At 37.2% G+C, this 72089-nt stretch overlaps 2 protein-coding genes across 2 annotated transcripts; one reads left to right on the top strand and one right to left on the bottom strand.

Moving 5' to 3' along the window:
* Window positions 1-28518: 28518 nt before the first annotated feature.
* On the top strand, window positions 28519-32669 carry LOC104092692 (uncharacterized). The gene is made up of 6 exons (XM_009598349.4): window positions 28519-28698; window positions 28818-28868; window positions 29732-29783; window positions 29948-30006; window positions 30192-30237; window positions 32253-32669. Exons 1-6 carry the CDS (start codon window positions 28573-28575, stop codon window positions 32393-32395), a joined length of 477 nt encoding a protein of 158 aa, XP_009596644.1. The 5' UTR covers window positions 28519-28572; the 3' UTR covers window positions 32396-32669.
* Window positions 32670-66204: 33535 nt separating this feature from the next.
* On the bottom strand, window positions 66205-66720 carry LOC138902948 (serine/threonine-protein phosphatase 7 long form homolog). Its single transcript, XM_070190851.1, has one exon. The coding sequence runs from the start codon at window positions 66718-66720 to the stop codon at window positions 66205-66207; it is 516 nt and encodes a 171-aa protein (XP_070046952.1).
* Window positions 66721-72089: the final 5369 nt, after the last annotated feature.

The raw sequence follows: 72089 nt of genomic DNA, 5'->3' as shown, positions 1-72089 counted from the left end.
TGGATTTGAACAAAGTGGGTGACTCTCGAGAAAGTTCCAATAAGAAGAATATAGTTGCTTATGGGTCGTATGGCATTAGGTTTGTGGGGTGAGTTGTAGTTAAATATCGTGGTATTTTAGCAAGGAGAAGTATCAATCTGAAGACAAATTTAGAAGGGACTCGGAGAAATAGGACAACTGGATAGTAGGCTGGACCAGTATGGTAATGGTAGGATTGGCCCTTTAGGTAATTACGATGTGGTAAGACTTTACAGATGTCTTGGTGGCAATATTCTTGGGTTTGGTGACCTGCGTGGCCATGTCGAGTTAGAGGAATTCAGTTCTAATAGCTTGGTTATGTACAAATGGATTTCAAAATGTTCTTGATGGTTTCTATCATGGTTTGAACTGGATATTTTCTACCGGTGTGGGGAACGTGTTGTGCATTGTGATTTCCTCTTAGAAAGAAGCAAGAAAAAGGTTTCTAACTAATAGGGTATGTAAATTGTTGGTGACTCAAAGTTGATAATGAGATTCTTGTGCTTGTCACATGATGGCATGATAGATACAGTGTGTTGTGCGGTATTAAAATCTACATATACGAGGTGGCAGTTCAGTCTTGAAGGGAAGGTCCCGAATTTTGGAAAACATGGTCAACTTCAGATATTTAGACATATGTTATAACTGCTCGGTAATCCCTGAGAAGGGTGCGAATTTCAAAAAGCGCATTGTGTTTTGATGTCATTAATATTACGGTACTCACCTGGTTGATAGACTGCTGATATTCAAATTATTGATATGTGGCATGAAAGAATTATGGAAATATTCTGAGTGGGATGATCGTGCATTAAGGATGTGATAGACGTTCGGACGGTAGAGATGGAATCATAAATAGTGATTCGTGTGTTCTATGGATTTCGAGACTGGGAGTTTACAGGAGCAATTGTTTCATGGTTGCGGACTGTGAAGTCGTGGACGAGGCTAGCTAGATGATAGTATGTATTATAACTCAGTCATTGTGGATTTTCGGAGGGTTATTTATCTATCTGTGGGTAACCGGAGTTGATTTGGGGGTCCATTGGTAGACCCAATTAGGATGCGTATTCTACACTGAGTCAGATTGGTTGGCTCTATACTGCTATTGTTGAGGGATGAGCCATTCGGTTGGTGTTGGAATTATTCGTGTTCTGAAGTGATCTCTGCGTTACTCTTCTATGCTACGAGGAGTTGTAATTCGTTGGCTATAAGCACGCCTGGTGCGGTTCTATTTGGGCTTTATAGCAAAATTTGAGCGAGATGAGTAATTGGGTATTACATGGTTGATAGCGTATAGGTTATGTTCTTTCGGGTTTTGTGTGGCATTTTGTCATCTGCTTCTCCATGGTTATGGTAATGCATTTTGAGTACTTGATGTCGGATTGCGCGTGGTTATTGATTTTGAGCATGGTGGCTGAGGTATTTCATATGGATCAGTGTTTGGATGGGGTCACACATTGCAGCGGAGTTATGTTGAGATATGATCCCTTGTGTTAGATTCATGTGTGTTGGTTCTACGGTGTGTGATAGGTTCTTAGCATTGCGTTGTGGTGGTACTTGAGGAGCTTACAGGACAATTCTCTCGTCTGAGTCATTTTCCATGGTTGAGTACATTTGAATTATTGCATATTGGTGCACGGATGGCACGGTTTGTGGCTCTGAGTTATATTGGTGTAGCATGTCTATGGGATAGTTGTGTTTAATAATATAAGGTCATTGAACCTAAAATGGGTACTATCAGGTTTGAAACAGTATATGTGGGAGGACGGCATTGAAAGTCGGCTTAGAAAGTGATTATGGTCATGTTTGGGGCGAGAGAGCTCCATAACTTGTTGATCTGATAAGGGGTTACAAGATTCTGCGTGTTTCTTTTATTATCAATAGTGTACGAAGGTTTTGGGACGAGGTTTTGTTCGATATGGGGTTTAATACTAGTACTTGGTTGGTTTGGAGTAGTTACTGTGATCAGGAATGGTGCTACGAGCATGTGAGTATGTAATACGTTAGGTGATTATATCTATGGTTATGGTTATGGCTCGATGCAACTTGTTCAGAGTCATACAGTTTGTAAATGTAAGATTCGTGCCTTGAAAAGAAATTCTAAGGGTTGGGAATTGAACCCCCAAGGTTTATGGGCTAAGGTTAAATTAATGATTTTCAGTTGTATTGTGTTGTTAGGCCTATATGGAATAGGGCGACGCGGGATCACCCCCGGGTATGTGCGTGGTAATATGGAATAGTGATTTGATGGCTTGGAAACAACTCTTGGCACGATCGAGGACGAACTTATGTCTAAGTGGGGGAGAATGTAACGACCCGGCTGGTCGTTTTGAATATTACAATGTCATTTCCACATTTACTGCTCTATTTATGCTTTATAGTTGTATTATGACCTATCAGATTAGTTACTTCAGGTCCGGAGAGATTTCGGAATGAATTAAGACACCTAGTCTCGTAATGGAAAGCTTAAGTTGGAAAAGTCGACCGGATGTCGACTTATGTGTAAACAACCTTGGATTTAAATTCTGATGATTCCAATAGCTCCGTGTGGTGATTTTAGACTTAGAAGCATGTCCGAAAAATTATTTGGAGGTCCGTATTGGAATTAGGCTTGAAATGGCGAAAGTCGAATTTTTGGGAAGTTTGACCGGGGGTTGACTTTATGATATCGGTGTTGGAATCTGATTCTGAAAATTGGAATACCTCTATTATGTCATTTATGACTTGTGTGCAAAGTTTGAGGTCAATCGGACTTGATTTGATAGGTTCTAGTGTTGTTTGTAGAAATTGGAAATTCCAAAGTTCATTAGGCTTGAATCTATGTGTGATTCGTGTTTTTAGTGTTGTTTGATGTGATTGGAAGGCTCGACTAAGTTTGTACGATGTTTTAGGACTTATTGGTATATTTGGTTGAGGTCTCGGAGGCCTCGGGTGAGTTTCGGGTGGTTAACGGACTAAATTTGGACTTAGAAGAAAAAGCTGAAGTTTCTGTCATCTGATGCAATCGTACCTGCGAAAATCATCCGGCAGAAGCGAGCTTGACAAGCACAGAAGCGGCAAGGGGCTGGCGAGACAGAGTGCACAGGTGCGAGCATTTTACCGCACCTGCAAGGATGCAAGTGCGAAAGGAAACGCGCATAAGCGGAGGGAGCATTATGGGCGATCGTAAAAGCGGGCATTTTGTCGCACCTGCGAGACCGCAGATGCGGCTAATCTGGTCGCAGGTGCGATAGGCCTGGACAAAATAAAATTGGAGGAGTTCCGAGTTTTGCATTTTTGGACCTTTAAGCACGAGTTTTGGGGCAATTTTCAGAGAGAATGCAAGGGAAACTTGAGGTAAGTGATTTGTGATCATTTTTACTTCATAATATTGAATTATCATCGAATAATCCGACTAGATTACGTGTTTTTAAGGTGTAAATCGGGAATTTGAACCTTGGGATTTGAAAATAATATTTGAGGGTTTGGAGGTCGAGTTGAGGTCGGATTTTGGTAAAATTAGTACGGTTAGACTCGTGGTTGAATGGGCTTTCGGATTTTGTAACTTTTGTCAGATTCTGAGATGTGGGCCCCACAGGCAATTTTTGGAGTGTAATTTCGGATTTTATGGGAACATATTAATAATTCCTATTATTGTGTGGACTTAATCAAATTTATTGTGGCTAGAGTCGAGCCATTCAGAAGTTGATACACGCAGAATGGGATTTCTGGAGCATTTTAATCTTGCTTGGAATTGGATTCGTCTTTTTTGAGGTAAGTAACTCTTCTAATCTTAGAGCTGAGAGTATGAACCCTGAATATATGTATTATGTGAATTGTTGGGAGGTGACGCACATGCTAGGTGACGGGCGTGTGGGCGTGCACCATAGAAATTGTGACGTAATTGGTTCCGTGGAATTTTGTAGTCATAATCTTGGCATTTTCTATGTAGTTTTATGTTGTAAAGAAATTGAGCTGAAAATCATATTTAAAATCATGTTGAGACTATGTGCCAGTATTATTGAGACCCACAGAGGTCATATTGCTGTGAATTATTTTTTTAAATTGAAATTTTATACTCAGTCATATTTATTTCATTGCATATCATATCTCAGTCTCTGTTGTTATTTATTGATACATCATATCATCATTTTCGGGCTATTTTCATGACATTGTGAGCCCATGAGAGAGAGACTGGAGAGATTGATGACTGAGGGAGGCCGAGGGCCTGACTGTGAGGATATGTTTGGGACCGAGCTGCACGTCGCAGCAGGCTATGTTGGCTTTATATATATTATTATTATTATTATTATTATTATATGGATCGGGGATGCCCGCCTGCAGCAGGCTTTATAGGCTTTATATAGCTCTTGGGCTGAAGGAGCCCCTCCGGAGTCTGCACATACACCCCCAGTGAGTGCGGTTGATATTATTTAGGGATGGATCTTCCCAGGACATGGATCTTGTCCGAAGTATTATATACCTGGAGATGGATCTTCTCCACGGGCTAATTTGGCCCTACTCGGTACTGAGTGACTGATGATCAGTTGATGTGTATATTCCGGGATGGATCTTCCTTAGGCTGGATTAGCCATATACAGTACCGAGTGATTGAGCATGATGAGTGGAATGTGTGAGAAAGTGAGATTGAGTACTCTGAGATACATTGCATTGACATGCACACATGACATACATGCATAGAGATGTATTTTTCTCATGTTGTACGGTATCACATAATTCATGATTTCTCACACATGTTTACAGATGGGCATAGTGATGCATTTGTTTTACACGGGTTATCTGGAAAAAAAAATAAAACATCTTATTTATTATTGAAAGTATTTTGGGAAAATTATTGTTTTCAAACTTATTCATATTTTTTGCAACCCCGGTAAACGATTTAGATTTTCATTGATGTACCTGAAAGGCAGAACTATTTTTAGAAATCTTATTTTTGTTGAGCATTTGATTATTGAGTTATTTATGGTATTACTTGCTTTACGTTGTTATGGACTGTTGTGGACTATTGATTTTGGACCCGACCTTGGTACAAGCTCGTCACTACTTTCAACCTAAGGTTAGGTTTATTACTTATTGAGTACATGGGGTCAGTTGTACTCATACTATACTTCTGCACCTTGCGTGCAGATGTTGGCTGCTGATGTTGCTGTGTTCGTTGGGAGCTGGATTTGAAGATGTACCTGTGTTCCGGTTATAGCTGCCTATTGTTCATGGTAGCCTTAAATTCATAAAACTCTATTTATATAATTTTCAAACAGATAATGTATTACTTCATACCAGCTTTGTATACTTTATTCTTATAAGCTCATGATTTGTACTACCAGTTCTTGGGGAAATGTATTAGTTTTATCTATTTTCTTTTAATTAATTGCCTTATTAATTTCCTTAGAATTGGATAGTTGGTAATTGGCTTACCTAGCAGGTTGGGTTAGGTGCCATCACGACCAGATGGATTTTGGGTCGTGACATTTTGTCCTGCAGTATATATTTTGCTAATGAGTTTTTGTGAAACTTAAGACTTATACTTTTAGGCTTGAAATATTACTTTATATATATGAATACTTCATGCAGAAAGGTGTTGTTTTTTATTATATATATGTGTGTTCTTTTGTGTGTGTGTGTGTGTGTGTTAAAGATATATATTTCACTTACAGTTTTTTCTCGTTGAAGTGATTACATACTTTTTTAGAATGCAACCAAACATGTAAGCCGCCAACAAAAATGAGTGGTTTGTAATTCAAGCAATATATAAACGAGTATTTTTCAATCCAAGATCCTTTTTTATTTCTATGAAAACAATCACATTTCACCTATATTAATCAATAATGAAAGTCTAAATTCAGAATATCTATCTTCCTTTAGAATTAATTATTTTCCAAGGATTATTGAACATTGGAGTATTTTTCAGTGTGTTTCTTGCAGTATGGATTAGGTGCTGAAGAAGACAAGCAAGTTGTTCTGTTATGCCCAATTTATTTACAACGACTGCATTTGGTATACTTCAATCGTACTGATTCAGTCGCAGGGATATACCTCTTTTTTTGTCTTCTTCCTTGTAGAATCTCTACATCGAGAGGTTTTGTGATATGAGATTCTACATTTTATGGTATATCCCATGAAATTTGATCTCCCACAGTATTGGCATGCCCTTCATAAATTATGCACCATGTTTCCCTTGAATACCATTTTGAGTAGTAATAAGATTTCTGCAAATATCTCTTATTGATAGCAGCAATTGCGTGTGGACAGGGCAATTCATCAAGTTAGAATTTCAAGAAGTCACAAGTTCTCTTCTTTAAGTCTACAATGAATTCCATTCCTTCATTATTTATTCTAAACAACATTGAATCAAGGTTGAAAACCTAAGAAAAAATAAAAAATTAAAAACACTATATTAGAGTATTATTGCTTCAAAAGGACAAAGTATGAAGTTTTTTATCTGTAAGCACTAAATCACTGCAGACATAAAAAGCCGAAGTGAGTATGCATTAGTTAATTACTTCAGACAAAATATGCTGAAGTAAATTCTGAAGTTAATAAATATACTTACAAACATTTTGCAAGCCAAGTCTATAACGACCCGACCGGTCGTTTTGAGCTCTAGCACATCGTTCGGAGGTTTGAGGCATTGAGTAGCTTTACTCCATGTTTTATGACTTGTACGTGTGGTTGGAATCGAATTTCGGGAAGTTCAGAGTTGATTCGGATGGAAAATTCTAATTTTGGAAGCTTTAAGTTGGAAGAATTGACTAAGGTCTGACTTTTGAGTAACCAACCTCGTAATCGGGATTTGAAGGTTCCAATAGGTTCGTGTGATGATTTCAGACTTGAGCATATGTTCGGGTTGAGTATCAGGTGGCCCGGGAGCATTACGGCACTTATTGTGAAAAGTTGGCATTTTGAAGGTTTCATAATTTCCTAAGTTTGGCTTGAAGTGAATTTTTATGTTATCGATGTCCGCTTAGGGTTCCGATCCATGGAGTAGTTTCGTAGCATGATTTGTGACTTGTGCATAAAGTTTGGCATCATTCCGGAATGTTTTAATATGATTCAGACATGTTCGTCGAAGTTTGAAAGTTTGAAAACTTTAAAGAAGGATTTTGATCGTCGATTCGTAGTTTTGATGTTGTTTGTTGTGATTTGAGGCCTCGAGTAGGTCTGTTTGATGTATTGGGACTTGTTGGTAAGTTCGGACGGGGTCCCAGGGGCCTCGGGTGTGTATCGGACGAATCGCGGATCATTTTGGTGCTTGGTTGCATTTCTTAAGGGCCTGGGTACTAATGCAATCGCACCTGCAGAATAAAAGCCACAGATACGACTCCACAGAAGCGTCCAGGCTAGCACAGAAGCGGATTTACCGAGGAAGGCTGGGACCGCAGATGCGGTCGAGTTTCCGCAGAAGTGGAACTGCACCTGCGGATGAGGCATCACAGAAGCGTGGGCGCAGAAGCACTGGGGGGCGCAGGTGCGGTTGGCGATCTTGGCTGGATTCACGTAGGTGCAAGCTTGATGCCGTAGAAGCGACCATGGGATAGCAGATGTGAGGCATCGCTAGGCAGACTTGATATTTTACGGGATTTGGCCCATTTTCTTACATTCTCTCTTGGCTTGGGCGATTATTGGAGAGCTTCAAGGGGAGATTTTTTATCAACCATTGCAAGGTAAGTAATTCCCACACAATTTTAGTGAAATACATGGATTATATGTGGATTTAAACATGGAAATTAGTAGAAATTGTGAGATTTTGAAAAAACCCTAGAAATTGGTATTTTTGGAATTTGACCACGAAATTGGACATGGAACTTGGAATAAATTATATATTTGAGTTCGTGGTATTATGGGTATTGTTTATCTTCGACACTTTTCGAAACCCGGGCACGTGGGAGAGAGTTGATTTTATTAACTTTTCGAGCGGAGTTAGGAATATTTATGAATTGATTTAGTATGAGTATTAAAGTATATTTTTATTGGTTTGCACATTGTTAGACCAGTTTTGGAGCGGCTGGCATCGGTTTGAGGTGTTAGAGTGGTGTTGGAGCTGGTTATGGAGCTTCGGAGCGAGGTAAGTCTCATGTCTAACACTGTGAGGGGGAAGCTACCCCTAGGTGTTGTATTTGTTATGTTCTACTTGTTATGGGGGCTACGTACGCACGAGGTAATGAGAGTCTGTACGTAGCTAGATTCATGTTATGTTCGGGTAGACTTAGGTTCATGTCATGCTATAATTTTACTATTGGAGTTATCTTTGCTTGTTTAATTCCTTTATTTTACGTTATGACTTGAGACTAGACTTGCGTAAAGTGTTAGACTTTCTATTGTGAGGTCCATTTTCTTTTTATACATACACTCCGGTTGAGGAGGAAACTGCTAACTGATAGCTTGAGTTTATTGTTGAGAGGAGGTTGTACCACGTATTTATACTTATTTATTTCGTTTATTCACTCTGCCTCATGTCTGTTTACTTCCTATTGTATTTAATTTATTGGACCACTAGTAAGTTTCGATGTCGACCCCTTGTCACTACTTCTCTAGGGTTAGACTAGATACTTACTGGGTACGCGTTGATTTATGTACTCATGTTGCACTTATTGTGCAGGTCAATATATGTTTCCGGTGGTCCTCTAGGTGCAGAGGCACAGCTATTGCGGGGACTTTAAGGTGAGCTACATTCCATGTTACGATCTGCATCATACAGAGTCTCCATCAGAGTTATTTATATTCTCCTGTCTAACTTGTATCCCAGACGGATGTTGTATTTTTATTGTACTCCTTAGTAGATTCTCATGCACTTGTGATACCGGGTTTTGGGGGTTCCTACTAGTTATTCATTATTGTTGTTCACGTAAATATTATCTTTTTACCCTGTAAATTCTATTTTATACTATTTAATTAATGGAAATTATGGTTTCAAAAATAATAAAAATGAGTAATTAAATTGATAAATCACTGTTGGCTTGCCTAATGGCGGCGTTAGGCGCCATCATGACCTATAGTGGATTTTGGATCGTGACAGCTTGGTATCAGAGCTCTAGGTTCACTTAGGTCTCATGAGTCATGAGCAAGTCTAGTAGAGTCTTGCGGATCCGTAGGGAGATGTGTGTACTTATCTTCGAGAGTATACAGGGCTGTAGGAGTACCTCCCTTCTTGATTCCTCATCGGGCGGCTTGATTCCTTTGAGGCTTATGCCTTTATTTCCTTCCTACTCAATCTTATGCGATGTGGAGCGGGTGTTATCAATTGGGCATTGAGGAGTTGTAGTGGTACTGTAGATGTGGTGCATGATGTTTTTCCCTGCGGAAGGGGGTTCTATCGTTTCATGCATTGTATCAGTATTGCCTATAGTTTTGAGGCTACGCACATATTGCTATAATGTTCAAGCATTTTTATCGTGCAGTGTTGGCGTAATGGTAGGGTGTTTGTCTATGTATCGAGGCAGTGAATGACTCGAAAAGAGGATTTCTCAATGCATGGTTTAGGGGCCCAACATTTAATTCCAGCGAGGGAAAGACAATCGGTCTATGGATGTTCAGGCTTTGGTTGATGGAGTAGCGAGACTTGATATTTTTTAGCGTGGTGGAATTCTCATTTGTGATGTGGTGTCGTCATCCGTGTTTGAACGTATTAAGGTTCTCCTATGCTATGGTCTTCTTCGATTTGCTTTCCAGGCAGGGTGTTGTGAAGTGGTGCCTAAGAAGCGGCTATCAGAGATGGCAGTGTGTAGCGGTTTCGGAAATCGAATTGGTGTTACTAATGTTGGTGGCTCGGGAAAGATAATCTTCTAGGAGGTTTAGAGCTGGTAGCAATTTATTAGTTCAAGTTCTACAGGTATGGAATTTGATTTAAGGCAGCATTTGGGCAGTGATGAATGAGGAACAATGTGTGGGAGGTGTCTTGCACTAGTTGAATTACTAGCAGGTTAAAGTATGAAGAGCAGAGGTCGAGGAGTTGCTTAAAGGAGGTGGTTTAACCTAAGTGGGAGTGGAAGAGTAGCGTATGTATTTTATGGCAGGAAAGCCACCTGCCTTGAGAAAGTTTAGGGCAATTTGGGATTCGTGACGGAAGGTGATTTGGTCTATGGATGTTATTTGGAATGGTGCCTACTGTGCTGAGGAAGGTTGAATATGATGGAAAGAAGTTTGATTAGAGTGTTTAGGGGTGTAAGAGCTTGATTATCGTTATGAGATACGACATGACTTCGATTTTGGAATGTGTTGTTGGACTTTCAGTTGATGTCAACGGGGAATGGACGGACTTGTACAGCCGGTGGACGAGCATGGACTCAGGAGGATTTACTGATTTCGTAGTAATTGTACCCAGTGTAGTGCCGTTGGAAGATGTCGGTATGGAATTCCACATATGGGTTATCTCCTATGAGCAGGTTAGTGGTTGCGTGATTTCGATGAAGTTTCTACGAAGATATCTACTTGCTACCCAACAGAAGGTCGAATATGCGATTGTGACTGCTAATTCGGAATGTTCATGAAGAGTTTAACATGGGACTACGAGAAGTTTGGAAAGTCGATGGTGCGAGATCATGGTAATAGAGAAGGAGGAATCTTTGTAGGTTCTACATTATGTGATGGTATCTTAAAGCTAAGTGGGGGAGCCCACCGTCTACGATTGGATCGCGTGGTTATCTGCTTGTGCGGTTTCTGGTTATCGGTGCATTGGTAGATAATTTATGACTAAGAAAAGAAAACATCAGGGGTAACTCGAGCAAAGAACTTGATGAATGTGTGCTATATTTGGCCTTATTGATTCATGTGCAGGTTTTGGGAAGACTCGGAGTTTATGCTTCATATGGATGTGATGTATAAGGAAAAGAATTCATCTGGTTGCTTCTTTGGGAGTGTCCATGTGCTAACAGAGCGTTGGAATTTGATTATATTTGGGACCAGGTCAAAGTGGATGACTCTCAACAACGGTTCTAGTGGGTTCAAGAATTTAAGTGTAGTGCCTAAGAATTTTGGATCTGTTGTGTGGTAAAGGATCGAGTTTTGCAATGGATTATGAAAGGGGCTTGGGGTGTTCTATGTTATCATCGGGTCTGCAGTACAGTATTAGAGGAAAGGGAGAAATAGCTTTGGATTTGCGAACGGTCTTGCAGAATGGATGTGCCAGTGGAGATGTTATTGTGCGCTTGAGGAGGGTATGAGATGGTTCATGAGTATTGAGACGATGTGGTCTCGTGATTCGGGTCACTCAGGATGAGTGCGGATTGAGTTTGTTATATTTTGAATGGAGCTATTATTATTTCTAAGGTAAGTCAAGAGTAAATTAGGAGAAGTTAGTTCGGTTAGTGATGGTTTGAATTGACATGATTGTGGCAATGATCAGTTCCTTCGGCGTGTTAAGTTATACAGGTGGTTTGTGGTTGTATGTGCGGGCTTCACAGCCGCCAAAATTTGATTGATTTGGGAGGTATTTGATTGAAATGGCCTTGTTATGCGTAAATGGATCCCGGAAGAGTTATGGCGATTTAGATCACAACTTAAAGTTTGTATTTTCTGCAATTATGGAAATTTAGTTACGTGATGCAATGATTCTTCTAAAATGAGTTAAGTGAAGGGTTTCTAGCCAATGAAGTATTTATTCTACTAGTAGTTCAGGGGTATGATGAATTCTTGTACTCTCACGTAGCGGCGGGATAGGGACAGTAAGCGGAATGGGAATTGGAAGTTGAGGATCAAGGTTGCGGTTCGGTGTTGACAAGAGTGTCGTGAGCTTGGATGAGCAGGGAAGAATTCAGATGTTCAGAGTAAGCTGGCATTTTCTTTAGTGACACCTGAGAACGGTGTCATGTGTAAGAGGCTTTGTGTACTGAATGTGGATTCTTGATTTGCTTTACAACATTAGTACTGTAGGTGGTATGGAGGTGCAGACCTTGCTACCTGGTGCGGAAGGTTGTGGGAGCATATCCCATGGGGAAATCTGTATAAGTGTGACATGTTAGTCACTTGACTGTTAAAGATTGAAACCAAGTATGGAAATTTATGGTACTATCGTTAATGTGAGAGTTTATGCCTGGAAGGCGCTCTATTCCTTTGGTTGTGAATGGTGGGCATTTGTTCTAGATTGGGACGGCTGCTCGTGTGTGTTTTGAATTAGTCCATTGCAAATCCTTAAAAGGTTGTTGGCCCAGTATGGTATGATCAGAATCGACTTTAGGTCCGTCGATGGGTCTAATGTGAATGTGTGCTCTACATCAGCTCGGACGTTTTCGTTCAGCATAGCATTGTTTGCGGAGGGGTCTTCGGGCGTTGGATATTATTTTCGTCGTCAGCTATTCCATGTAATACTCTATTGTGCCATGTGGGTTATGAGACGACTTGATTATTCACACATGTGTTGTGATCCTGTGTAGCTTATGGTGTTATATGAGCAGGATGACTCTCGAGATGTAGGTCATTTATGACACCTTAGTTGTGCTTGGGTTTTGTATCATATGGCGCTATCCGTCTCCCCAGGGTTGTATTTTTGCACTTGGCGTGCTGGTGGTCAAAATTTGGTATTTCGTAGGTATAAGCATTTTGGCTTGATGGGTATTTTCGTATTTATTGTTATGTGTGGATCGGGTGGAATTCCACCACGGGTATGTTGTTTGGATCGGGTTGCACGCCGCAATGGTATCATGTTTGGATCGGGTTGCACGCTGCAACAGTGAGATGTTGAATACGATTCCCTATATCTATTTTGTGTATTGTGTTTCTCATTTTCCGAGAAGGGTTCACAGCATTTGTTCGACCGTTTTATTTGTTATACGGGCTGGGTAGTTCTTTTCCAGAGTTTGTTTTTCCTTATATATCATATTCGAGTTGTAGATTATTGGCGCATTGATGGTTTCATATGAAATCTTGGGCAGTGTTTGAGGTGGCTTATTGCTTGGGCAGCTTATACTAGGTGAGACGAGGTTATTGGGCCTGAAATCGGTGCGATCGGATTTGTGTAAAGTATATTAAAGAGCAAATATCATTATTCATTTCAAAATGAGGTAATAATTCTTGTCAGGAGGAGAGACTCCTTGATTTGTTGGTTCGGCAGGTGTTTATGAGTTTCTACACATCTCTTCCGTTGTGGCAGTATTGTGAGGATTGAAACCAGGCTTATACGAGCGTCGGGTAAGTGAATTTGCAGTTGTTGTTCTTGGGAGAGGTTGCCTTGGGCAAATGAGTGATGCGGTGTGTTGTGTGATGTCAGCATGGGTGCATGATCATGTGTGGGTTCAGCGTGTGGAGATTGAAACAGTGTTCGTATATTAGAATCAGGTCTGGTAGAGGAATTTGGAGGTTGGAATTTGGTTATAAGGCTTATTGACTAAAAAAAAGGGAGAATCTTCAATCTGGCTCAAGCTAATATGCTCAACTGGGTTGTGGTGGCACGGGTAGGTGTACAAGGTGTTGAACAGTGATTTCGAGGCAACTCCGGAGCAGTTCTTAGCACGTTCGAGGAAGAACGTATGCTTAAGTGGGAGAGAATGTAACGACTCGACCTGTCATTTTGAGCTCTAGCACGTCGTTCGGCAGTTTGAGACCTTGAGTAGATTCAATTCATGTTTTATGACTTGTACATCTGGTTGGAATCGAATTTTGGGAAGTTCAGAGTTGATTCGGATGGAAAATTCTAATTTCGGAAGTTTTAAGTCGGAAGAATTGACTAAGGTCTGACTTTAGAGTAAACGACCTTAGAATCAGGATTTGAAGGTTCCAATAGGTCCGTATGATGATTTCGGACTTGGGCGTATGTTCAGGTTGAGAATCGGGTGGCCCGGGAGCATTTTGGCGCTTATTGTGGAAAGTTGGCATTTTGATGGTTTTAGAATTTCCTAAGTTTGGCTTGAAGTGAATTTTTATGTTATCGATGTCCGTTTGGGGTTCCGAGCCTTGGAGTAGGTTCGTATCACGATTTGTGACTTGTGCATAAAGTTTGGCATCATTCTGGAATGTTTTAATATGATTCGGACGCGTTCGTCGAAGTTTGGAAGTTTGAAAATTTTAAAGAAGGATTTTGATCATTGATTCGTAGTTTTGATGTTATTTGGTGTGATTTGAGGCCTCGAGTAGGTTCGTTTCATGTTTTGGGACTTGTTGGTAAGTTTGGACAGGGTCCCAGGGGCCTCGGGTGTGTATCGGACGAGTCGCGGATCACTTTGGAGCTTGATTGCATTGTTGAAGGGCCTGGGTACTAATGCAATCGCACTTATAGAATAAGGGCCACAGATGCGACTCTGCAAAAGCGGCCAGGCTAGCGCAGAAGCGGATTTGCCGGGGGAAGGCTGGGACTGCAGATGCGGTCGAGTTTCCGCAGAAGCGGAACCGCACCTGCGGATGAGGCATCGTAGAAGTGTGAGCGCAGAAGCGCTGGAGGGCCGCATATGCGGTTGGAGACCTTGGCTGGATTCTCGCAGGTTCGAGCTTGATGCCGCATAAGCGACCATGGGACCACAAATGCGAGGCAACGATGGGTAGATTTGATTTTATACGGGATTTTGCCCATTTTATTTCATTCTCTCTTGGCTTGGGCGATTTTTGGAAAGTTTCAAGGGGAGATTTTCATCAACCATTGCAAGGTAAGTAATTCCCAAACAATTTTAGTGAAATACATGGATTACATGTGGATTTAAACATGGAAATTAGTAGAAATTGTGAGATTTTGAAAGAAATCTAGAAATTGGTATTTTTGGATTTTGACCACGAAATTGGACATGGAACTTGGAATAAATTATATATTTGAGTTCATGCTGTTATGGGTAAAGTTTATCTTTAAAACTATTCGGAACCCGGGCACGTGGGCCAGAGGGTTGATTTTATTAACTTTTCGAGTGGAGTTGGGAATTGTTATTAATTGATTTAGTATGAGTATTAGAGTATATTTTTATTGGTTTGTACATTGTTTGACTAGTTTTGGAGAGACGGACATCGGTTTAAAGTGTTAAAGTGGCGTTGGAGCCGGTTATGGAGCTTTAGAGCGAGGTAAGTCTCCTGTCTAACCATGTGACGGGGAAGCTACCCTAGGTGATATATTTGTTATGTGCTACTTGTTGCGGGGCCTACATACGCACGAGATGGCAAGAGTCCGTACATAGCTAGATTCATGTTATGTTCGGGTAGACTTAGGTTCACGACATGCTATAATTGCACTATTGGAGTTATCTTTACTTGTTTAATTCCTTTATTTTGCGTTACGACTTGATACTAGACTTGTGTAGAGTGTTAGACTTGCTATTGTAGAGATTTGATGCGCTACTTGATTTAGCTGCGGAATAATTGTGCTTCCCTTACGAATTTCTCTTGTGTTGTGCATTTTCATCGAAAAGCTTCCTTAAAGTTCATAACTCATACATTTATTCGTGAATGGGATCAAGGACCCTTTAAAGCTTCTTATTCTATTGGGATCGGGTTATTCGCCTCGGCAGTATAATATATACATCTATGGTTCGTGTCATTCGACCCTCGGCAGTGCACACATTATGATGGGATCGGGTCGTTCGCCTCAGCATGATTATGTATCACACTCTTATGGGAGCAGCCCGTTCGCCTCGACAATATAATAGATGTATCTATGGTTCGTGTCGTTCGACCCTTGGCAGTGCACACAGTATGATGGGATCGGGCTGTAAGCCTCGGCATTTCTATAAAATACTCTTATGGAATCGTGCGTAATATTTGACAAGAAGCCAGTGTATCTGTGAGTTTCCTGATTTGAATTGTGAGGTCCAATTTTTTTATATGCATACACTCCGATTGAGGAGGCAACTGCTAACTGAGAGCTCGAGTTTATTGTTGAGAGGAGGGTTGTGCCACGTATTTATACTTATTTATTTCGTTTATTCACTCTGTCTCATGTCGGTTTACTTCCTACTGTATTTGATTTATTGGATGACTAGTAAGTGTCGATGTCAACCCCTCATCACTACTTTTCTAGGGTTAGGCTAGATACTTATTGGGTACGCGTTAATTTATGTACTCATGCTGCACTTATTGTGTAGGTCTATATATGTTTCTGGTGGTCCTATGGGTGCAGAGACGCATCTATTGCGGGGACTTTACGGTGAGCTGCATTCCATCTTACAATCCGCAGCATACAGAGTCTCCATCACAGTTATTTATATTTTCATGTCTAACTTGTATCCCAGACGGATGTTGTATTTTTATTGTACTCCTTAGTAGATGCTCACACACTTGTGACACCGGGTTTTAGGGGTTCCTACTGGTTGTTCGTTATTGTAGTTCACGTAAATATTATCATTTTACCGTGTAAATTTTATTTTATACTATTTAATTAATGGAAATTATGGTTTCAACAGTAATAAAAATGAGTAATTAAATTGATCAATCACCGTTGGCTTGCCTGACGGCAGCGTTAGGTGCCATCACGATCTATAGTGTATTTTGGGTCGTGACAAAGTCTATCTTCTTATTCATCTCTTCTTCTGCCCATATTGATACTTTGTGAAAACTTTCATGTGTTGTTTTTCTCCATTCGTAAAACCATTGTCCCAACTTTTCTTGGATGAAATCTAACATTCTTAAAGCATGCATCTCTCTCGCTTTTAGTAAAACAAAATTCATTGATTCTACCATGTTTGTTGTCAGCATATCATAACGTCGCTGTGGGAACCACGATCGAGCCCATCTCTCTGGTGGCTCTTTCATTATGTAATTGTATGTTTTCTTGTCAACACTTTTGATCTGGGACATTAACTGATTAAAATCTTCACGTTTGTATGACCTTGCAGCGCTTTGAAAAAGATTTATTACCGTGCTTTTTGCATGTCTTTGCTTTAAATTCTTCTCAAAGTGATAGAGGCATATATCATAGTGAGCTTCAGGATAAATTTGTCTAATCCCATTTGCGATCGATTGGTTTCTATCTGATAAGAAAACCAGTTCACGGCGGACTTCAATTGCTTTTCTCATTTCCCCCAAGAACCAAATGTATGCCTCATTGTTTTTTGAATCTGCTACACCAAAAGATAGAGAAAAGATTTGATTGTTTCCATCCTTTGATACAGCAACAAATAGAACACCACGATATTTTGACTTTAAAAACGTTGCATCAACTATAATCACGGGTCTACAGTAACGCCAACCAGCTATTGATGTCGCAGAAGAAAAGAACATGTAAGAAAACCTGTACAGGTGAAATACAAAAAAAATAAATTATAAGGTGTGAGGTTTTCAAATGGGAACATTTGAAACTTCAGACTGATGGTTAGTATGTTTTTTCTTACCGATTCTGCTCATCTTTTTTTATGCTAGTGTACTTTCCTGGGTTTCTATGCACCATCATGTGTAGGTATGAAGGAAGAATATGGTAGTTCTCTTCCGGTGTTTCTTTTATACAAGCAATAGCTTTTTGAATAGCGCGCCATGCCTTGTGATATCCAATTTCAATTCTAAATTTTATTCATTTCACTTTCAACAAAGGTTGGTGTAACCTCAATCTTTTTATCCCTAACATGTTCTAAAATTTTCTCACTTATAAAATTTGATATAGCATGCTTCTGATCTGATTTTCTTGCATCAACCGAGCATTCATGGTTGTTATGAAATTTTATCACCCTTAAAAGTGTGGAATTTTTTATTCTGGTAGCACGTACATTCTAACCACATTTCTCCACGATGTATTTTAGCTCGTATCTCTTTGAACATGATCTAACCAGTGAATTCAACCTTTTGGTTTATCTCCAAGCTGCAGAAAAATTTAGTCATGCTCTTCTTGTTCTCAAAAATTGATCGTACTTTTATTTCCTCAGGCAATGCATCGTGCCTAAGTATTTTACAAGGTGGAGATTCTTTCAGCTTTCTCCTGACTCTTTTTCTTGATTTCTTAGAAGAAATAGAAGTTTTAGCAATTTCTTCAATTGTATCTAATGTTATCGGTATAATTTCTGTATTTTCTTCATCTTGGTTGTTGCTTATCATTGCAGGAGATAACAAAAAACATTGTTGGATTGTGTGTTGGTTGTCTTTTGCATTATTTGATGTCCTTTTTCTTGTTGGGCCTCACCAAACTGGTATGAATTTATTGTAGCGACAGGTAATTCTTGCAGTGTTCCATATTCTGAATCAGCTGTAATATTAGAAGGTTGTCGCTCGTTGTCTACTTCCATTATTGGATGTTTTACATCATGTTGATAATCAACAAGTTGTTTTGAATATATTGTATGTGCAAGAGATGGTTTGAATGTTGCAAATTCTAAAGTAGTTATATTGTCAAAAAGTAGTTGTATTTTTTCGACGATAAAATGACAATTCTTGAAGGCTGAATCAGTTGTTAGTAAATGTATACAGGTTCTGAGTTCTTCATCTGAAGTTACAAATATCCCTTTGCTTGTATTTAGTTTGATATTAAACCATATTTTTAGTGAATATTTGGTTGAATCAAAATCTGTGACTTCACTAATTTTCTTAAGGAAAGTATTGAATGATACTTGTTTATTAACCAGAACAAGTTTTGTATCATGATCTAAGTAGTTGTAATCAAAAGTCCACCTCCCATTGAAAGTAATAACAAGGCAAATCGAGCTCATCCTGCAGAATGAAAACTTCAGCATGTTTAGTGTGAAGTGTTAGGAAAATGACCAAAAATATTTAGTGTAATAATTACATTTCTCTAACATTCATGCACCCTTTACACTGGACATTCAAAATTCCTTTATGCCTTTTCATATACAATGCAAAAAACAATTTCGCCTATATAAATACGCTATGCCTTGTGAGTTTATTCACTCAAACACATATATTTTCAGTAGATAAAAAACAAAAGAGAGAAAAATAGATGTTGTCATTAGGCAAATCATTGACGAAATAAACAAGATATCATAGAGGCATTCGAGTTGAAACTCGATGAGTTCATAGACAAGTACGAAAGGGATTTGGAAATAATCAACACCAAGCTCGATAGGCTGGAGATGCTGGCCAGAGATGGCTCCTATGATAGTCTTGGAGCCGCTCGTGGGTCTGACGATGATGACGACGATGGAATGGATGTTTATTTATTTATTTATTTTTGTAAAATCCTTTTATTTAAACGGTTATTATCTTATTTTTAGTTTATTATGTAATTTTAATTTCTATTAATTTAGTTTAGTGAAATATTATATGTTTTTGTTTTAATCTTTTTGTGCGTTATTTTTTTATATTAATTCTCTTCAAACTAAAAAAATAACAGAAGGAAAAACATAATTTTTCATTCAGCATAATACTACAAAACTTCAGCATGTTTTGGTATGAAATTTTAGGAAATGAACTAAATAACTTCAGCATACATTAGCAAAGAATTATTAGAAAATTATATATTGCATGACAAAAACGTAAGCATTTTTAGTCTGAAGTTTTAGAAAATGAACTAAAAAACTTTAGCTTGTTTAGACTGAAGTTTTTGAAACATAATCTCCAAATATCATCAAGAGCAAACCCCAATCATCAATTTGTTAAAACAACAATAAATCTAATGAACCCATTTTACAATTAAAAAATGCCCTAAACAATAGTAAAAAATAAAGTGTCACAATAGCTCACCACCGTAAAACATCATAAACTACCTTAAAATTATATACTGCAGGACAAAAACTTAAGCATGTTTAGTATGAAGTTTTAGTAAATAAACTAAAAAATTTTAGCATATTATAGACTGCTTGACAAAACTTCAGCAAGTATTGGTATAAAATTTTATCAAATATACTAAATAACTGCAGCATCCATTAGCATAAGGTTTAGTTTCAAAGTGAAACAACTTCATGCTACATTAGCATGAAGTTTAACCTTTAACGTGTAGCATGAAGTTTTAGCTTTAATGTAGTTTTAGCTAAATTTTAATTTCTGTTAATGTAGTTTAATGAAATATTATATGTTTTGTTTTAATCTTTTTGTGCGTTATTTTTTTATATTAATTATCTTTAAACTTAGAAAATAACAGAAAGAAAAACATAATTTTTCCTTCAACATAATACCACAAAACTCCAGCATGTTTTGATATGAATTTATAGCAAATTGTAACGACTCAGCCGGTCGTTTTGAGAATTTAAGTCTCGTCCGGCAGCATAAGGCCCTGAGCAGCTTCGTATTATATGCCTTGACTTACGTGCGTGGTTGAATTCAATTATCGGGTGATTCAAAGTAATTTGGGACACTTATTCCCTAAATGAGAGCTTAAGTCTTAGAATTTGGACCGTAGTCGGAACTGTGTGAAGACGGATCCGGAATTGAATTTTGTCGACTCTGTTAACTCCGTTGAGTGATTTTGAGCTTAGGAGCCCATCCGGAATGTGTTTTGGAGGTCTGTAGTATATTTAGGCTTGAATTGGCGAAAGTTAGATTTTCGGCGATTTCGGCCGATAGTGGAAATTTTGATATCGTGCTTGGAATGGATTTTCGAAAGTGGTTGTGGGTTGGTAGTGTCATTTGTGACATGTGTGTAAAATTTGAGGTCATTCGGACGTGGTTTGATAGGTTTCGGCATCGGTTGTAGGAATTTAAAGTTTCAAGTTCTTTACGTTTGAATTGGAAGGTGATTTTAGCATTAGTTGATGTAATTTGAGGGCTCGACTAAGTTCGTATGGTGTTTTAGGATTTGTTGGTATGTTTGGTTGAGGTCCCGGGGGGGTCGGGTGAGTTTCGAGTGCTTAACGGATCAAAAATTGGATTTGTGTTGCTGCTGAAGTCTTCAGGCATCTGTCATTTTCGCACCTGCGGTGGAGAGACCGCAGGTGCGTGATCGCACAAGCGGGGAGGCAAGCGCAGAAGCGGAAAAATGAAAGAGTGCCAGGGGTTGTAGGTGCGAGGTGAATTCCGCATCTGTGATGCCCGCAGATGCATTAGGGTCACGCAGGCGCGGAGGAGATCGCAGAAGCGAACAATAGTCCGCAGGCGCGCACTCACAGGTGCGGCCCTTTTTCCGCAGAAGCGGACCCAGCCCTCTTAAGCCGTTTCCACACCTACGAAGGAAATTCCGCAGGTGCGGCGTCACAGGTGTGACCCAAGGTCCACAGATGCGGAATAACTGGGGTAGAAAAGGGGCAGATTCGAGGGTTTGAAATTCACTTCACAAATTTGATTGAGAGCTCTGTAGAAAGCGAAATTTGGAGAGATTTTCGGAGGAAGTTTTTGGATAATGATTCTTAACTCCCTTATGGTTATATTCCACTAATCTATGCTAGAATTCATCGTTTAAATTCGAATTTGGGGTGAAAAAATTAAGAAAAGTTCTTAGGCCGAATTTTGGGGTTTTGATCGAGATTTTGGTGTCGGTTTTTAGTAAATTTGATATGATTAGACTCGTGAGTAAATGAGCTTTCGTATTTTATGACTTTTACCCGATTCCGAGACGTGGGCCCGTATCGACTCTTCAAGGCGAATTTTGAAATTTTTATTAAAGTATTGATTTAATTAATTAGATGAGTCTATTATAATTGTAAACATGATATGTAATTGCTTTTGGCTAGATTTGGGCCATTCAGAGCTGGATATTCATGGAAAGGGCATTCTTACGGATTGATTGAGCTTGACTCGAGGTAAGTATCTTGCCTAACCTTGTGTGGGGGAACTACCCCTTAGGATTTGAGTCATCTATGTTGATTGTAGTCTGTGTACGCGAGGTGACGAGTGCATGCTCGGACTTATTTGTGGAAAGTTTGCCTTTTAGGGTTCTTATGTTCTTATATTCACTGTGTATGATGTTGTTTTTGATACGTTTGAATTCCTATTTGCTAGTTTTACCTCTACATGCTTTGATTAGATATAATTGCTTTAGGATTCACTCTTATTGTCTATTTGATCCTTATTCGACTTAACCAAAGATTTTACCTCTTCTATTGTCGTGCTATATTTTTCATAACTGCTTATCTTTAATTGAAATCATTATTTTCTCATCCTATAATTGTTTAGTCTTAATTGGAGTTATGATTATCTTCCGCTGCTTATCCTTACTTGAATTGTTAAATTTTTCTCGTAATTGCTCAACCTCAAAAGGAGTTTAGATAACCTATATCTTAGTTGACTTGCCATTATTTGGAACTATTTGACTCGTGTTGGCTTCTTATTGTTGACTTGAATATTGTGGAATTGTTGTTACATTTTTTTCCCTTGTTAAGCTGTTCTCCTTGTGCCTAGCATTCTTTACTGTGGTTATTCCTTGTGAATGAGTTCTACCGTTCTTGTGATTTAAATTCTTGAGTTGATTTGCTCGGCGTACCTTGCATTTCTGTCATTGTTGCTTTTGTACTCGTTGTGGTGATGTACGAGGTTTCTGTCGTGTTATAGTTGTTATCTCTGTTGTCAGTACTGCATATTTAAATTGGGACTACGGACGTATTCCGGGAGATCCCCCATCACTACATATTTAAATTGGGACTACAGACGTATTCCGGGAGATCCCCCTGTCTTGCATATTTACTTTGGACTACGGACGTATTCCGGGAGATTTCCCAGCACTGCATATTTATTTTGGGATTACAAACATATTCCGGGAGATCTCCAGCACTGCATATTTAAATTGGGACTATGGACGTAATCCGGGAGATCCCCCAGCACTGCATATTTAAATTGGGACTACAGACGTATTCCGGGAGATCCCTCTATCTTGCATAATTAATTCGGGACTACGGGACGGTATCCCGATAGATTTCCCCTGTGGTTATATCTATATTCGGAGCTGCTAATCTTTCGTGCTTAGGTGTCACAGGGTGACTTATACTCGAAGGATATTACTTGAAGAGTTTATATTTGAAAGATTTTATCTTGAAAGAACTATGTTTGAAAGATATTTATTTGAATGAAGTATATTTCAAAAATAATTTCTTATTGGAAAGGATTATATTCTAAAGACCTCAATTTAAAAAAAAACTTACGGGTGAGAGTTTACACTTGAAGGATTTGACTAATTTATTGGGGTTGTTGGCTGAGACATGATGTGAAAACTATTGCAGCTGCTGAGTTACTACTTGCCTTTACTGTATTATGATTTCTGGATTTGGGTTGTGTTTTTATTCATTCTTCTGCGTCTTATTCTGGTGTTCCACTGTTACTTCCTATTTTTCCTTCCTTATTGCAGTTGTTATGTCGTTAGCCATATCGTGGGGTCCTTAGATAGATGTCATGTTCTGTCATCTCAATACTTATGCTTGTTCAGTTTATTAGACCAGTGGGTGTCTTGCCTAGTCCTCGTCACTACTTCACTGAGGTTAGTTTTGATACTTACTGGGCACTGCTGTGGTGTGCTCATGCTACTCTTCTGCACATTTTTTTGTACAGATCCAGGTAATTGTTCGTTAGCTAGCGGTGTGGACTGTTGTTGCGGAGACTCAAGGGAAATCTACCGCTGCGTTCGCAGGCTTCGGAGTCACCTTTAACTTTTCATTTGGCACTGTTTATTCTTATTTCTGGACAGTTGTATTTAGAAATTTTCTAGCAAACACTCTATAGAGCTTATGACTTGTACTACCGATTTTGGAAACTATAGGAGATTCTATTTAAATAATGTTGTTGTTTTAATTATTGTTAGGCTTACCTAGTCCTTAAGACTAGGTGCCATCACGATACCCGCAGATGCGTTAGGGTCACGCAGGCGCGGAGGAGATCGCAGAAGCGGACAATAGTCCGCAGGCGCACACTCGCAGGTGCAGCCCTTTTTTTGCAGAAGCGGACCCAGCCCTCTTAAGTCGTTTCTGCACCTGCGAAGGAAATTTCGTAGGTGTGGCATCGCAGGTGCGACCCAAGGTCCGCAGATGCGGAATAACTGGGCAGAAAAAGGGCAGATTTGAAGGTTTGAAGTTCACTTCACAAATTTGATTGAGAGCTCGGTAGAATGCGGAATTTGGAGAGATTTTCGGAGGAAGTTTTTGGGTAATGATTCTTAACTCCCTTATGGTTATATTCCACTAATCTATGCTAGAATTCTTCGTCTAAATTCGGATTTGGGGTGAAAAAATTGAGAAAAGTTCTTAGGCCGAATTTTGGGGTTTTGATCGAGATTTTGGTATCGGATTTTAGTAAATTCGATATGGTTAGACTCGTGAGTGAATGAGCTTTCATATTTTATGACTTTTACCCGATTTTGAGACGTGGGCCCGTGTCGACCTTTTAGGGCGAATTTCAAAATTTTTATTAAAGTATTGATTTAATTAATTAGATGAGTGTATTATGATTATAAATATGATATGTAATTGCTTTTGGCTAGATATGGGCCATTCAGAGCCGGATATTCGTGGAAAGGGCATTCTTACAGATTGAATGAGCTTGACTCGAGGTAAGTATCTTGCCTAACCTTGTGTGGGGGAACTACCCCTTAGAATTTGAGTCATCTATGTTGATTATAGTCTATGTACGCGAGGTGACGAGTGCGTGCTCTGACTTATTTGTGGAAAATTGGCCTTTTAGGGTCTTATGTCCTTATATTCACTGTGTATGATGTTGTTTTTGATACGTTTGAATTCCTATTTGCTAGTTTTACCTCTACATGCTTTAATTAGAGATAATTGCTTTAGGATTCACTCTTATTGTCTATTTGACCCTTATTCGACTTAACCAAAGATTTTACCTCTTCTATCCCCGTGCTATATTTTTCATAACTGCATATCTTTAATTAAAATCATTATTTTCTTATCCTATAATTGTTTAGTCTTAATTGGAGTTATGATTATCTTTCGCCGCTTATCCTTACTTGAATTGTTGAATTTTCCTCGTAATTGCTCAACCTCAAAAGGAGTTTAGATAACATATATCTTAGTTGACTTGCCATTATTTGGAACTATTTGACTCGTGTTGGCTTCTTATTGTTGACTTGAATATTGTAGAATTGTTGCTACATTTTTGTTTTGTTTTCCCTTGTTAAGTTGTTCTCCTTGTGCCTATCATTCTTTACTGTGGTTATTCCTTGTGAATGAGTTCTACCATTCTTGTGATTTAAATTCTTGAGTTGATTTGCTCGTCGTACCTTGCATTTCTGTCATTGTTGCTTTTGCACTCATTGTGGTGATGTACAAGGTTTCTGTCGTGTTATAGTTGTTATCTCTATTGTCAGCACTGCATATTTAAATTGGGATTACATACGTATTCCGGGAGATCCCCCAGCACTGCATATTTAAATTGGGACTACAGAAGTATTCCGGGAGACCCCCCTATCTTGAATATTTACTTTAGGACTACGGACGTATTCTGAGAGATCCCCCAGCACTGCATATTTATTTTGGGATTACAAACATATTCCGGGAGATCTCCAGCACTGCATATTTAAATTGGGACTATGGACGTAATCCGGGAGATCCCCCAGCACTGCATATTTAAATTGGGACTACAGACGTATTCCGGGAGATCCCTCTATCTTGCATAATTAATTCGGGACTACGGGACGGTATCCCGATAGATTTCCCCTGTGGTTATATCTATATTCGGAGCTGCTAATCTTCCGTGCTTAGGTGTCACAGGGTGACTTATACTCGAAGGATATTACTTGAAGAGTTTATATTTGAAAGATTTTATCTTGAAAGAACTATGTTTGAAAGATATTTATTTGAATGAAGTATATTTTAAAAATAATTTCTTATTGGAAAGGATTATATTCTAAAGACCTCAATTTAAAAAAAAAACTTACGGGTGAGATTTTTCACTTGAAGGATTTGACTAATTTATTGGGGTTGTTTGGTGAGACCTGATGTGAAAACTATTGCAGCTGCTGAGTTACTACTTGCCTTTGTTGTATTGTGATTTCTGGATTTGGGTTGTGTTTTCGTTCATTCTTTTGTGTCTTATTCTGGTGTTCCGCTGTTAATTCATGTTTTTCCTTCCTTATTGCAGTTTCTATGTCATTAGCCATATCGTGGAGTCCTTAGATAGATGTCATGTTCTGTCATCCCTATACTTATGCTTGTTTAGTTTATTAGACCAGTGGGTGTCTTGACTAGTCCTCGTCACTACTTCACCGAGGTTAGTCTTGATACTTACTGGGCACCGCTGTGGTGTGCTCATACTACTCTTCTGCATATTGTTTTGTATAGATCCAGGTAATTGTTCATTAGTTAGCTGTGTGGACTGTTGTTGCGGAGACTCAAGGTAAGCCTGCCGCTGCATTCGCGGGCTTTGGAGTCACCTTCAACTTTTCATTTTGCACTGTTTATTCTTATTTCTGGACAGTTGTATTTAGAAATTTTCTAGCAGACACTCCATAGAGCTTATGACTTGTACTACCGATTTTGGGAACTATAAGAGATTCTATTTAAATAATGATGTTGTTTTAATTATTGTTAGGCTTACCTAGTCCTTAACACTAGGTGCCATCACGATACCCAAACGGAGGGGAAATTGGGTTGTGACACAAATGTATTAAATAACTTCAGCATGTATTAGCAAAAAATCATTAGCAAATTACATACTGCAAGACAAAAACTTAATCATGTTTATCGTGAAGTTTTAGCAAACGAACTAAAAAACTTCATCTTGTTTAGACTGAAGTTTCGGATAAAACTCATGACAAAACTATAGATTGCAGGACAAAACTTCGGCATGTTTTAGTATAAAGTTTTAGCAAATGAACTAAATAACTTTAGCATGCATTAGCAAAAAATTCTTTAGAAAATTACATACTGCAGAACAAAAACTGAAGCATATTTAGTCTGAAGTTTTAGTAAATAAACTAAAAAACTTCAGCATACTATAGACTTCTTGACAAAACTTCAGCAAGTGTTGATATGAAGTTTTATCAAATGAACTAAATAACTTCAACATCCATTAGCATGGAGTTTTAGCTTCAAAGTGAAACAACTTCATGCTACATTAGCTTGAAGTTTTAGCTTTAATGTGAAAAAACTTCATGCTACATTAGCATGAAGTTTTAGCTTGTATTTGATTAAAACTTCAGACTTCAACGTGAAACAACTTTATTCTATATCTTTCATGCATTAAATTTGAAGTTTTAAATTTTTTTTGAAGATCTACAAGTGAAAATTTCATGCTATATCCGTCAAACAACTTCATGCAAGTGTGATTAAATGAGCATAAGTAAAAATATCTATAGGCGTTAATTGAATTCAGATTTTATTTTTTAAGTTTAAAACTTAAAAAGCATGACAAATTACGAAAATAATTGCTGAAACATATATCATGAAGATCAATCAGTTTCACAAACTAATTCGAATTCTGAAGATGAATTGCAATCCTTACAATGTATTTTATAATTTTGAATTCGGAATATGAATTTGGTTCAAGTTTCTGGTTTTTTGATAAAGCTGCTGAGAGGAGAGGGGATCTTCAACCAGGATTGAGGAGGGACGGATTGATGAAGGAGATCTTTATTCACGAATGAGGTTGTAGATCACGCGATTAATGCGTGATACAACTTTTATATCTTTTGTCAGGGGTACAATTTTTATATTATTACGAATTTTTTGTCAGCTGGCTATGAAATCAATAATTTTTAAAAATAGGGTACATGGTTAAAGGTTGCACAAATATAGGGTACGACTGCAAATCCACCCATAATTTTGAGACAGTTTCATAAGTGGGCAATATTTAAGAATTAAATAGACATGCCTAGCACAATTACTTAATAAACAAAGGAGCAGCAAAATAGTTACAAAATTAGCAACAAGCAAGAAACGGTATCCGCAAATCTCTCTCACCCAACACATCAAACCTTTCCTATTTAATAAATATTCATTAAAAGGGACCAGATCCCATCTAGTTGCCTCTTTTATATGTGTGCGCAAATTAACGATTTTAATTTATTATTATACGTATGTAATAGTTGTCTCAATTTATATGCATTATTCGTTGTTGCATATCTAAATGATTGTGTTTACTTATATACATGGAATAATGTGTATTTAAATGTGATTTTAAGGAGATATAAACTTAAAATGCATGTCAAAGAAATTGCATAATAATGGAATAATTTTTATACAATGTATAATAATGATATAATGTGTATTTAAAATGTGAATCAAAATATATAAATTTAAAATACATATTATATAAGTTTAAAATGCATGTCATATAAATAGTATAATAGTGAGATAATTTTTATACAATGTATAATAATGATATAAGGTGTATTTAAATGTGAATTAAAATATATAAATTTAAAATACACAAAGTCAAAAGTACCAAATCTAATAATGCAAAAATACACAGTATATATATAAACTAGGAAAGTTTATAAAAGAGGGGAAGACTCCTTCGAGAATGATGATATATAGAAAAGAGGGAGTGGTGGGAGGGGGTATCTTTGAGAGAATCCAGTGAGGAATCGAAACATATTCCTTAAAAGTGAGATACTAATCCCGCAATTTGTGGAGTCCGTTTATTGCTTAATCTACGCATAAAATTTAAAACCTGCTATACTTGTAAAAAAGGCTATTAATGGAATAAACAAAAAATAATGTTATTAATAAAAATATTATTAAATACAAGATTATCCGTGTAAAAATGGGTCAGAAAGCTCAAAGTCCAGGCCCATTATCCATTTCCGGCCCAACCTCAAACCATCATACATCGAACCCATGTTCAAGAAAAGAGCAACAGCTGAAAAGGGAACTAAAATGTTGAAAAGCTTCCAAGTGGAATATGGGAACACGAGAGGTATACGAAGAAAAGCTGAAGAGAGGAAATCTCGATTATGATCCTACAATCAAACCTGGCCTCGGCTCTGCTCGATGCCCTCGTTGTCTTTCTCTCTTGAACCCCACTTCGGTACGTAACATGTTTTACTCATTGTTGTGTACCTGTAATTGTATTACATCTTGCCTATTACATGTTTGATGAAATGCCTAGCTAGTAATTCGAGCTGTTTCTGTTTGATTTGGGTTCAGAAAAGTGGAGAATGGGCGATTACTCCTGTACTGCACGATGTCACGGCTGTGGTAAGTATCCGCTATGTCTTTCATATTTTCTCTGCTTCGACAAAGAATGATGGTATTTGAACTACAAGATCAAATATCTAAGATTTTGTTATAATAAAAGTTACATAAGTATTAGAAGTCACAATTTTCATAATTAAACATATTTGAAAATGTATGAAACAAATTGTAGTCAATGGAAGAATGTTTGACTCTGTAAATAGTAATTTGTGTCATATAAAATGAAATAGAGGAGTATGAAAGAATGTTTGACCCTCAAAAAACTTTTGCGCCAACACCTTTTTCAAGTTTTGATCAGTTGTGTTCGTTTGATAGTGCTTGCAAAGAAAAAAGTTACCTTTTTAACATTAAAAAAGAACTTTGAATTTTGTTTTTCAGTTTTTTCTTTGGAAAACTTGAAAATCACCTTTTAGGAGTCCATCAAGTTTTCCAAAAACTCTAAGAAAGTCCTCCCAAAGAGGTGAATTGGATAAAAATGTTTTTGAGTCTCAAGAGCTCTTAATGTTATATGGATGTTTTGTATATTTAAAGATCTTTTTCATAGTAACTTGGAATTCAGTTGAGTTCAATGCAGCGGAAAGTTGCTATTGTAACCCGTGGGATGAGTTTCATTTTGGAACATTTTCCACCCAAAATCTGAAAGAAGTCACGAATTACTTTGTTAACAGTCGACACTCTATATGGGATTCCTCACGAAGCGTAAACTTATACCTAAGGCTGGAATAATAGCCCTCGTTTTACTAATCAAAAGTTTTATAACCAGTTGGACAAGGCTACTAAACCCCTGAGCGAAATAGAGATATAGAGCAATCATAATATGAAGAGCTTTTACCTGTTAATTAAAGTAATACTTTACCTTTGATTAGGCTGGCTCTGGAATTGGTGGACTGCTCAGTGCAATTCATGGTTTCAATACAGGCATGATTGATGTATTATGGCTTCTGTGCTTACCTTTTTTATCTTTATTTTGTTCTCTCTTTCTATTAAATCATGGTTGAAATCTTAAACTAAATATTTCCTTCTCTTCTAAGTTTTATCTTAAGAATTCATGGCTGAAGTCTTTAATGCAAGTATCTCTTCAGGTATCCCTTTCGTCCAGAGACATGTGAAGGGACCAAAGTGGCTTCCATTTGTTATAGGGGTAGGCATTTACACCGCTTTTCTGTTCCTTAACACTTCTCTTGTAGTCTCCCTGATTTTCATTGTATTCTTGATTTGTTCTTTTCTCTGACTATCTATAGCGGACTACAATTGGCATGTTATTTACAGCTCCCTTCCTCTCACATTTTCTGTTTACCCTTTTCTTCAATGGTTTTGCTATTGCAGCTTCCTCCACTTCTCATGTTCTCTTCAGCAATTGCGGCAGTTGGAGGTGATTTTCTGAAGTTATAATTACATTTTAAGCTTTGTTCTTTCCATTTTGTATGTGTTATTCTATAATGAAAAAGTTGCTATGATACTCAGCAGCTTTACATTTTCTGTTTTCTCTTAAATAAGTAACAGTAAGCAGCAATACTTCCTTATTCACTGTTGCTTAAAAGTTGGTAATTTGAAGGCTAATGTCAATCATGGGGGTGTTAAATATTAAAAAAAAATGTCAATCATGGGGTTGCTAGGATGTATATTGGGTGTCTCTGCTGAAGTTTTCTTTTCTCTATCTTAGTATAATTGGATTATTACTTTATCCCTTGGGTGTTGTGAATAATCTAGCAAAAATAAATCTTTCATCTGCCCTTTGTGGAATCTGAAATTGTTGGTGATATTTTAAATCCCTGCTATAGTTACTTTACTTCTTAATAAACTGTTATAAACTTTTAGAATGAACATCGCTAAAAGAATGCTTTAATCACGAAGACGTGCTTGATCTGTTTCTTGCAATACGTTGAGTAGAATCAATTTGGTTCCTTAAACTTGACAAGAACATAGTTAATGTGCTGCTAATATTGAGGCTTGTCTAGAATTTTACAAAACTCATAACATTCATATCTAATAGAATTTGTCACTTGGTTTTTCTTCTCCACTTTCCATTTTACTTGAGAATTTAGCGAATTAGGAGAGATCGGATGGAGATACATAAGATGGATGCAAAAAGCAAGAGAAGAAGAGAAGAACAATCTTAGAAATCCCACTTTGATATAGTTGGATAAACTTTGAACGGTCAAAGTAGGATTTATTTTGCCAATTTGATAGCCTACACATTAATGTTCAGTCTATTGACAAATACATATATTATTTGGCAGCCAAATATGGCACTCCACTTGCTGGGATCCAAGATTCACCCTGCATGAAATTTCTTACTATAAATGGACTTGCTTCATTGGCATCATATAACACATGAAAGCCAGGCTGATGAAAAGTAAAAGTGATCCCATTGACGGATCTGATTCATATGTCACCCCCTTCTACAAAGACATCTACCAAGCTATTAAGGAGGTTTTATCTAAAATTAGGCAATTAAAATTTTACGTGAAGTCTTAGTTTTATGTGAAAAAAAGTTTAGTATGATAAAAATAAACAAAAAAAAAATCTTATTATGATAAATGAAGTCCTAATTGCACCTTTTCTTCAAAAATAACTATCTTACTTTTATTATGGATTGTCCCACGTTCTCTTTTCTAGAGGGGAAGCTTTTTCCTATATATTATTCTTTTCCATATCTTATGATAAAAAGGTAACATGTACTCGCTTTCACACTCAAAAGATATTCAAGTTACTGTGAATTGGATTGTGGGAGTAACAGATATTTGGTTTCAGCATACATGCAGCTACAAACTTTGTATAGTGCTATAGAAATTCTGAACTTCCTTGTATTACATTAATTTTTATGCCTTTTTCATCATGTTATCTTAGTACCTATGTCAAGTAAAAGTGGGATATTTAAAAGAAACGGAAAAGCATACAAAGCTCAACTGAAATAATTCTTTGAGAGAAGAAAAAGCTGCATCGCAATTGTAAGTTCTGTGGCCAAGTGGTTGACAAGGACGTTTGAAACCATGTAAACAATAGATTAAAGCACCGTTTCTTTGCCCTACAGCTCAATATCAAAGTGAACTAGTAGACAGAATTCATGCATTCAGATCATAGTTGAGCAACCTTTCTGTTATGCTAAGGTTAATTGTCGTCTTCAAACCTTTTGATATTTACTCAGCATCGCTTGATGTGAAATATTTCCTGCTATTAGGATCTTTTTGGTGCTGTAAGTAATATAGAGCACTCGAGTAAAAGAGGCATGGTTAGGACGAACAATAGAGTCATGCCAGACACAGTCAAGGACGCGAAGATTCAATAACATTTACAATAATCAAAGAGCTTTTTCCTTGCTGATTATCTTATTTATTGATTTTTAATTTGTAATTGACCAGATTAATGTGTAATCGTGCATTACAGGATATGCACTTCCGAAGTTTACTCAACTTACGGTGACTTCATATTATGCTGCTTCAAGTGCATCACATTACGGAATATCGTTGCTTACCAGACATATTGAGGAGGCCCATACTTCTGCTGCTCAACGTGAAAGACTCAGCTGATTCACTCGAGATGCACAAAATCGGAGCTAAACCTTACTTCAAATTCTGCCACAAATTTATATTTTTCTGGAGCAACTGTTAATCGAAAGATGTTTCGGTGCTGGGGTGATTTCTTAGGTACATCTTTTTGATCAAAGAAATAGTTTTTACTTTGTAATAATAGGAGAGCTTGTGCCTAGGAATGTTCAAAACATTCGTGCTTCACTTGTTAACTGCTAAAGAATATTTCATGCTGAATAATTTGGTAAATAGCCTAAACGGCATAATTATTGGATCTTGCATCTAAGTGCTTCGTATTAGAACTGAATGCCTCTGTAGATTGTTGCATCCTCATCGGTGTTTGATGGAGTTGACAGTGACAAAGAGCCTTTGTTCCAGTTATATAACTTTTTGATTACCAGCAAATAATTGGATGAGTCCTCTAATTCATATTTAAAACTCATGTTCTACTTTCACATTATTGTACTACTGTCAAATAGTTGTAATTTGGTTGTATGTGGAATTTCATCACTGCTATGATGCTCATCAGCTTGTTTTGAAAATTGTTACAGAATAGACCATAATCTTCTTCTGCAATGATTACATTATTATTCTATCTACTGAATTTTAAGTTGTTGTCACGACCCAAAATCCAAACCGTGGTGATGGAACCTAATCCAACCCACTAGGTAAGTCAATTAACAAAATAACATAATAAAATAACACTGATGTAAATTAAAGATGAGATAACTGAATTTTATACAACTCCCCAAAGACTGGTAGTACAAATCACGAGCTTCTAAGATTTAGAATTTACAAAGATGATATGAATTGGTATGAATTAAAGTACATTATCTGTTTGAACTATACAGGAACAGATTAAAATTCTAAATCTAGTAAGATCAAGAGGCAGCTATGACCGAAACGCAGGTACATCTTCAGATCCAGCTCCCGCCGTGCACTGCAACATCAATATCCAACATCTGCACGCAAGGTGCAGAAGTGTAATATGAATACAACCGACTCCATGTACTCAATAAGTAACAAACATAACCTTAGGTTGAAAGTAGTGACGAGCTGGGACAATGGTCAGAGTTCAAACTCCAATAACCAGCAACAATCATAACAATAATAATAAAATGGTACATGAAAATAATTCAGAGATAAGATGCTCAACTCGTTCACAGTTACGAAAAGATAGGTATGCTTTTCAAGTATAACAGTAAATCCCAAATCTTTCACCGAAAGCACCAAAGGCATATGAATAAGTTTGAAAATCGTGATTTTTCCCAAAAACCTTTCAATAATAAATAAGATGTTTCATTTTCAGATAGCATGAGGAAAATACATCTCTATGCCGACATGTCAATATACAGGTGAAATCATGAATGCCACCAAAGCCGGATAACAGAAGGAAATGTATCTCTATGCACGTATCTCAAGTACACATGTCAAATGTTATGCATCTCAATGATGAACTCATGTACTCACCCTCTCAGAGTACTCCATCTCACTGTCTCGTATTCTCACTCATCATGCTCAATACTCAGCACACTCAGTCACTCTGTACTGTACAGGGTAGATCCAGCCCAAAGATGCAAATAAACCACGACAGATCCAGCCCAATGCAAATGAACCGAAATGCAAATAAACTATGGCAGATCCAGCCCAATGCAAATGAACCAGGGCAGATCCAGCCCAATACAAATGATTGATAGCAATTGTACCCACTGTGGGTGTGCAGACTCCGGAGGGGTCGATCCAGCCCAAGCGCTATAATAAGCCAAATCCTGGCATGAATCAATAAAGCATGTTGCGGCATACATCACGATCCCATAAATATCACTCACAACAGGCCCTCGGCCTCACTCAGTCATCAATCTCTCCAGTCTATCGGGTTCACAACAATCATGCTAAGCAGCCCAAATCAATGATATGATGGAATCGACTAAATTACAATTCACGCGGTGCACGCCCATACGCCCGTCATCTAGCATGCGCGTCACCTTAACATCAATCACATAGCACTTAATTCAGGGTTTCATACCCTCAGCACCTAGTTTAGAAGTGTTACTTACCTCGAGCAAGCCAAATCCAATACCGAGCAAGCCATACAATGCTGCAAAAATGTCATCCAGTGCGTACCGACCTCCGAACGGCTCGAAACTAGCCAAAAGCAACTCAAACACATCAAACAATACCAAAAGAAATAAACTCAATCGATAAAAGTCGAATCCTTAATCAAAACTCCAAAATTCTAACCCGGACCCACGCCTCGGAACCCGACAAAACTCACAAAATTCGACAATTCATTCAATTACGAGTCCAACCATGCTAGTTTCACTCAAATCCGACTTCGAATCGATGTTCAAAACTCAAGAATTCGCTCTATGAAACTTTAGTCACAAACCCCCCAATTTTCTCTTTTGGAACCCTCAATCAAATGCCGAAAACGAAGATAGATTCATGATATAAAATCAAAAATGAGTAGAGAACACTTACCCCAATCCACATGGTGAAATATTGCTTCAAGAATCGTCTTAATCCGAGCTCCCTAGCTCCAAATTTGTAAAAATGGCTGAAACCTCCGAAATAGAGTACTTTATAACCACTGGGCGAATTAATGAATCGCGATCGCGGAAACATCCTCGCGATTGCGAAGTAGAAAAGCACTGCTCCTGAAAAACGCCCTATGTGATCGCATTCGAAGACTCGCGATCGTGGTACACCCAACTGACAGAACTACGTGTTTGCGGAAGCAACCTCTCGAACGCTAAGAGATGACCAACACTGCCTAGTCCAGTCCCAAGAACTACGCGAACGCGTAGATACAGACCATTCCCACTCTACGCGAACGCGGCTAACCAATCGCGACCGCGATGAAGAAAATGCCCCGCTCCAGATTTCCTCTACGCGATCGCACACAACTCTTCGCGATCGCGAAAACCAATCGAGGCACCAGAAACTAGAACACACCAGCATTGAAAACATGAAGATAAATGATCCGAAATCAGTCTGGAACACGCCCGAGCCCCTCGGAACCACGTCCTAACACTCCAACAAGTCTCATAACATAACACAGACTTATACGAGGCCTCAAATCATACATAATAACATCGAAACGACGAATCGCACCTCATATCAAACTTTTAAATGAACTCTGAGCTTGAAATCTCCAAAACTCGTGCCAAAACATATCAAATCAACACGGAATGAATCCAAATTTTGCACACAAGTCCCGAATGATATAAGGAAGCTATTCCAATTCCTAAAACTACAATCCGAATCCGATATCTACAAAGTCAACTCTCGGTGAAACTTATGAACTTTCCAATTCTTCAAATTTTCATTTTTGGCCAATTAGTGCCGAATCCTTCTAGGAATATCCAAATGCAAATTCGGGCATTTTTCCGAGTCCAAAGTCACCATACGAACCTAATGGAACCATTAAAACTCCGTTCCGAGGTCAAATTCACAAAAGTAAAACTTAGTCAACTCTTCCTACTTAAAGCTCCAAACATGAAATTCATTCTTCCAATCCCTTCCGGATCACCTGAAAATCAAAACCGACAATTCACACAAGTCATAATACATCATAAGGAGCTACTCATGCCCTCAAACTACCGAGCGAAGTTCAAATACTCAAAATGACTGGTCGGATCGTTACATTTGTATGATATATCTGTTCATTAGCTTGTTGTATATGGTTGCAGTACTTCGAACTTGCTTGCTCCTCTTAAAAAGAGTGGCCATGTCCAGTGGTGAAAAACATCCTTATTTGTCTCTATACTGCCATGAGCATTAAAGAATTGCCCTTTTATTCAAAACATTTGGTGATGCACATAGCCTAATCAACACGCAAGCTGTATGTGTTGATGGTTAGAGTTACCCGGTATCTGTGCTAGTTTGGAGTGTAACGACTGATCGTTTTGAGTACTAGTATTTCTTTTTGTGTTCCAAGACATTTCATAGCTCTATTTGGAGTTTATGATTTGCGTGTCGTGGTTGTGTGGATTTCCAAAAAATTAATTGTAAAAGTTTGAAAAAAATGTGATTTTTGACTTTAAAAAGGAATTTCGTAAGAATTTGAATTGAGTCAACGGTCTATTGAAAATAACCTCTATATTTCTACAAGGTAGGAATAAGGCTGCACACAGACTACTCTCCCCAGAACCCACTATGTAGAATTATACTGGTTTGTTTTTGTTGTTGTTTTTGACTTTAAAAATGACATGGTCAACGTTTTTGGTAAACAACCTCGGATCGGTGTTTTGACGATTCTAGTGGGTTCGTATGATATTTTTGGGCTTGTACTTATGTTTGGTTGGGGTCCCAAGTGACCCGAGCGCGTTTTGGCATATTACGTGAAAAAAATGAAAAAATTAATTTCAAAGATGAAATTTTGAGTTTTGATGATCGATTTTTTATATTTGATGTTATTTTGATGATTTGAGTTAGCGAGCGAGTTTGTATGATGTTAATACGCTTGTGTGAATATTCGTATTGGTGCCCGAGGGGTTCGGGTGAGTTTCGGGTGAGTTTTGGTTGATTTTGGAACTGCTAAAGCCTAGTAGTTACTGGTGTGATGTTGCAGGTCTCGCATTTGCGAAGACCTGATCGCAATTGCGAGCATCGCATTTGTGATGTCAGGCTCGCAAATTCGAAATATGGGCTGGGCAGGCATGCTCCGCAAATGCAAAGAAATTGTTGCATTTGCGAATGGTTATGTTTCACTTTTGGGGCCAAAATGTCGCTTTTGCGATAGGTTGCTGGGTTGGTCAGGTTCGCAAATGCAAATCTTTGACCGCATTTGCGATGGAGGGAGATGTGCGAGGGTTTTTGTCGCATTTGCAACTTCTGAGGAGCTGGGCAACTATTCGCATTTGCGGACAGTTGTTCGCAATTGCGAACGATGCCTGCAGCTGGGTAAAAGTGGAGAAAATTGGGACTTAGCTCATTTTATACTATTTTCAACCCTAAACTCTCTAGAGGCAATTTTTAAAGAGGATTTTCTTACCAAATTCATTGGTAAACAACTAACTTTAACTAGTTTTCAATCAATTTCAATTACTTTTTCACGAATTTATTCATCAAATCTATGAATTTCAAGGTAGAAATTAGGGGTTTTGGGTAGAATTTAGGAATTTTGTAAAATTGAGATTTAGACCTCGAATTGAGGTCGGATTTCGAAACAAATTACATATCCAGATTCGGGGGTGAATGGGTAATCGAGATTTTGGTTCGAAGCTCCAATCTCGACTTCGTGTGCTCGGGTTGACTTTTTGTTGACCTTTTAAATTATGATCAAAATCGAACCTTTTTCACTTGTGGGTAGTTTCTAAAGCTTGTTTTGAATTGTTTGAACGATATTTGGCTAGATTAGATTGGTCTCAAGGCATGTTCTAAAGGAAAAGCCGTGGTTGATTGTTGATTGTGTTTCGGAATGAGGTAAGTATCTTGCCTAGCTTTGATGGAGAAATATTTTCTGCTAAATAATATTGTTTTCTACATGGGGGGGGGGGGGGGTAATGCATATATAAGGTGACGAGCAGAGGCGGAGCCAGAATTTCAAGCTTATGGATTTGATATTTTAATTGCTTTAAGTTACTGGATTCTAAATAAATAATTTATGCATATTCAATAAATTTTTAAGACAAATAGAGAGTTCGAACCAAGGCTACTAGGTTCGATCGAACCCCCTTTTCGCATTGTAGCTCCGTCTCCGGTGACGAGCGTAGATGCATGTGCCAGGGTTTCAATGCTCAGAAGGGGGAATTATATGCTTCTTTGTGACTTTGTTGAACTTGGTGATCCCTTAACTTATGCTTCATTTAATTCGATGACTAATAAACTCAATTAACTGTGTTAGAAATCATGCTAGAATATATGACATCTTAAAAAGGATTTAATGTGTTGTTTTTGAGATTCGTTTGCATACTTAACTTGATCGTAGTATCACGAACCTATATCTATACATGTTATTGTCATGTTACTTGAGATTCTTTATCTGTAATAAGAGATGATGATAAGGCCTTAGAGCTTTATTTGGCACGATGGGTATTGTCGTGCGGTGTGAAATAAGATTGGCCGATTGGTTGTTACCGTATGAGAAGAATGGGAGTTGGACTTTTGTTATTATTACTCGTTCGCTAAACACGTACATGCTCTCTACCTTGGTTTCTATTAATGTTTGTTGTTTTGTATGTTACTTTCCCGTTTGTGTTCCTTATGTAGTTACCTCAATGTTTCCCAAATTGTGTTTTACTGTTATAGCTATGCTTTTACCTTGTTTGTTATTGTTACTCCTATGCTTTTACTTGATTTACTTCTGCTACATGTCCTCTTCGAATTCATGCCTTTACTTCTTATTATTAGCATGTATATGTTACATGCCTCTATTTGTTACATGATTTGCTTAGTAGATTCTTGACCTGTTACATGCCTTCACTTACTACCCGCCTTCATGTGATGACCCAAAATATTATCTTTAAATTTAATAATTAATTTTGTATTCTAAGACCTCGAAAAGCACTATTTTTCACTCCTCGACTTGCATGCGAAGTCCGTAAAATTTTCCGAAATGTTTTAATGTGAAAAATGGATTAAAATGTGAACTAGAGCCTTAAAACACAACTGAGTTGACTTTGGTCAACATTTTGAGCAAACGGACCCGGATCAATATTTTCACAGTTTCGGTAGCTCCGTATTGTAATTTTGGACTTGGGCGTATGCCCGAAATTTAATTTGGAGGTCCCTAGCTCAAGTTATGACCATTTAACGAAAACTAGTAATTTAAAAGCTAAAGATTTTCAAGTTTGACCACGGTGTTGACTTTTTGATATCGGAATCGGAATCCAGTTCCGAAAATTTTTATAGCTCTGTTATGTCATTTATGACTTGTGTGCAAAATGTGAGGTCAATCGGACTTGATTCGATAGGTTTCGGCATCGAATGTAAAAGTTGGATATTTCATAAGACTAAAGTTTCAAGTAAGTTCGCACAAGATCTAACTTCAAATGAGCATAACTCTCATGATACGAAGTGTTATATGGTGTATTACCTATTGAATGAAAGATCTTTGAGTCTAGTTTCTAACGCTTCAAACCGTTCGTCATTTGGACATTCCTACAAGACGTTATGACCAAATTACCAAAAGCTGAAAAAATACGATTATGCGGCAAATTGTGCGACCACAAATCATGTATGCGAGTCGCAAAACAGGTTTGCGACCCACAAAATGGTCTCTGATCTGCCCAGCGCACATCACTTCTGGACATCAGTTTTGCGATCCATTGTGCGACCCGCATACCTTTTTGGCGGTGCATTGTGCGATCGCATACATGTTTTCGGAGGGGTAATTTTCCTATTTTTATAACTCAATCCCATTTTGATAAATAGGTTTTGGGGCATATTTTGGGGCAATTATCTGATGATTTTAGAGAGAAGTGAGAGTGTTCTATAGAGAGGAAGTAGATAAAGTGTCTTGTTCATCAAATTCTTGTCCAAGCCTTGAAATCCAACAAGAAATCCCTCAAGTTATTCATCAAAGAGGTAAGGTTCCAACCCCTAATCTTCAATTTCGAGTTTGGGTAATGATGGGTGATTAAGAGTATTATTCTTGGGATAAGTGTTCCTTATCCTATATTGATTATATTTCATGATTTCATACTCATTTAAATCATGAATCCGTGAATTTAGGGAAGAAAAATCAGATTTTTATAAAATCTTCCAAAAATGAGAATTTAAGATTTGAAGGTCCATTTGATATCGGAATTGGATAATTTTTGTATGGTTGAACTCGTAGTGGAACGGGTGTTCGAATTTCGTAAATTTTTTCGAGATTTGAGACGTAGGTCCCAATGTCGAATATTTAAATAAATTTTGGATTTTTATCCGGAAAATTAGTAAATTTATATGGAATTAATTTTTATGATTCATATTGAATATATCGAATTGTTTGTGAATAGATTTGAATCTTTTGGAGATAAACTTAAAAGAAAAAAGTTGTGGTCGAGTAATTGATTGGAAATTGTAAAGCGAGGTAAGTGTCGTGGTTAACCTTGACTTGAGGGAATAGAACCCTTAAATTATTTGTTATGTGAAATGCATGTGAACGATGTATAGGCGAGGTGACGAGTGTCTATACGTCGTCAAATTAGTTATTTGCCTACTTACTTGAAAAATCATAAATTATTTTAAATCATGAATTAATTGTTATAATAATTGTTTCTCTCCTATTCTTTGTCAAATATTAATCCTTGAATTCTTGCATTAATTGTTACATGCTATTTGAATTATGTATCTTAATTGTTATTTGATATTTAGCATATTAAATATTAAGCTGTCTATTTTCTCTTTGATCTCCATAATAACTTGCTATTTGTCATTTTTTGTTTCATAATTAAATCATAATTATTGTATGCTTGTTGTCTTATAAATTTATATTAATTGTTGCATTTATTGGGGAAATTTATTCTATAAGAATTGGTAAATGAATATATTGGAGGAGCAGGTTGCACGCCGCAACAACATAGAATTGATTGAAATGGATATATTGGAGGATCGGATTACATGCCGCAACTGACTTATTAAAAGTCAATATTTGGGGGATCGGATTGCACGCCGCAACAGACTTATTAAAAATTAATATTTTGGGGATCGGATTGCACGCCGCAATAGACTTATTTAAAAATCAATATTGGGGGATCGGGTTACACGCCGCAACAGACTTATTAAAAATTTATATTGGAGGATCGGGTTGCACGCCGCAACAGACTTATTAAAAGTCCATATTGGGAGATCGGGTTGCATGCCGCAACAGACTTGATTAAAATTAATATATTGGAGGAGCGGGTTACACATCACAACAGAATTGAATATGAATATATTGTGAGAGCGGGTTGCACGCTGCAATGGAAATTGAATGAAATGATAATTGGTTATGACTGCTGAGTTGACTTCAATTATTATAAATGAGTTACTTGATTTATTTCTATTATTTATTGTTGTTACTAATATTGCGTACAGGTTAATGTAAATGAACCGCCTTAGCCTCGTCACTACTTCGTCAAGGTTAGGCTCAGCACTTACCAGTACATGGGGTCGGTTGTACTGATACTATACTCTGCACTTCTTGTGTACATTTTGGAGTTGGTCCCAGCAACGTATCATAGACTTCCTCGGATTTCAGATACTCAGAGGAGACTTGAGGTATAACTGTACGGCGTTCATAGTTCTGAAGTCCCCGTCTACTTTACTTTAGCTGTATGTTTGTTCCCAGACAGCTTTATTTTATTCAGACCTATATTTGTATTATTCTAGAAGCTCGTGCACTTGTGACACCAATTCTGGGATGATATTTAGACACTGTTATTTTTAAGGATTATTCACTATATTTTAGACTTTACTTCCGCATTTGTTCTTTGTTATTAATAAATTTAAAAACTGTTTTAAAATGGATAATATTATTCTAACGATAGCTTGCCTAGCAAGTGAAATATTAGGTGCCATCATGTTCCGAAGGTAGAAATTTCGGGTCGTGACAGTTGGTATCAGAGGACTAGGTTACATAGGTCTCACGAGTCATGAGCAAGCTTAGTAGAGTCTGGAGAATCGGTACGGAGACGTCTGTACTCATCTTCCAGAGGCTACAGAGTTTAGGAATAATTCCACTTCTTTCATTCCTTATCGCGCGACATTGATTTATCTTGAACATATATCTCATATTCCTTTGTATCCACTCGTGTATGACATTGCACACTCGGTATCAGTTGTGCGTCGACAGTTCGTGATATCGCAGATGGACTACGAGAGATCCATAGATGCTCAACATTGCCTCAACGTGTGGTTCCAATCGAAGATGCGGACGTATTGAGAGATCAACGAGTGAATCATGTGAGAGGTGCAACAGACCTTGGCATCTGGTTGATTTATACAAGCTGTGAAGGTTAATATTGCAGATCATCGGACGAGGTGAACTATGACATCACGCCGAGTGAGGGAGTCCACTATCAATGGATGGATTGAGGGGTCATGTGTTATATCAGTTTTGGCCTGAAATGTATATATGAGGTACTAAAAGGTTCTCCAAAATTTATACATGTTTAAGACCTGAGATTTTGTAGAGGATAAGGTTGGGACTTGTGGTATGTCCGCCTACTTAATAATCCTATACTTCAGTACCAAAGGAGTTAGAGAAATAACTTTAATTTTAAGAAAGTCTACTCAGTGTGGACGTTATGGTTGCGGATTTTGGGGTGCTTCTGAGGAAGTACAGTGGTTGACAAGATTCTGGACTATGTGGTTCGTGCCAAGATTTGTTTGTATGGAGCTCTACTTTTGTGATCGTTGTGTATAAATAGGGGTAAGGGTTACCCCAAAGAAGAATCAAAGAGTATGTTAAGAAATGGGTCAGCTCAACAGTGTTGAGTCAGCATAACAAAAGAAGAAATTGGCCTTGGGAGAGATAATTCTCCAACAGTGTCCGTGGCAAGCCTATGAAGAGGGCAGACCAGCCAATACAACACTGCCCACTTGGCTCAGTTCTCAAAAATACTTTTGAAAGAGTTTGTTTCCTGGAATCTTCGTAATGCGTGGCGCATAGGGTTTGAACGGTTGCGTCAGGTCACCATGACAGTGTCATAATATGCCATCAAGTTCAATAAGTTAGCCGTCATATTCCTACTTTGCTTCCTACAGCCAAAGAGTGAGTCCACAGACTCATTAAAGGACTCAATTATAATCGTAAAATCTTGTACGACTCGGGAGCTACAGGATGATACTTCATTTCCTCTTGTGGTAGAAATTTCCAAGATATTAAAACGTGTTCGGGGTGAGGAAAAAGGAAACTAAGGAGACCAAGACGTCTTGAGGATCTAGAGGATTCAATGGATTCTACTCTGCGAGTATAAATCATTATGGCGGGGGCTCGGGCAGTCGGCCAACCCAGTCCGCACATCGGATTATTCGGGGTGCTCTAGTAAGTTCCTTTAATACACCACTGACATGAGTTTCCTACAATGGTTATTCTAATTATCTGCTACAGACTCAGTATGAGCAGCCAAACCCGCAAAGGGGTTGTTATGAATGCAGTGATACTAGGCACATCATGAGAAAATTGTCCCAAACTTGGGAGAGATATATTTCATCAAAGCACTACGCACCCCATTACAGTTACTACACCACCCATACGACCAGTTAGGGGTGGAGCACAGGTGAGTAGAAGGCGTCCTAGAGGTGGAGACCCAGCCGTTGATATTTTTGTTTTATGGTATGGCGGAGGTCGCTACATCAGATGGTGTCGTTACAGGTACATCCTTGATTTAATATAAAGGAATAATTTCCCTAATTTGATTCGGTTATGAGTATCGAGACGAGTCCTCCTATTGTGCTCCACTTATGATGAGCTACGTAATTCTATAATCTACTTATGTGTTTACTCCTGTTAGGAGATTCTATGGAGAGAACTACGCTTATCTTTCCATATTGGTCACTAATAAGAGCAGTGAGGCTAAAGGTGGCTTTCTGGTACTCATTTCGGTAAGTTTTGATGTAATTTCTGGATAATCAATTACAAATTGTGAATTATATGCCCTACCAGTGTGAGGTTCATTATGTGTTGTGATTTCGTTTAACGAAAATTATTTAAAAGGAAAAAATAGAAAGTTTCGATTGGCACGATGTGCATATTACTTGTGATTTAGAACTAAGGACGAGATCCTCGCATTATTAAAAATAAATTGATATATTTAAACCTTGGCTACAAGTTGCGGTGGAAGTTATATAAGGACGAGATCCTTGTGATAAAAAATTCTTGTGTTTAAATTCTCCCTTGTGAAATTAAATTTGTACTATAGTACTACTAGGGAGTCATGCCTGTTAGGCTTATTTGAAAGTTTTTGTATGAAATTCTCCGTGCATACTTGCCAACTTCGTGTGGTAATTATTAAGTTTTAACCTACGAGGTAGGTGCCCGCCCAAGTGGCGTTAAATGTGACTCGTTAATTCAGGTAAATAATTATGAGGTCTGGTTACCATCAGTTAAAGATTAGGGCATCTGATGTCCCTAATGCAGCTTTTCGGACTCGGTATGGGCATTACGAATTCCTAGTAATATCATTTGGGCTTACTAACGCTCCAACAACACTTATGGATTCGATGAATCGGGAGTTCAAGCCCTATTGGTATTCTTTTGGTGGTTGTATTCATTGATGGTATCTTGATTTACTCCAGCAGTAGAGAAGAGCATGAGCAACATCTTCGGAGTGTGCTTCAGAAATTGAAGAATAACCAGTTATTTGCCAAATTTTCAAAATGTGAGTTTTGGTTAGGTTCAGTTGCCTTTTTGGAGCATGTTGTATCGGTAGAAGGCATAAAGGTGGATCCTAAGAAGATTGAGGCTGTTTAGAATTGGCCTAGATCTACTTCAGTTACAGAGATCCGGAGTTTCCTGGGTTTAGCAGGTTATTATCGTTGGTTCGTGGAAGGGTTTTCATCTATAGCAAGCCCATTGACCAGACTGACCTAAAAAGGTGTCCCATTCAGATGGTCAGACGAGTGTGAGTTGAGCTTTCAGAAGCTCAAGACTGCTTTGACTACGGCGCCAGTGTTGGTATTATCCACAGGTTCAGGATCGTATACGGTATATTGTGACGCCTCTCACATTGGGCTTGGTGCAGTATTAATGCAAGATGACATGGTGATTGCATATGCGTCGCGACAGTTGAAAGTTCACGAGAAATATTATCCCGTTCATGACTTAGAACTGGCAGCCATTGTTCATGCACTGAAGATTTGGAGGCATTACCTCTATGGTGTCTCGTGTGAGGTATTTACTGATCATCGTAGTCTTCAGTACCTGTTCAAACAAAAAGATCTTAATTTGAGGCAGAGAAGATGGTTAGAGTTGTTGAAAGACTATGATATCACCATTTTGTAACACCCCGGAAAGGCCAATGTGGTGGCCGATGCTTTGAGTAAAAAGGCTATGAGTATGGGCAGTCTTGCGTATATTCCGGTTGGTGAGAGGCCATTAGCTACAGATGTTCAGACTTTGGCTAATCAGTTCTTGAGGTTAGATATTTCAGAACCCAGTCGGGTTCTAGCTTGCACAGTCGCTCGGTCTTCTTTATATGAGCGCATCAGAGAGAGGCAGTATGATGATCCTCGTTTACTTGTCCTTAAGGACACGGTGCGGCACGGTGATGCCAAACAGGTTGTTGTGGGGGAAGATGGAGTTCTGCGAATGTAGGGTCGTATTTGTGTGCCTAATGTGGGTGAGCTTCGTGAATTAATTCTGAAAGAGGCCCAAAGTTCCAGGTATTCTATTCATCCAGGTGCTGCTAAAATATATCAAGATTTATGGCAACATTATTGGTGGAGGAGAATGAAAAAAGGATATAGTTGCATATGTAGCTCGGTGTCTGAATTGTCAGCAAGTTTAGTACGAGCATAAGAGATCTGGTGGTTTGCTTCAGAAGTTAAAAATTCCTGAGTGGAAGTGAGAGCGTATCACTATGGATTTTGTTGTTGAGCTCCCACAGACTCAGTGAAAATTTGACGCAGTTTGGATCATTGTGGACAGGTTGACTAAGTCAGCACATTTCATTCCAATGGCAGTTACCTATTCTTCAGTAGGTTAGCTAAAATTTACATTCGTGAGATTGTCCGCCTCTACGGTGTGCCCGTGTCTATTATTTCAGATCGAGGTACGTACTTTACCTCAAACTTATGGAGAGCTGTACAGTGTAAGTTAGGCACGCGGGTTGAGTTGAGTACAACATTTCATCCACAGACAAACGGACAGTTAGAGCGCACCATTCAGATATTGGAAGATATGCTTCACGCTTGTGTTATAGACTTTGGAGGTTCTTGGGATCAATTATTGCCACTTGCTCAGTTTGCTTATAATAATAGCTACCAGTCGAGCATTCAGATGGCTCCATATGAGGCATTATACAGAAGGCGATGTCGTTTGCCAGTTGGCTAGTTTGAACCAGGAGAGGCTCAGTTGTTGGGTACCGATTTGGTACAGGATGCCTTGGATAAGGTCAAAGTTATTCAAGATCGATTTCGCACAGCTCAGTCTAGGCAAAAGAGTTATGCCGATCGTAAAGTTTGTGATATTGCATTCATGGTTGGAGAAAGAATATTACTCCGGGTTTCACCTATAAAAGATGTAATGAGGTTCGGAAAGAAGGGCAAGTTGAGCCCTAGGTATATTGGACCCCTTGAAATTCTTGAAAGGGTGGGTGAAGTAGCCTACAGGCTTGCATTACCACCTAGTTTATCAGTGGTTCATCCGGTGTTCCATATGTCTATGCTCCGAAAATATCATGGTGATCCGTCCTATGTGTTAGATTTCTGCTCAGTCCAATTGGACAAAAATTTGACTTACGAGGAGGAGTCGGTGGCTATTCTAGCACGGCAGGTCCGACATTTGAGGTATAAGAGTTATTCTTTAGTTCGAGTGCATTGGAGAGGTCAGCCGGTAGAGGCTTCTACCTGGGAGTCCGATTCGGACATGCTGAGTAAATATCCACACCTTTTCTCCAGCACAGGTACCTTTTCTAACTCCGTTCGAGGACGATCATTTATTTGAGAGATGGAGAATGTGATGACCCAAAATGTCATCTTTAAATCTAATAATTAATTATGTATTCTAAAACCTCAAAAAGCACTATTTGTCACTCCTCAACTTGCGTGTAAAGTCTGTAAAATTTTTCGGAATGTTTTTATGTTAAAAATGGATTAAAATGTGAACTAGAGCCTTAAAACTCAACTGAGATAACTTTGGTCAATATTTTAAGCAAACGGACCTGGATCAGTATTTTGATAGTTCCGGTAGCTCCGTATTATGAGACTTGGGCGTATGCCCGAAATTTAATTTGGAGGTTTCTAGCTCAAGTTATGACCATTTAACAGAAACTAGTAATTTAAAGGCTAAAGATTTCCAAGTTTAACCACGGGGTTGACTTTTGATATCGGAGTCGGAATCCAGTTCCGAAAATTTTTATAGCTCTGTTATGTCATTTATGACTTGTGTGCAAAATTTGAGGTCCATCGGACTTGATTCGATAGGTTTCGGCATCAAATGTAGAAGTTGAAAATTTCATAAGACTAAAGTTTAAAGTGAATTCGCACAAGATCTAACTTCAAATGAGCATAACTCTCATGATACGAAGTGTTATATGGTGTATTACCTATCAAATGAAAGATCTTTGAGTCTAGTCTTTAATTCTACAAACCGATCATTATTTGAATATTTCTACAAGAAGTTATGACCCAATTACCAAAGGCTGGAAAAATGTGATTATGCGGCAAATTGTGCGACCGCAAATCAATTATACGAGCCGCAAAATAGGTTTGCGACCCGGAAAATGTTCGCCGATCTGCCCAGCGCACACCACTTCTGGGCATCAGTTTTTTGATCCATTGTGCTACCCGCATACTTATTTGGCGGTGCATTGTGCGATCGCATACCTATTTTCGGAGGGGTAATTTTTCTATTTTTATAACCCGACCCCATTTTGATAAATAGGTTTTGGGGCATATTTTGTGGCAATTATCTGATGATTTTAGAGAGAAGTGAGAGTGTTATAGAGAGAGGAAGTAGATAAAGTGTCTTGTTCATCAAATTCTTGTCCAAGCTTTGAAATCCAACAAGAAATCCCTTAAGTTCTTCATCAAAGAGGTAAGGTTCTAACCCCTAATCTTTAATTTCGAGTTTGGGTAATGATGAGTGATTAAGAGTATTATTCTTGGGGTAAGTGTTCCTTATCCTATATTGATTATATTTCATGATTCTACACTCATTTACATCATGAATCCATGAATTTAGGGAAGAAAAATCATATTTTTATAAAATCTTCCAAAAACGAGAATTTAAGATTTGAAGGTCCATTTAATATCAGAATTGGATAATTTTTATATGGTTGAACTTGTAACGGAACGATGTTCGGATTTCACGAGTTTTTCCGGGATTTGAGACATGGGTCCCACTGTCCGAAAAATTAGTAAACTCATATGGAATTAATTCCTATAATACGTATTGAATATATCGAATTGTTTGTGAATAGATTTGAACCTTTAGAGATAAATTTAAAAGGGAAAAGCTGTGGTCGAGTAATTGATTGAAAATTATAAAGCGAGGTAAGTGTCGTGGTTAACCTTGACTTGAGGTGACGAGTGTTGATTGAAATACATGTGAACGACGTATAGGCGAGGTGACGAGTGTCTATACGTCGTCAAAGTAATTGCTTGCCTACTTACTTGAAAAATCATAAATTATTTTAAATCATGAATTAATTGTTATAATAATTGTTTCTCTCTTATTCTTTATCAAATATTAATCCTTGAATTCTTGCATTAATTGTTACATGCTATTTGAATTATGTGTCTTAATTGTTATTTGACATTTAGCATATTAAATATTAAACTGTCTATTTTCTCTCTGATTTCCATAATAACTTGTTATTTGTCATTGTTTGTTTCATAATTAAATCAAAATTATTGTATGCTTGTTGTCTTATAATTTTATATTAATTGTTGTATTTATTGGGGAAATTGCTTTTATAAGAATTGGTAAATGAATATATTGGAGGAGCGGGTTGCACGTCGCAACAACATAGAATTGATTGAAATGGATATATTGGAGGATTGGGTTGCACGCCGTAACAGACTTATTAAAAGTCAATATTTGGGAGATCGGATTGCACGCCACAACAGACTTATTAAAAGTCAATATTTGGGGGATCGGATTGCACGCCACAATAGACTTATTTAAAAGTTAATATTGGGGGATCGGATTGCACGCCGCAACAGACTTATTAAAAGTCCATATTGGAGGATCGGGTTGCACGCCGCGATAGACTTATTAAAAGTCCATATTGGAGGATCGGGTTGCACGCCGCAACAGACTTATTAAAAGTCTATATTAGAGGATCGGGTTACACGCCGCAACAGACTAATTAAAAGTCCATATTGGGGGATCCGGTTGCACACCGCAACAGATTTGATTAAAATGAATATATTGGAGGAGCGGGTTGCACGCCGCAACAGAATTGAATATGAATATATTGTGAGAGTGGGTTACACGCTGTAACGGAAATTGATGGAAATGATAATTAGTTATAACTGTTGAGTTGACTTCAATTATTATAAATGAGTTACCTGATTTATTTTTATTATTTGTTATTGTTACTAATATTGCGTATAGGTTAATGTAAGTGAACCGCCTTAGTCTCGTCACTACTTCGTCGAGGTAAGGCTCAACACTTACCAGTACATAAGGTCGGTTGTGCTGATACTACACTCTGCACTTCTTGTGCAGATTTCGGAGTTGGTCCCCGCGGCGTACAATAGACTTGTTCGGATTTCAACTACTCAGAGGAGACTTGAGGTATAAGTTCACGGTGTTCGCAGTTCTGAAGTTTCCGTCTACTTTACTTTAGCTGTGTGTTTGTTTTCAGACAACTTTATTTTATTCAGACCTTTATTTAGCTGTGGAGTCGAGGCTGAGATGGTTCGGACATGTTAAGAGAAGAAGCATTGATGGTCCTGTCAGGAGGTGTCAGAGGTTGGCCATGGAGAGTTTGAGAAGAGGTCAAGGTAGGCCTAAGAAGTACTGGGGAGAGGTGATTAGGCAGGACATGGCGTTTCTTCCGCTCACTGAGGACATGATCCTTGATAGGAGGGTGTGGAGGTCGAGGATTAAGGTAGAAGGTTAGTGGGTAGTTTATAGTTGTTCACTGATAGTCTTAGTAGCATGCATGTCTCTTCATATTCTTAGATTTTTATTACGTTATGTGATTTTGTTCGCCTCAGGTATTATATTTTCATGTTGCTATTATTGAGTACTACTTATCCTTTATCTCTCCCTTTTTCTTTTCTCTTCCATCTTTCTTCCTTCCTTGCTTTCCTCTTCTTCTTCTTGCCCTTCCTGAGCCGAGGATCTATTGGAAACAATCTCTCTACCTGCATTAGGTAGAGGTAAGGTCTGCGTACAAACTACCCTCCCCAGATCCCACATGTTGGGATCAAACTGGGTTAGTTGTTGTTGTTGTTGTAGAAGCTCGTGCACTTGTGACACCAATTCTGGGATGGTATTTAGACACCATTATTTTTAATAATTATTTATTACATTTCAGACTTTACTTCCATATTTATTCATTGTTATTAATAAATTTAAAAATTATTTTAAAATGGATAATATTATTCTAACATTCGCTTGCCTAGCAAGTAAAATGTTAGGCGCCATCACGTTCCGAAGGTGGGAATTTCGGGTCGTGACACTTCACTTGCTATATGTCTTTACTTGTTTCATGCCTCCACTTGCTACACATTTTCACTTATTACGCACCTCTACTTGATACCTATTTTTTTTATCTGAAGTACATCCTTCCCCGTTTCATGCTCTACACTTCTTTTCTTAGCCAAGTTGGGTGACTTTTAAATTGGTTGTGTGTTATGCTCTATGGAAGCTTTGTTCTTATATGTGGGAGACTAGTTCTGGGATGTTGTGTTGCTCATCTTACTTGGTTTGAGTCAGTATTCCCTAGTTGAGGTTACATTGTGAACTTTTCCGTGCTTGGTTGTTGTTGAATAATTTCATATATATATATATATATATATATATATATATATATATATATATATATACGCGTGTGTGTGTGTGTGTATTGATATTGGAATCGGGTTGCACGCTGCAATAATATTTATTGATATTGGGATCTAGTTGCATGCCGCAACAGTGTTCATTGATTGGGATTGGGTTGCACGCCGCAACAGTGTTATGTAGATTGGGATCGGGTTGCACGCCGCAACAAAATTTGTTAGTGATGTTTGGTTATGATCCTTGCGCATACTTCATGATTACTGTTTCCTTCGTAGAAATGGCTATGAGGTTATGTCTTGTTTTCCATGTTTGTTAACTTGCTCCATAGCTCTCCAGTTGATGCTCTTGCCATTATTCGACATATCTCTTGCCTTATTTTTCCTGCTATTATCTGCAAAGGTACACAGTAAGTGACTATCTTTAACTTAGAACTTTATTACTACTTCACCGATATTAGTCAAGATATTTACTGAGTACATGAGATCGGTTGTACTCATACTACACTTCTGTACCTTGCGTGCAGATCTTGGAGTTGTGTAGCTATGGAAGACGAAGCCTTGCATTGAAGACGTACCCGCGTTCCAGATTCAAGCTACCTCTTGTTCATGGCAGTTTAGGATTTAAGTTCTGTTTATGTAAACTTCAAACAGATATTGTATTTATTCTTCCTATAGGTTTTATAAATCCAAATCATAGTGGCTCACGACTTGTACTACCGGTCCTTGGGGTAGTTGTATTGAATTCATTTGTAGTTTCTATTATATATATTATTGATTTTTTAGTTTAGTTGTAATTTATATTGTTTGACTTACTTAGCGGGTTGAGTTAAATGTCAGCACGACTTAATGAAAATTTTGAATCGTGACATCGAGGTAGTAGGTACCCGATGGATTCGTCTACACAAGTTGTCCTTACACCAATTTTATCCAAAAACAATAGTATGCGGTTAAGAGGATCTCTTTTCTTCGTACCATATTAGTCTTAACAGGGTGGGACGAGGGGTGTGGTGGGTTGGAGGAAAGGATGAGTTAAATGAGTCGGGTCAAGACAGGACAGGCAAGACTTTGGTAAGGAAGGCCCCTCCCTCGGGGCAATGCAATGCATATTTAGTGTGTGATTAGACTGAAGGCCTGAATTTCTTGTTTTAAAGATGTTAGCTGAGATCACGTTGGATTTCTGACAATCGTTTAAAGAAGATTGAAAACATTTTTCAGTCACCCCTTAATGAAATAATCAAACTTATGGCTGGCGTTATAGTACTGCTAATCCTGAAATTGGTCTCTCTTTTATAAGCCACTATGCCTGAGATTATTACCTGTCATATAAGGTGAGGAATTTATATAGGCAGCCCTGACAAATATGGTTAGAAAACGCAATTAATATTATATAAAGCCTATATATCATGTACTGAAAACAATAAATTGAACATCTGTAGAGGCACATATAAGCAATAGGTGTACCACTGTGCATATTAGGGGTGTACAAATCGAACCGAAAAACTGCACCAAATCGAAAAGTTAAACCAAACCGATTAAAAAACTCGACTAGGTTTAGTTTGATTTGGTTTGGTATTGAGTAAAAAAATTCGAACCAAACCGACATATAAATATATAATTTTTATATATACTTTTAAGACTTTACATAAAATTTTCTTTACAAAAATTCTAGAAATATTTGGGATTCTCTTATGCGATGTAATACTTAATAGAATATGAAGTGCTCCATTTTTATTAACGTTAAGTAATGAGTTATATGATCACTTTCTTATCAAGTGTTACTGAAATGCGTCAATCTCTTTATTCTTCCATGTTCATATGTCAAGATTTATTAAATTTTTATATCTTTTTCGAATTTGAAGTGGTATTTCGACAATCTTTATTAAATAGAACATATCATTAATTAGGTATCATACTGATTTTTATGTTTAATTAGTAAATTCGTTTAACTTGAAAGTATACATCAACGAAAACTTATTGTCAGACGACTAAAAAAGTAACTATCATGTATTACTAACAAAATTCTCCCACAAAATTATTTTAATAGATCATATGTTTGTCATTTTTTTCAATTTTTACTAAACATATATTTACTTATAAAAATTTAACAAAGTAAGATTGAAATAATATTCATGTAACAAAAAAAACCCGAAAACCCAAAAAATTCGACAAAATCGAATCAATCCAAACCGATATAGTTGGTTTAGTTTGGTTTGGTTTTAATAAAAATCGAACCAACCCGGTCCACGTACATCCCTAATGCATATAATAATCTTTAAATTATGTGCAAAATTAGTTAAGAAAAAGAGACAATAAAGGCATATAAATACCCAAATGATTTACATTTTCTGGTGTATATATCTTGTTAATTCGTTAGAATATGCATTTAACTTTGTTTCCAGTTAGTTTTGTTATTTTTTTCCTTTTGCTCTCTTTTATAGAAATCTTTAATTAGATGGAGATGTAAATCTGCACATATACAAAAGTATTTCACATTCAAACATAAATCTTCTTTTAATTTATCTCATATCAATTATCTCTAGTTGACTTTGGGGATCAAAGCTAGATGAAGTTTAATTACGAGATTATCCATAATGTATTTAATCTTATTCAACAAAACATTTATACTTAGAAGAAATAAGAGTGGTATTTAACTATTTATGGTTGAATGAGAGTAGCAGTAATACTAGTAGTTAGACTATTCACCACTTAGAAAACAACACCCGCTCCTCAACCCCGAGCAAGTTGTGGTCGTTCTGATACGCTCCCAGGTGAGCACTCCCAATGATATTTTTGAGGGACTCAAATAACCAAAATGTGTGAAAACAATGAGCAGTGACCATAATATATATAACGCCCTTTAAAAGGGTGCTATATCTTAACGGCCGTTTGCTCAGTTAAGTATAGCGTCTTTTTAAAAGGCGCTATATATATAAAGCCCCTTTGAAAGGCGCTATATATATTATGTGGGCCCACCAGTAATTCTTCTGGGCTTAACTGACATAACAATAATTCAACTGGGTATAGCGCTCATATTTAAGGTGCTATACCTCAAATAATTGTACCCCCAAACTGGTTTTTGCCTTATTTAAAGAGGTTAAGGATTTTGTAAAAATTCATTTATAAATATTTTCAAGTCTTCTGAAATATTTCTTCGTTAAGTTATTTTGCTTTTTGTCATAATGTCTGAATAGCGAAGAATTAGGGTTTCATTATATTGGGGGGAGAGGTGAGGTTGTGGTGGAGAATAACTCAGTAAGCTATAGTTTATCTCCACAGTGTCATGTTAAGTTGCCACTTACAATGGAGTATGATACATTGGTATCGTTGTTATGTAAAAAAATGAGTGTGAGCAAACGTTCGGTGAATATTAAAGTAACCGGAAGATATCCGTATTCTGTCACTCCGCAAGGGGTTGCTTGTTATGCTAAATTTAACATTGAGGACGATGAAACTATGAGAGATTTTTTGAGGACTCCGGATGAATATCGGGAATTTCTTGTGATAAAAATATTGAAAATGTACGTCAAGGCTGAAGACGTTCGCAATAATGAGGTTGCGCAAAGTAGGGATATCCCTCAATCATCGGGTGATTATTTTGGAGCAGTTTTAGCCGAACAGGTTCTGGGTGAAAGAGTTTGGCCTGATCTAAACTTATCTCCACGGGCGAATGAGGAGCGAGGAAATAATTTCTCACCTAGTTTACATAATCCACAAGCCGATTGGTAAACTTCAATTTTCCTTTGTGTTAAGATGTTTATTTTTATGTATTGAATTTGTATTAACACTCATGTATCCATAGGGGGTACCGACCAGATATAAATTTTAAAAGTTATGAATTAACGCCTACTTGGAATATGCCTAATTTTGGTATGTTGGATTATGGTGGTTCATCCGGGAGTCATCATCAACAGGATAATGTCCATCATGGGATATCAACATATTATGATTTGTAAGTGAAGTGATAAAGCTATATGTAAAGTTTGGATCAATTTGAGTAACTCGTTATTTTGTTGGTTGTGCAGTGAAAACGAGCAACTTGAAGGTCATGTCCTTACTCAATTGCACGAAGATGACATATTTAATCGGGATCTGGCAGATGCGCAGAGTCAGGAAGAGAATAGTGATTATAACAACAATACCGATGAGTCTGGAGATGACACACTCTTCCCTGATGAGGGTGATGATGAGGAGGAAGAGAATGTTGAACCTGATTTGACGAGGGAGCATGCTCCACCTCCCATTAGACAAAGAGTGTACGAGTCCCACGTGTCGTTTCATTCAAGGGAGATTCCCTACCTTGGTCACTTGACAAGTATGCCGGATGTGGATGCCTTCACAAGGGATATTGACGAAATTCGGACAGCAATATGGGATGAATCTAGAGCAACGACGTTGTCAAAGAACATGTTTTTCCTTACAAAGCGCGCCTAACCAGGGCGGTGCGAATGTATAGCGTAAAAGAGTGTCGTGAGATCACGGTAGCAGAGTCATCTGCGGATGTATACAAGGTTATTTGTTGTAGATGGTTTACGAGTTGTAATTGGATATTGCGTGCGAGGAAGAAGAAAATAAATATGTGGGTTGTGGGTAAATACATTGGCACCCACAATTGTAAAATGGACACATTCAGTAGGAATCATTTTAACTTGAATGTTGACTTGATTTCTCTTGTCTTGATTCCACACATTGAAGCGTCCATAAGGTACAAGATCAAAGAGTGTATAATATCTGTCCACCAGGAATATGGGTGTACATTACCAAAAGAAATGCATTTCTCGGACGTAAACGTGCGTTTGAAATTGTTTATGGTAGTTGGGATAAGTCATTTGCATCTATACCCAGGTACATGGCCGCATTGCAACACTTTAACGCCGGGACTATTTTTGAATGGAAGCTTGAGCGGAGTCCGGGAATACCAGAACATATATTCAGATATGTGTTCTGGGAATTTAAACCAGCAATTGATGATTTTGTGCATTGCCGATCGGTAATATCTATAAACGACACTCAAGTCTATGGAATGTATGATATTAAGTTGTTGATCTCCGTTGCAGTAGATGCTAATAGAAGTATATTTTCCCTAACTTTTGCTATTTGTGACAATGAAAGCCAAGAGACGTGGACACTATTTTTGAACCACTTGAAGGAGCACGTTGTCAGAAACCGTTCAAGTATTTGTCTAATATCTGATCGGCATGGTGGTATTTTAAGTTCTGTATAGAATTTGCCTGCATGACAGGAACCGTATGCCTACCACCGTTACTGTGTTAGGCACATGAAGGCTAATTTTCAGAAGCCACGTCCCAACAAGGATTTGCATGATTTAATATAGATGGCTGCAACAGATCACCAAGAGTGTAAATTCAGGAGTCGTATGGAATCGATCAGACAGGAAGACGAAGAAGCCTATCGTTGGTTGATGCGACATGAGCTTGACAAGTGGACTTTGCATGTGGATAGTGGCAGAAGATGGGAAATTCTGACTACAAACGTGTCAGAGTCTTCCAATGGATTATTGAAGTCTGCCCGTGGATTGCCTATCACTGCCATGGTGCGGATCTCATTCAACCAGATGGCGGAGAGCTTTGTTGAAAGGGCTAGAGGTGCATCGTCATTGATGGAAATGGGTGTTGAATTTATGCCAATACCAATGAAAAGATTTGAGAAATACAGGAAGCGAGCACATTGGCATTCATTTTTACAGTATTGCAACGAGCGAAATATTTTTGAAGCTCATACCGCTATCCATCACAACTGGGGGAATAATACACATACCGTCAATGAATCCAGAAGATTTATGCTCCTGTAAAAAATGGTCCATCTATCACATACCGTGCTCACATGCCATGAAGTGCTTTCAACATACAGGTTTCGCGGCAACGAGGTACATTGATAAAGAATATAGTGTTGCTGCATATTTAAACACCTATAGTGGACAGTTGCAGCCAGTGGATGCTGAGCATTATTGGCCGCCGGAACCATTTAAAATGGTGTGTAACAAGGAGTATTTGCGTAAGCTACAAGTGCAAAAAAGAACGCATATGCAGAACTAAATTGATGTTGGTGATACCATTTATGCCCGTAAATGTGGCATATGTTCACAAACAGGACATGACTGTCGCAAATGTCTTTCAGCTGGTTTGGGTAGCGGTGGTAATACAACTCCTGGTGAAAGTTCATCCAATGTGCCCAATTATCAAGGGTACACATAGTGTTTTATTTCTATAATTTGTTGTAATAAGTGTATGTACATGTTCATCTTGCAGAATGTATAAAATAAAATTATATTTCCATTGGTGTTAAGTCTTATTGATATTTAGCATTAATACTTCAGTACAACAATTTAACATACACCCCAAGAAAAAAAAAATTATCATTCACAATTATCGTCGCTGTCTGGCACTATTTCATTGTCATTGTCTTCATCTTCTTCGTCAACATCGTTTACGCACCCTTTGGGATCGAGGGCATCGTAATCTAGACCCCAATTGACACACATTTCTCGTATTTCATCACTATCATCAATAAGACCACTTTCTTGATTTTTACAACAATATGGGACTCCAACATCCAACGTTTGTGGTAGAAACTTAGGTAGTCCCTCCCACTCGACAACTGTTGGGAAAACAGGATAATCATCGTCTCTATATAATTTTTTATTTTCTAATAAATCCCAGTACTGATCCTCCGTTTCTCCCAGGAAGTTAATATCATCCATTGCATAATGAACAACTAGTGCATTTTTCATCTCTAGAATCTCCTTCATCAAATGCCGAATCACTTCTGGTCCATCTTTGTGTGTGTTTGTTAGGAAGGTTGCAGACAGTGCTTGTGGCACAACAAGCCCATGCCAGCGACATAGTACTTCATAATCATATCGTTTTGAATAAAGGGGAACCCATTGTATTTTTTGCCCCAAATTCGCATACCTTCAGGCTTTGTAGAATGCGCTTCGCCCTCAATAATGTGCCCTGCAACTTTGAGATCAGTGTGTATATTAATAGGCTTATTTTTCAAGAGACGCAGAACACCATACCACTTGTCATCAACCAAGTTAGTATAGCAACCTAGCATATTTCTTTCAAGGTAGAGATCGATAGTGTTAAGACGTGTTCCATGGGGATCTGTTGAACTACCTTCAACCTTCTGCCTCTTTTTGAACCACTTATTAAATGTTAGTGACATTTTTTAAATGGATATTGTAAACGAAGAAATATTTCAGAAGACTTAAAAATATTTATGAATGGATTTTTACAAAATATTTAACCTCTTTAAATAAAGCAAAAACCATTTCGGGGTACAATTATTTGAGGTATAGCGCCTTAAATATGGGCGCTATACCCAGTTGAGTTATTATTATGTCAGTTAAGCCCAGAAGAATTACTGGTGGGCCCACATAATATATATAGCGCCTTTTAAAAGGGCGCTATACTTAACTGGGCAAACGACCGTTAAGGTATAGCGCCCTTTAAAAGGGCGTTATATATAATATGGTCACTGCTCATTTTTTTCACACATTTTAGTTCTTTGGTTCTTTGACAAGAGGGGTTGCTGTGATAGTAAGCAACCTCCACTTCCAACCAAGAGGTTGTGAGTTCGAGTCACCCCAAGAGCAAGGTGGGGAGTTCTTGGAGGGAAGGATGCCGAGGGTCTATTGGAAACAACCTCTCTACCTCATGGTAGGGGTAAGGTCTGCGTACACATTACCCTCTCCAGATCCCACTAATGAGATTATACTGGGTTGTTGTTGTTGTTGTTGGTTCTTTGAGTCCAAAAGAACCACATTTTAGTTCCGGACTCTGATATTTTTATTACGTAGATACATATGAGTTGATTAATTTTACATCATTGGCTGTCGCCTGTCAATCTATTGTAACCCTTTTCTTGTTGGAGTTTGGGACAATGAGCGAGCACACACTGATGGAGTACATAATAGGGGTTGTACAAAGTGATCACAAACGAGAAATTCATGGGGTTTCCTAAATTCCACTGGTTTTCTTTGCATAATTTTGTGCTCTGGTCCTAATAATGCACCTCCTCGATCTTATGTCTTTATCATCTTACATGCATTTCATATGTCCTCATTGTGTCTGTTTGTTATGTTCTACCATATTTCTGCATTTACTTGGAAGCCTTAGATAGTTAATTTGGAGTTGGAAGGGTAAAGTTAATAGGTTAGTGGTTGTATATTTTTATCCTACATAATAATGTTTCAATTTATCAAGAGCATTCTCTCACTATTTACAGGCTCACACATTGACGAGTTCTGGATTCAGAGTCCGTAGTATTTCGATAATTCTAGTCATAAGCAATGAATGCAGTTAAATGGGTGAAAATCAAGTGTGAGTAAGGGCTACTGAAAATCACTTTCGAAATATTTCAAAAGGCAAATTTCTTTTTCTTCAGGTTTTACTTTTAGTAATAATAGTACTTTCTGTCCTATAGTGTGACTCCTATATACTGAAAAATAACAAAACACCTTTTCTGTAGACCAAAAGAATTTGAGGAGCTTGGAGAATAATCTGTTGTTCTTTCTGGAGCTTCTTTTTTTATTTTTAAATAAAGAATTTCCAACGGAGAGATGCAACTTTATTCCAATATTAACTTATGTACTAGATTTTACCTTTTCAGAGAGGATATTATCATATATACACATCCTATGATCCACCGGCTTCTCTTTTCCTTTTGCATTATAGGTAAGTCCTCTATCATTCTTTTACCTTTTTTGGAACTAATTGGTATATTAAGAGGAGGAGGGAAGCGCTCCCTATTAGGGGTGGGCATAGTTTGGGCAAATTCGAATTTTTGATTTGGATTTTCGGATTACGATTGAAATTTAAAATTATTGGATTTCGGATTATTGGATATTGAATTTGGTACTATTTAGTCTACCAGTCTTAGGGTACGCGGGTTACGCGTGTTCCCAATATTAATGAAAATAAATTCTTTTAAAAAAAATATAAATAATATTTAAAGTATATATATTTGAGTTATAAAATAAACATTGAGTAAAATTGCAAGTTCCTTAAAATTATAAATGTGATTATGTTTAGGAATTTGAATCCACTCATGATGGTTCATCCTCTTGTTCCAGTTGGTTCATGTCATGCCACTCATCGGTCATCCTAATATAATTCAAGAATTTGATTTTTAATTAAGATCCAACTCATCATAATAAGATTCAAGAGTTGTAATTTGTTATCATTAAAAACTTTAAAAAGTTATTTACTGCTACTTTGCATACGCATGTGCTTTAACAAGCTATGTATTTTGCATGTGTACATTAGCCTTAGTAAATTTAATTTTAAAACAAAAAATTACCTAAGTATTATATTTATATTTATTTTATAATATAAAATACAAAAATTAAAACGTTAATAAAAATTCAAGCAAGCAAGATAAATTTAATAGTTCGATTCAGCCCGTTATTTTATTAAATTTATATCATAGCAATTTTTCGATTACTCTATTTTGTATAACAAAAATAAGACTTTTTGAAACCGTCTCGTTGATCTCGATTTCTCTTCGGTGTCGGTATGGTTCGATCAATTTTCGATAATTTTCTTAAAATATCATGTAAGAGTTGCTAATAGAATTTAGAACGCGATAAAATATGTATTCTCTAGATATTTTTATAGTTTAAAAGACACGAATCAAGGGAATATGAAAGATAGCCATAATAGAGATTCATCTTACTATTCTATTACATCATAAGAGAAATTAAGCAAAGGCAAAAGAAATATAGATCACACGAGTTGGAATATATTAATCTAGATTGGACTCAAGAATAGAGTCTATTAGAAGATTAAGTATCTCGTAAGAAAAATCTAAAACTTTTAATTAGCTATTCATCACTATTTTAATCCACTAATTGTCGCCTATTCATTGGCAAACCCTGTAAATTTGTTTGACAACTACTTGTAGGAAAGAAGAAGACAAGGGTTTTGAGAACTCTTAAATTGCAAATACGTCCATGTCTAGTACTCCTTATATAAATTTAAAGGCGGTAGAAAAGAAAGTGACCCCAACAGGATTTAAAATTCCAGTTCCTTCTCTTTTTATCAAAATAGAGTTGAAAGCGAAAATTTTATTAAAAACAAAAAAAAAACTTACAAAGTGGTGAAACTTTCCAATTGAGAACGCGTAGGAATTTTAGAACCAAAGGAATTAAAAAGTCAAAGTACTAAATATTAGGAATAATTAAGTGGCCATTCCTAAATACTAGGGTAATAATTTAAAAAAATATATCAAATTGCTATTTTATCTAATGTGAACTCTATTTTAAATGGGTAAAAAAGTCAAACAATATTTCGCTAAGGGCATTCGTGCTTTTAATATAGTATAAATTATTCATATACCAATAGTAATAAGTTCAATAGCCTACTCATTAGATATTATCTCATATATTCAATATTAATTAATAAGTTGTTGTCAGAATACTTTCTATTTGGACATGATTTTACTAATGCTACTTCTTATCGGCCGTATTAATGCCTCTGTTGTATTTTTTTGATAATAATTTTATTGCTTGAATACTTTATTTGGATGATTGCGGTGAGAATAAGAAAATTTTTAGGCAACTTAACATGAGTATTTCACTTGGATATTCATTTTTGTAAAAAGAAGAATTAAGAAATATCTCAACTTATAAGCTCAAAACCGAAAATCCAAAATATCCAAACCGATTAATCCGAAACTAAACTCAAATAATCCGATCCAATCCAAGATTATTTGGATTAAATTTGGATTGTCATTTCTTCAATCCGAAAATCGAAAATCCAAATCAAAATATTCATATCCAATCCGAACTGTCCTAATGGCCACCCCTACTCCCTATCATGAATTTATCGATTCTCAAAATTTAAACCTGAGACAATATACTTTCATGGAGACAATGTGATAAAAGAAAAAAAGTTATAAGGTGGTGACATAAAAGGATACAATGGTACAAAATAACCTGAAGAGTCTGTCTGAAGCATTTATCCAAAATGCAGTAGAGATGGTGGCTAACTGTAAGTGTCATTATTTTTGTGTACAATCATTTATTTGTATGACAGAGCATATATAATTTGAGTCTGGAATAAAAATGTGGTTTTTTTGCATTCAAGGAACAAAAATATGTGAAAAAAATACATAGTGACAATAATATATATAGCGTCTTTTTAAAAGACGCTATATATATATATATATATATATATATAGAGAGAGAGAGAGAGAGAGAGAGCGTTTTTCACTAAGACGCTATATGTATTATGTGGGCCAACAAATAATTCTTCTAGGCTTAACTGGCATAACAATAATTCAACTGGGTATAGCGTCTTAAGCTAAGACGCTATACCTCAAATAATTCACCCCCGGGACTAGTTTTTGGCTTATATAAGGATGTTAAGGATTTTGAAAAAACTCATTCAGAAATACTCTCAAGTGTTGTGAATTTTTTTTTTTGTTAAGTTGTTTTGCATTTTGTCATAATGTCTGAAGCGCGAAGAATTAGGGTTTCATTATATTGGGGAGGGGGGAGGGATGAGGTTGTGGTAGCGAATAACCCAGTCTCATGTTAAGTTGCCACTTACAATGGAGTACGATACATTGGTATCGTTATTATGTAAAAAAATGAGTGTGAGCAAACGTTCGGTGAATCTTAAAATAATCGGAAGATATCCGTATTCTGTGACTCCGTAAGGGGTTGCTTGTTATGCTGAGTTTAACATCGAATACGATGAAACTCTGAGAGATTTTTTGAGGACTCCGGATGATTACCGAAAATTTATTGTGATAAAAATATTGGAAATGTACGTCAAGGCTGAAGACGTTCGCAATAATGTGGTTGCGCAAAGTAGGGAAATCCCTCAATCATCGGGTGGTTATTTTAGAGCAGTTTTAGCCGAACAGGTTCCGGCTGAAAGAGTTTGGCCGGATCTAAACTTATCTCCACGGGAGAATGAGAAGCGAAAAAATAATTTCTCCCCTAGTATACATAATCCACAAGCAGAGTGGTAAACTTCAATTTTCCTACTGTGTTACGATGTGTATTTTTGTATATTGTATTTGTATTACCACTCATATATTTCACAGGGGGTACCGACCAGATATGAATTTTACAAGTTATGAACCAACGGTCAGTTGGAATATGCCGAGTTTTGGTGTGTTAGATCATGGTTGTCCATCCGGGAGTCAGCATCAACAAGATAATGTTCATTATGGGATATCAACACATTATGATTTGTAAGTGAATATATAAAGTTATATGTATTGTTTGGATCAATTTGAGTAACTCATTATTTCTTTGGTTGTGTAGTGAAAACGAGCAACTTGATGGTCCTGTCCTTACTCAATTGCCCGAAGACGACGTATTTAATCGGGATCTGGTAGATGCACAGAGTCAGGAAGAGAATAGTGATTATGACAACAATGCCGATAAGTCTGGAGATGACACACCCTTCCCTGACGAGGGTGATGTTGAGGAGGAAGAGAATGCCGAACCTGATTTGACGAGGGAGCATGATCCATCTCCTGTTAGACCAAGAGTATGGGAGTCCCACGTGCCGTTTCATTCAAGGCATATTCCCTAACTTAATCATTTGCCAAATATGCCGGATGTGGATGCTCTCACAAGGGATATTAACGAAATTCGGTCAGCAATGTGGAATGAATCTAGACCAACGGTGCTGTCAAAGGGCAAGCTTTTTCCTAATGCGCCTAATCAGGGAGGTAAAAATGTACAGCGTAAAAGAGTGCCATGAGATGATGGTATGGGAGTCATCTCCGGATGTATACAAGGCTGTTTGCCGTAGATAGTTTACGGGTCATCTCCGGATGTATACAAGGTTGCTTGCCGTAGATGGTTTACGGGTTGTAATTGGATGCTGCGTGGGAGGAAGAAGAAAATAAATATGTGGGTTGTGGGTAAATACATTGGCACCCATAATTGTGAAATGGACACATTCAATGGGAATTACTTTAACTTGGATGTTGACTTGATTTCTCTTGTCTTGATTCCACACATTGAAGACTCCATAAGGTACAAGATCAAAGAGTGTATTACATCTGTCCACCAGGAATATGGTGTACCATTACCAAAAGAAAGGCATTTTTCGGGCACAAACGTGCGTTTGAAATTATTTACGGTGACTGGGATAAGTCATTTGCATCTCTACCCAGGTACATGGCCGCATAGCAACATTTTAACCCTGGGACTGTTGTTGAATAGAAGCTTGAGCAGAGTCCGAAAATACCAGAATATATATTCAGATACGTGTTTTGGGCCTTCAAACCAGCAATTGATAGTTTTGTGCATTGCCGACCGTTAATATCCATAGACGGCACTCATGTCTATGGAAAGTATGATATTAAGTTGTTGATCGTCGTTGCAGTAGATGCTAATGGATAAATATTTTCCCTAGCTTTTGCTGTTTGTTTCAATGAAAGCCAAGAGATGTGGATGCTATTTTTGAACCACTTGAAGGAGCACATTGTCAAATAACGTTTAGGTATTTGTCTAATATCTGATCGGCATGGCGGTATTTTAAGTTCTGTACAGCATTTGCCTGAATGGAAGGAGCCGTATGCATACCATTATTTCTGTGTGAGGCACCTGAAGACCAATTTTCAGAAGGCACATCCCAATAAGGACTTGCATGATTTAATGTGGATGGCTGCAACTGATCACCAGGAGTGCAAATTCAGGAGGCGCATGGAATCTATCAAGCAGGAAGACGAAAGAGCCTATCATTGGTTGATGCGACATTAGTTTGACAAGTGGACATTGCATGCGGATGGTGACAGACGATGGGGAGCCCTGACTACAAATGTGTCAGAGTCTTTCAACGGGTTATTGAAGTCTGCACGTGGATTTTCTGTCACTGCCATGGTGCGGATGTCATTCAAACAGATGGCGGAGAGGTTTCTTGAAAGGAATAGAGGTGCATCAGAATTGATGGAGAGAGGTGTTGAATTTATGCCAATACCAATGAAAAGATTTGAGAAATATAGGAGGCGAGCACATCGGCATTCATTTTTACAATATTGCAACGAGCGAAATATTTTTGAAGTTCGCACTGCTATCCATCAAAACCGAGGAAATAATACACACACCATAAATTAAGCCAGCAGGTTGTGTTCTTGTGGGAAATGGTTCATCTACCACATACTGTGCTCAAATACCATGAAGTGATTTTAACATACAGGTTTCGCGGCAACCTGGTACGTTGATAAGCAATATAGTGTTGCTGCATACTTAAACACCTATAGTGGGCAGTTACAACCAATGGGTGCTGAGCATTATTGGCCGCCGGAACTATTTAAAATTGTGTGTAACAAGGAGTATTTGCGTAAGCTACAAGTGTAAAAAAGAACATGTATGCGGAACCAAATGGATATTGGTGATACCGTTTATGCGCGTAAATATGGCATATGCTCACAAACAGGACACGACCATCGTAAATGTCCTTCAGCTGGTTTGGGTGTCGGTGGTAATCCTGATCCTGGTAGAAGTTCATCTAATGTGCCCAACAATCGAGGATACACGTAGTGTTTTCTTTCCGTTATGTGATTGTAATAAGTGTATGTACTTGTTTATCTTGCCGAATGTATGAAATAAAATCATATTTCCATTGATGTTAAATCTTTTTGATATTTAACATTAATACTTCAGTACAATAATCTAACATAAATCCATTAAAAAAAATAACCTTCAAAACAATCTTTTTGATATTTAACATTAATACACGTAGTGGTATTTTTTTAATGGATGTTGTAATGTTTATTCAAAAGTTCTTTGAAATACATATGATTTGGTTCAGTTTAAGAAGCTTTCTTATTGTACCGTAAAGAATCATTAGCACGCGAAGCATAGCATGGTTACATACCACATTATGTGTATTGTCTTGTCGACCTGATAAAGCTGCTGTTCTCGAAAAGCTGTCTTCTGGAAAAGCATTATTGTACCGTAAAGAATTATTAGCACGCGAAGTATAGCATAGCGCGGTTACATACCGCGTTATGTGTATTGTCTTGTCAACCTGATAAAGCTGCCGTTCTGGAAAAGCTGTCTTCTGGAAAAGCATTATTGTACCGTAAAGAATCATTAGCACGCGAAGCATAGCATAGCGCGGTTACATATCACGTTATGTATTTTTTTCTTGCCTATAAATGACTAGCGCATTTTAGTTATTATCTGCGCTTAACCAAAATAAATAGCAAAACTTTCCATAAATTTTTCATTTTTCTTGCATTAACAAATGTCTAGACGCAACCAATACACCCTCCTCCTCTGGCCGGGAACCGGTGAGCCACTGCAATGTCTCTAGGTACTGATCTCCCGTATAATCTCTCATGGCATGCGGCAAAGCAACAGGAAGTCCATCAACCGGCAGCCCATACAGAACCTCCACGTCCTGCAGCGTGATAGTAGCCTCACCAATGGGCAAATGGAATGTGTGCATATCTGGTCGCCACCGCTCTATCAAAGCCGTGATTAACGACCAATCCAGCTGCAGCCGGCTAATCTCAATGATCCTATAGAAACCCATATCCTGCAGGCGTCTGACTATACGAGGATGGATCTGGCGGGTCTTAAGAAAGTCCCACATATCATCTACTCTCCTAGAACGTAAAGTATGGGCCAATAACTGCCCCTCCCATATGTAGGAAGGCATGTCCAGATGCAAAGGCGGAACCTCCATGACGACTACTGTAAATTGAACAAAATTAATTACATTATTTTTCTTTTCCATTGCTTAAATATATTGCAATACCTTGAATATTAAATTTTATTCGATATTTTTACTACATTGTTAATTAAGTTGATACATTTTTAATATTATAATATTTTATATGTTACTTTAATATGTTAGTTTTATTATTTTATATGTTTGTTAGTTATTCACCTATTTTTTACTATATATGATTTAATTATTAAATATTTATATTTTGGTTCCGGACACAATATTTGAGGCCCAGTAGCACCAATGTATCCTGAATTCTTATGCTCATGATGAGAAATATTTTTTAATTTTTCACTCAACAGGTCTTTAATTTTATATGTTAGTTTATTATTGTATATGTTAGTTTTATTATTTTATATGTTAGTTTTATTATTTTATATGTTTGTTTGTTTGTTACTGACTTATTTTTGACTATAATAAAATTAAATAATTAATTTTTATAATTATACAAGATTTAATTATTAAATATTCACATATGGGTTACAGGATCGATATTTGAGGCCCAGTAGCACCAAGGTATCCGAGAAATATTGTTGTTTTCTCATGTTATTTTCTTACGATTGTTGACTAGAATTGGACAGAGTTTGTGTTTGAACTATCACCTATTTTGCGTATTTTTGGGTATCATAGATACTTAAATGATTAATTTCAATAACTACAAGGATACTATGCTAAAGGGCACTACATTTTACTACGCTAAAAGGGCCACTACATTATAAATACAAGCACTACATTAGGCCGCAACATACCACTACAGGGAACTAAAGTAACAATTTATCTAGTTTACTAATCTTTTAGCAAATAAATAATCTAAACCGGATAAAAATAACAATTCAATTTAATCACAAAACAATCACGAAAATACGTATACCACAGTAAAAAGTAACTAATTAATATTTTTTTCACAACTAATAACAATTTCTCTATTTTACGAATTTTTTTAGCACACTAAAACTATAGTCCGGAGAAAAAATAACAAATTAGTTAAATCGTAAAACAATTATAAAATAATATAAAGCACATAAAAAATAACTAATATGCATTTTTATACAAGTTTTAACAAAAATTAAGTCGGAATACCTCAATTTAAGGTTTTTAGAAAGTCGAAGATTTTATGATTTGGAGCCGAAACAAGCAACAATGTCCGAGATAACGCCTTAGCTAGCACGTGGGACCGAGAATTTTTACTTTTTGTAGGATGGGTGAGCTCCATACAATTTATTTTTGATTAAAAATGGAGGGGGGGACCGTTTTGATTTTTTGAGGGTGGGGGGAGGGGGGGTTCTGTTTTGGGTGAAGGGAAGGAGACGATATAAGTATATGTATAGCGTCTTTTGTTAAGACGCTATATATATAGTAACAAAGGACGCTATAGTTTCGCGCTTACATTAATTCACATATAACGTCTTTGTGAAAGACGATATACTTAACTGGTCAAACGGCCATATATATTATTGTCACTATATATTTTTTTTTTTATATTTTTATTTTTTGAGTCCAAAAAAATCACATTTTGCTTCATCCTTACAGTTGCCTGTTTCATACCTCAAATTGAACAGAGGCTCCATCTAAGGCCTAACTAGAGTTCCATTTTTCCCTAATATAGAAGTATCAACTTTTAAGACTACTGTCAGAAAGAAACAAAACTTTTAAGACTCTGTCAAAAGAGAAATCTGTCCCTTTTATTGTACTTTTCCCCAAAATTTCTCACCCCATTTGTTACTCGCTCAGTTTTATTTTAATACAAACTCTATCTTTCTATATTTGAAATTTTTTTAATTTTTAATTTCTCATTTTATCTTTAATGAGATACTACTATAGTAAAACAAAAATGTAATGACATGTAACACGGCAAATTTCAATTGTTATCTTGGTATTTCACAAAAGTCTTTTTTTATCTTTCAAATTTCGTGTTCAATCAAAACCATCAAAGATATAACTGAGGAAAGAATACAGTGGAAATAGAGGTAGGCTTGCATTCATACAACGAAATGGGCACTTATACACTGTCTCAAATATATTGCTATTCTGAGGAAACCTAAAACGTTATATTGGACATCTCTTGTACTTTTGGTATCAAGACGCAACCATAGGTCCATAAGATACATTATTGTAATGTCAATGCTTCATGACCGAATTGGACAAATTAAAAGTATAGAAGGGCAGTCCCGAGCATGATGCACAATGGTGTAGCCATGAATCTCGCCAAGAGTATTCAAACTTTAAACAAGTCAATAAATTTATTTTTGATGAATAGGTGCACCAAATTTTTTAAATCAAACTACACTACATTTAGCTAAACAATAAAAATACTTGTAATAGAACTATAATTTTATAAATTAAAACTAACATAAAAAAGATAATGACAGAAGTTTTACTTTTAAATTATAAAATTTATTTAAGAAACAACTTTAAATTTAAAAACTACTTTTAAGATTAGTTGTTTATTTTTACATATACGATGGTCTTCGTTTAGTTTTGACAAACAAAATAGGCAAATATTAAGACATGGATTTGAACCCGTGAACAAAACCTCACTTTGAACACCCTAGACCACTGGACTGCCTCACTCAATCATATTAAGGGTATTCAAAATATAATATATAACCATATAAAGTAATATTGATCTATATAGACGGTATAATTTTTTAGCAAAGGGTGTTCGCTTGACCATACCCTTGGCATTGGGTGGCTACGCCGCTGATGATGTATTCTACGTTCACACAGGATCCGGAAAAGAGTCGCACCTCAAGTCAAGAAAGTATAATGTAGACGCAAGTATCAATAGTACATGACTTGAAATTGTGATGTATAAGTTACACACATAATTTTATCAAATTTTCATTTGAATAAATGTAGTACCCCATTCACTGTCAGAGAAAGGACAGAAAGAGAGGCGAAAAAGAAATTTTATTACTTGGCACTTCATAATCTTTTGTAGGGTCGTCCTTCATGTGATGCTAGTTTAATTTCAGAACTTTAACATGCAGACACACTTGTATCTCTATTTATAGTATCGTTTGGACTTTCTCAGTTAAGATGGAAGGCACAAAGATATGTCCAGGATCATGTTAGTCAACGTCCAACGGACAATTCAAGCAGAATCACACGCAGAAAATTATTTTTGAGTCCCGCAAAATTTATTTTTCAAGAAACCGATTAACTTTGGTCGGTTTTTTATTTAAAATAAATTAAAATTAATATTAAACTCGGCCGGTCATTTTAAAAAATCGATCAAATTCGGTCGGTAATTTTAATTTTTTAATAAAACCGACCAACTTTGGTCGGTTATTTTCGTGCGAAAATATAATTAAAGAGTATAAATGAAATAAAATACAGTCTTAAAACAAAATGCACCAATGGTCTAGTGGTAGAATAGTATCCTACCACAGTACAGACCCCGGTTCAATTCCCAGATGGTGCATTTTTCAATTACATAATTAAAATACCGACCAACTTTGGTCGGTATTTTCGGAATTCTTTATTTTTTATTTTAATTGACCGACCAAAGTTGGTCGGTATCGGTATTCCCTTTCGACCTTCAAAATACCGACCATACATTAATGGTCGCGTTTTGGATGGTTATTGGCCATTATCGACCAACTTTGGTCGGTTTTTTTGGACGGTTTTTTTCGAATTTCTAGTAGTGCTAGTACTCTCTCCATTTTAATTTATGTAACATAGTTTGATTGTATACAAAGAGTTTAAGAAATAAAAAAGATTTTTGAAACTTGTGGTCTTAAGTATTGCCACAAGTTTTCAGTATCCAATGGAGTACTATTTTCGAGTTATTTAAAAAGCAAACTGATGTCTTCTTGATAGCTCAATTGCAGGAACTCAGTGGAATGTTTGAGGATCGAGCAGCTAAGTCAGGATCTTGCAGAGAAGCTCGAGATTATCACCAATGAAGAAGAAGAAGAAGAAGAAAAGAGTATAATTGGAGAGAATTGTAATAGCTTTTCTAATATCTTTGTAATGTACACTGAGATCATTTATAGAGAATGGATTACATTGACTTGAGCAGCCTACTCTAGCTAACACAACTGACTTCTCTTTCAACTAACTAACTAACTTTTAACTGCTTCTGCTGACGTGGCTTCACTATCTAACTAACTTGCGCTTCCAGCTCCATTTTGCATATCAATACTCCCCCCTGCAGAAGATCCTTGACCACAAGGATCAAAAGATGAAAATCTGGTGTTCAAAAAATTGAAAAACACCCAAGTAGCACAGTCTGCAGGCAATCCTTCCCATTTGATGAGGACTTGAGCAACAGATTTATTGCCCTTCTTCACCATTCTTCTTTGTAAAACAGACTCAGGATTGGGACAATGAGGAATAGCCAAATCAGCACAGGAAGGATAGGAAATCTGAGAAGGTAGTTGATAGCATTTCTTCAATTATGAAACATGCACAGTAGGGTGTATCTTGATTGAAGGCGGAAACAAAAGTGTGTAAGCAACATGTCCCACTCTTCTAGCAATCTGAAAAGCTCCATAATACTTGGAAGTCAACTTGTGGAATTGATGTGTAGCAATGCTCACTTGCTTATAAGGTTGGACTTTAAAATAGACCCAATCTCCTACTTTAAAACTATTGTCACTCTTATGGGAATTGGCTTATTGCTTCATTCTTAATTGAGCTTTGAGAAGGTGGTGCTGTAGTAGATGCATCTTTAATTCTCGATTGAGTAGTGTGTTGTCGACCTTTGAAGAGCTTGATTCTCCTGGAAAGTAGAGAAGATGCAAGGAAAGTGGTCTCCCATAAAGGGCTTCTTAAGGAGTAGTTTTGTTAGCAGAATGATAGGAGGTATTATACCAATATTCTGCCATAGGCAAACAAGAATACCAATCTGTAGCATCATCAGAGCAGAAACACCTCAAATATGTTTTCAAACACCTATTCAAAACTTCAATCTGGCCATCACATTATGGGTAGTAAGCTAAAGAGGTATTCAATTATACTCCTTGGATAGAAAACAACTCCTGCCAAAAAGAACTCAGAAATACTGCATCTCTATCAGTGACTATTGAGTCTTGAGGTCCATGTAGTTTGAAAACCACATTCATAAACACCTTAGCTACAGACTGAGCAGTATAGCGATGTTTTAGAGGGATGAAGTGGACATACTTGCTGAGCCTATCCACAACAACCAAAATTACTTTATGACCATGGGATTTGGGAAGACCATCTATGAAATCCATATTGATTTGAGACCACACTACCTCAGGTATTGGTAGAGGTTGCAAGAGTCCTGGATAAGCGGCTAAGTCAGTTTTGTTTCTCTGGCAGATGTCACACCCTTGTACAAAAGCCTTAATATCTTTCCTTATATCCTTCTAATAAAACAGTGTCATTACCCTTTTAAGTGTTGCTTC

Source organism: Nicotiana tomentosiformis, chromosome 12 (assembly GCF_000390325.3).
Source record: "Nicotiana tomentosiformis chromosome 12, ASM39032v3, whole genome shotgun sequence".
Classification (NCBI taxonomy): Eukaryota; Viridiplantae; Streptophyta; class Magnoliopsida; order Solanales; family Solanaceae; genus Nicotiana; species Nicotiana tomentosiformis.
Note: the sequence above shows the minus strand (reverse complement) of the source record. Positions and strands in the feature narration are given on the sequence as shown.

What these genes read in the sequence shown, in the direction of transcription:
- LOC104092692 (XM_009598349.4), top strand. Translation starts at nt 28,573, where the DNA reads ATGGGAACACGAGAGGTATACGAAGAAAAGCTGAAGAGAGGAAATCTC. An exon ending in AATTCATGGTTTCAATACAG is followed by an intron (nt 29,784 to 29,947) that starts GCATGATTGATG and finishes GTATCTCTTCAG; the next exon opens with GTATCCCTTTCGTCCAGAGA. An exon ending in AGCAATTGCGGCAGTTGGAG is followed by an intron (nt 30,238 to 32,252) that starts GTGATTTTCTGA and finishes CGTGCATTACAG; the next exon opens with GATATGCACTTCCGAAGTTT.
- LOC138902948 (XM_070190851.1), bottom strand. Translation starts at nt 66,720, where the DNA reads ATGGAAAAGAAAAATAATGTAATTAATTTTGTTCAATTTACAGTAGTC.